General features: G+C 41.4%; 1 protein-coding gene and 1 long non-coding RNA gene across 7 annotated transcripts; both read right to left on the bottom strand.

Moving 5' to 3' along the window:
* Positions 1–26160: 26160 nt before the first annotated feature.
* Positions 26161–58586, bottom strand: usp25 (ubiquitin specific peptidase 25). Of its 6 annotated transcripts, none has more exons than XM_052046228.1 (26): positions 58355–58584; positions 55741–55818; positions 53916–54060; positions 53621–53744; positions 52950–53112; positions 51382–51468; positions 50594–50731; positions 49083–49159; positions 48892–48965; positions 47153–47304; positions 46470–46597; positions 45832–45927; positions 45548–45712; positions 45077–45315; positions 44900–44970; positions 44585–44813; positions 43217–43489; positions 42591–42730; positions 42180–42353; positions 40388–40483; positions 34405–34583; positions 33119–33197; positions 32945–33024; positions 32527–32650; positions 30970–31162; positions 26161–27010 (listed from the first exon to the last, which is right to left on the bottom strand). In XM_052046228.1, exons 1-26 carry the CDS (start codon positions 58394–58396, stop codon positions 26838–26840), a joined length of 3519 nt encoding a protein of 1172 aa, XP_051902188.1. In that variant the 5' UTR covers positions 58397–58584; the 3' UTR covers positions 26161–26837. The 6 variants fall into 6 exon arrangements, with proteins under 6 accessions (XP_051902188.1, XP_051902190.1, XP_051902186.1 ...); XM_052046226.1 differs by lacking the exon at positions 26161–27010 and adding an exon at positions 27535–28105 and having other exon boundaries at positions 53621–53726; positions 58355–58586; XM_052046225.1 differs by lacking the exon at positions 26161–27010 and adding an exon at positions 27535–28105 and having other exon boundaries at positions 58355–58585.
* Positions 28788–30963, bottom strand: LOC127587846 (uncharacterized). The gene is made up of 2 exons (XR_007958882.1): positions 30774–30963; positions 28788–30691 (listed from the first exon to the last, which is right to left on the bottom strand). It is a non-coding gene; the product is annotated as an uncharacterized LOC127587846 (long non-coding RNA).
* Positions 58587–60948: the final 2362 nt, after the last annotated feature.

Genomic DNA, 60948 nt, shown 5'->3' on the forward strand with positions numbered 1-60948 from the left:
GTCATATATTACCATGAAGAAAAAAAAAAAAAGATTTCCGCATAGCAAAATGGAGGTTTTACAAGCCGACGGGAGTAAATCAAGCTTTCTGCAAGAAGAAAGATGAAATAATATCTCCACATACATGCAATATCCATTAAGATATTAATATTAAAGCACATTTGAAAATGCACCAAAAATGTTCCCATCATGACACATTGGAGTGAATTTAAAATGATTTGGTTTATTTCATTGCTAACCTAAAATGTTGTTTTTCTTTATGTCATCAATATTTCTTTTATCTCGCAATTGTTTTTTTTGAGGCAAAAAAAAAAAGCCGACTAAAGAACTTCAGCCACATGGTCACATAAAAGCCGCAGTAAGTGAGTTTTGAATATGGACGTCGGACTCTAATAATGCTGACGGACAAAACCAGCACATCCACCGAAGCAAATCTTGTTTGATGGATCCCTGCTGCTAAGATCCGAACACAGCAGCCCCGTCTGGGAGGCCCTTTTGTGTCAGAGACACTGAAAGAAGGAAACACGCTCCAATTTTATTAGAAACGGGACTCAGCTATACAATAACAATTTCCACATAACATAAAAGCAAATTATCGTCATCCAACCATGCATTGTGCGTTTGCTCAATCTCAATAGAAAAAAAAAACATTTCATATTTTGTACATTTCATCATGATGAGCAAACGGGTACGATTTATTTATTTATTTGTTTCCAATTTCATCTTTTGACATTTTTTTTCTCTAAATGCAAATAAATAATTTCATTATGGGTGTGATTAAGGACTATTTTGGTAAATGAGGTGTAATAGAATTCAATGGAAATATCTTTAACCGCTAACATTATTTAGGCTTTTTTTTTCTGTTGCACTTAAAATAATTGAAGAGATTTTAATGTCATTTATCTGAGTGTGGCGGTGTGCGTCAGTAGGAGACAACAAAAGTTAATTGTAGAAAGGTGTCTGAGAAGAAGAAAAAAAAGATTTAGATGAAATAATTTAAAAGCTGTCTAAGAAAAAAAATAGAGATTTTTTTCAAATGGTGTGATCTCGATTCATTTTGCAAGTGAAAGTGAGCATCTTCATTTTTTTTTTCTGCTCTCAGGTTGGAGACTGAGCAGTGCGTCTTTAGACGGCAGCCCAGGGTTGGTTTAAACACAGGCAGCATTCATGACCGGATCAAGTTGATGTGAGATTCTGTCCCTGTTTTGCCCTCTATTTCCATATGAATAGAGGATATGCTAAAGAAAAAAAAAACAGCGACCGAGATCGTTGTCCGTGGCAGCTGCCACTGGGTTAGAAAATACACATTTGCACGGAACGGTTTGGACAAAAAACAACAACAACAAAAAAAAAGCAACTACTGACACCAAAACAATATAAAAAGTGACTCGGTCACACGATGTCTTTTTGCATCGTCTCTCTGCACGCTCGTGGTCACAGACAGTCAAGGTCAATGCTGCTGTCAGCCTCGGGTCTTATGAAACCACGCAAATTGCATTGCCGTATTTCAGATCTGTTGCTGTTCATTGTGAATATGTGACGATATATTTTTGATGGTACAGTATTGTGATCAACTCTAAAACGGTTTATTTGGTTTATTTTTGTTGCCCACATGATCAACAATAGTGATCAACAATATGATTCTTACTTGGAACTAAAAACTGCCGACTCACTTACACAATTAATTCAAAGCCATAAATGAGGTATCATAAAATATGGCTTTATTTATAAAAGTGGAATAGTTGTCAAAACTCTTCTGTTCTCAAAATAGCTTCACCAGAATAAAACAAAATGAAATTCAAACGTGGCCGCCTGTTATTAGACAAAAGTAACATGACAAATGATGTCAAGCTATCAGCAGCTAGACAACAATTGCTTTTAGTTCATTGTAAAAACCATCGCCTGGAGGCTAGATTGCAACATCTTCTATTTCGAATGGTGTGGATTTCTTTCTTTTGGAAATTACATTTCTGAATTCTATAAAAATAAATAAATTATTGCCGTTAATGAGTTGACTATTTTTGAAATGGCATCCCTTCCCTTCTCTTCCTCCAAGTCCTCAAGTGTACAGCAAAATAATAGGATTTAGAAACAGCTCCCCCCCTTCCCCCAAAAAAGAAAAATCTCAAAGACGATAAAATAAATGACCTCAGAGTCATGAAATCGTATCGGAGGAAGAAGCGTGCAATAAAAAGTGGAGGCATAAAATATCCACAGATTTGCACAGCCTTGCAGCCGTGGCTGCCCTTTGAGTGGGCCAGTCGGCGTTAACATCCTCACGGCCTCCTGCTACACACCGTGACAATGTCCTACGCTTCTATTGTTCCACCCGACTGCTTGGCGGGAGACAAACCTTTGTTCGCCCAGTCTGTATTAATGTGGACCTAAAACCAAGAGCAACGAGGCCAAAAAAAAAGGCGGGGGGCATGGGATAAAAAGACACGGCTAATTTCAGCGACTGAACACCGGGACACCGAAGCTTGCTGCAGTCTCATTAGGAGGGGCAGTGCGCTCGCAACAGCTGGCGGACACACTAAAACCCCCAAATCTTATTCACTGCTTTTTTTTTCTCTTCCCCTCACTGCAGTTATGCATGAAATAAAATAGAAAGTCAACCTGCTTCCTCGCTCAGCAGCAGTGGAAGAAATGCTGATTGCAGAAACTCGAGTTCCACAAAATGCTTCAAAATAATTCAGTGTTCAACAATATTAACCCCTTTCAGGGACAGCGGCTACTATCGTGGAGAGCTTACCATGTTATCAGGTTACAGGTTATTATTATTGGTGCATGAAAGGGTTAACTTACATCTGGAAAAGTAGATCACCGTATGGACTTGTCATAATTACTACTTACGCAATTACAGATCTTGCATACAAATGACAAACAGCTGCATGAAATTTATGGTCAATCACAACCACAATGTATCCCTTTCCCATGCAACTGACAATATTGTGTAGCCTTGCCAAAATGTTGGCCAACTCAGTGGTATACTAAATTTGTGTGTCAGCATATTAAAAACAATAACGCAATTTCTTATTTCCAAGAATGACCCCCCCCAAAAATGGCAAATGCATCGCTAGTTTTTTAAATAAAAATGACAAGAGCTATACGAGCAACAATATACAGTACTAGCAATGCAAATCACAAATAATTGAAGATTAAAGCCAAGTTGATGAATCAGAACATTTGAATCATCCAAATGGATATAAAAAGTTGACGCACAACTGCCCAAGAAAAATATTTTCCAACCAGTCATTTAGCCTACAACCTGTACAACTCTGAAAAACACAAAATCCTTTTTGAGAGAGGAAGTAAAAAAATGTGGACATAGCCTCTGATAGGGATGGGGATGCTGCTGTTCTCAAAATTAACCAAGCACGTATCAACTGCAGTGCCTTTCATGACCCCCTAAATCAGGGGTGCCCAAACTTTTTGGATCGAAGATCTAGTTTTTGATCAACTAACCTCCCGGGATCTACCCTTACCAGCGCGCGCACGCACACACACACACACACAAATTTAAGATTTACCTGCTTTATTTTATTTTTTATAAAAAAATTTTTTTGTGAAAATGAGACTGATTAGTGTGCAGTGTATAATAACACAAAAAATATATTACTAACATGTACAAAGACACACAAATGGTTGTTTTTTTTTTCTTCTCGACACTCCTCAGATCTACTTGGGACCTGTCTTAGATCTACCAGTAGATCAGGATCTACCTAATGGGCACCCCTGCCCTAAATAAAGTTCAGCTGTTTTAGTAGGCCTTCACTGTCATTTTTATCGTCACATCTTGAAACACAAGCCAAGGTCCGCAGTGAGCTTTCACGGCATCAAAGGTCATTGTTGAAAAGGTATCAGTCAATAGATGGGGAAAAATGGATTTGCGATGCATTCAATTTAAGTGATCATCGAGTGGCGCAAATATGAAGCAACAGTGACATCACCAAGAAGAGGACATCCCTCCAAAATTGGTTAAAATAAGAAGACAGGTCAGGGAGGCTGGCAAGAGGCTAAAAGCAACAATTGGGTTGCTGCAGGGATTTTTGGCAAGTCATGACTGTTGAGTACATGTGCCAAATATCTCCCATCATCTTGATACAGTATGCCTGGATTAGCGGGCGGCACGATGGAAGCCATATGCTACAAATCAAAACATTCAAACCTGGCTACAGTTTTGCAGGAAAAACACTTGAAATCTCCAAAAAGTGTGTATGAAAATATGTTCTGGTCTGATGAAACTTGCTTGTCGCAGTGGCAGAAAAAGCTTTGACAATTTTTAACTTTGACTGTTTTTTGTTGTTGTTGTTTTTTTTTTAAACCCTTTCATGCACCCTGTAACCTGATAACATGACAAGCTGTCCACTGTAGGTACTGCTGTTCCTGAAAAGGTTAATATCATAACAACCTGGCATTTGATCCAAAATAAAATGAAACCATAGGCAATACGGTCATAAAACTATGAATGAAGGACAATAACACTCATTGAACTGCAACATTAAAACGACATCCGACTTTTAAGTTTGCACTCAAAACTCCTTCGCAATTGTTGAGTATTTTCCTTATCCACGTATCACGAAAAGGCAGAGCCATTCATTATCGCTAAGACACATTCAGAATGAATGTTTGCTTTGGTTTAGAATTGAACGGAAAGACATTTGTGTCCCTTTTTAAGTTGCAGGTTATACAGTCGCTTTGTCACTCCAAGACCTTGATAGACCCCCTGCAGCATTGGAACCTTGAGGACTTTCCAGCTTGACTACGCGGCCACATGGTGGATTCTTTAGCGCCGCGAATGATGTCTCGTGAAAACAAAACATTTTCAATAAACGGAGTAAGGACTGAAGGATCGTTTTGATTATTTTAACTGCTGTCTGATTACCACTAGCTAAGGGTCATCCACTTGTGCATGAAGTCCTTCGGTATTTACACCATGATTAAACACAGCAAAGGAATTTGATTGGATAATCTCTTAGCGGGATTCTCCCCATTGAAAGAGATGATACACATGCAACTTTGAAAAAAAAAAGAAACCTTTCATATTATTAGAAATACATATTGTATCCCATATCATTGAAAAAAAGTGGCTATCGACTGTACATGTGGGAACTACTATGCCAAAATAGTAAGTGAAGTTAGTGAATAATTCACTGAAAGAGGAAGTCAACCTCCAAATTTTCTCAATGCAGCCTCACGAGTCTAAACACCGCATTCTGATTCATGTTGTGCGTTTGTGTGGAAGATGAGTTAAGCAGTAAAATCCACCCGTTTTTAGCCATCTCGGTAGCCATTTTGCCACTTTCTGTCAACTGAAAATAACCTCACAGCTGCTCAGGGTTGAGGTAACGACCAATCACAGTGCACCTGTTTTCTGAAGCTGAGGCACGATTGGTCATTACCTGAGTCCTGAATAACTATGATGTTTTTTTCAGTCGCAAAATGGCCGCTCACTGAAATGGAAAAAAAATGTGTGGATTTTGCTGCTTCACTCATATTCCACAAATGCAATATTAATCAGAATCCTGTGTTTAGACTAGTGGGGCTGCACAGTACATGTCACTGTAAAGAAAATTTGGGGTTGAATTGCCCTGTAAAAATCATCCATCCATTTTTTCTACGACTTGTTCTAAGCTAAGCTTGCTGTAGCCTATCCCTGCTGACTTTGGGCAGGGGCATGGTCAACCCTGGACTAGAAAATAACTCAGCACATAAAATATGAAACAAACAAAAAAAAGTCACACACATATGGCCAATTTACGTCCTCTTCAAGAAAGGGCGCCAGAGGACCCAGCGTGAACTCATGCTCGCACAATATTACCAAAGTCAAATGTGACTGTTAATTTCCATGTCCATCATGACAGTGTTTGAAAGCAGTCCAAATTATTCCTGTGATATGAACAAAGATAGATGTGGCTATTAATTTGCATCTCCATTATGCAGCTTAAAGTATATTGTCCTCATGCTGACAGTGTTACGAATGAAGTTAATTGTCTTTATTCTGTTTTCTTCCGGTTTCATATTTTGGGTGTTATAAGAATTGATGCTTCTGTTTATTACATATAGCTTGCATATCACCATTCTTCTACATATAGATATATCAGTTACTGACGAATATGTCAGATGTTTTTTTTTTCACCCCCAAAATAAACATTGACATAGATTCCAAAAACCCCATATCGGGAAGGCTCTATTCAAAATACCGTTTTAAGAGTGATAAGTACAAGACACGGTAAGAAAAACAATCTGAATCGACGAGATGCATTTCGAAATGAACTGTGAGGTGGTGAAACCCGTGTATCGCAGCCAACCCATTCGCATGTAGAGTAAAAGAAGCAGAATATAACATCACTTAGTGTGATATCATACAACAGAGGCTCAGAGTTCAGCAGGTTCACATGCTCCGTAGGGGAGAGAGTAATATGATCTGACGAAAAGGGAACGATCCTCACAGCAGATATTCCTTAAAATGTGACCCGGTGAAGCTTATTACAAGATCATTATGTTAGCATTCAGAATTTCTCTTCTTTTTTTTTTCTCCCAGCAGCATTGCTTCCGGGCTCCACACAGTTTAGACCATGAATGGTTTGGATGTTAATATTACCAAATACTGTCGGCATTTGGAGGATGTTCGCACCTGACTGTGCCCCAGAAAATAATGGGACCAAACTCACTCGACACAAAATCGAGACGCAATATCCTTTCGCAGAGTTCCCCTTTGTAGTCTGCTCGTCTCCACCTTCACATTTCACACAACCTACGACATTCCCTCACAGAACCCATTTTGAATTGAATTTTTGTGGACGCAAATAGGAAACACTTGCACTCATTTTATTTCATAGGTGAGTTATTAAATCATAAAATGATCGGTCATGGATTTGGAACATAAAGTGAGCAGTTTGTGGTCTTTAAAAAAAAAAATTTAAACTAAAATGTAATCCTGGTTAAAGAGGAGAGAGAAAACCCAGTGGTCTGACTTGCTCCCCTCAATATTCATTGCTCCCGTTTAATTTATTTTGGGCGCATAATCCTTTCACTTTCAACAGCAAATTTAACAGTCCCTAAGGTCTCAGCACCAGACTGGTCAATACAAAACCAGACACCTAATTACTGAGCACACCGCACTCTCCTACACCCCCCCCAACCCACTCCCCCTGTCGCTCGCTCTTCTTCTCGCAGCTGCGGGGTTCATATAAACGAGAGCAGCCAGTCAGGCAGTATTAAGTTTCCACTTCCCAGGTCTGCCTTAAAAGCCCATCCCATAATGGCCCTTCAGTCACACAAACACGCATTGGGTTTCTCACAAGAAACTGTGGGACGACTGCATGTGAATATGAAGATGTTCACAGGACACATTTTGCAAAAAAATGTCTTTGTCTTCCCTCCATCACCATACACACAGCATACATGACGCAAGGACAATTATGGTTCTGTGCAGTATGTATGCAAATTTTCTTCTCAGTGTAGCAACAATGACATACAAAAAAAAAAAGTATGTTTTGACAAGGTTAATGAATAGGTAATGAATGATGGCTTGTTTTTGAGTAATAAATCAGAACCCCAAGTTGATAGGCTGTTTATCTAACTAAATACATCAGGCCTTCACCACAGCAGGATCTATTACACCATACCTATGGTAAAGGCTGACGTTTGTTAGCCTGTTCAATTAAAATTTGATTATTTTATATGTGCACGTGTATGTTTGAGTGGTTACTGCTGACTTTATAAGACCTTATTTAGGCCGAAATGATTAAAAAATGCTGCTGACACGATGTCGCTTGATTCCAAGAAACATCCCAAAACAGCATATGCTTCTTCCCCGCCAATTAGTCAACTTTAACCCTTTCATGCGCCCTATAACCTGATAACACGATAAGCTGCCCACTGCAGTAGGCACTGTCCCTTAAAGGGTTAATAATCACGACAATATTGATAACCATATTCTAATTATAATGCTAGATCCTTCCATTGTGAAGATGTTGTCATGTACTCCAATAAATGTCTGGAAGTTGAGAATTTGAATTGCCCATGGTGTCCGCATTTCCTATCAACCCCTCCCCACCCCACGGTTTGTACGTGGCGACCCGCTGCTGCCCACACAGAGGAAATACATACACGTCGTCTCAATATGCACCCGAACTTACACATCCAACTGATAAACACAAGAAGGCCCTACACCCCCTTGACTAACGGATGGGCTGCTGTCAGTTTAAACAAATTGCCATTGATCTCTTGACCCAGAATAGGAGCCTGCTTTAAAACATTTAAAAAACAAAAAACAAATATTCATTCATTAATTTTCCGAACCGCTTCATCCTCACAAGGGTCGCGGGCGTGCTGGAGCCTATCCCAGCTGTCTTCGGGCAGCAGGCGGGGGACACCCTGAACCAGTTGCCAGCCAATCGCAGGGCACACAGAAACAAACGACCATTTGCGCTCACACTTACAACCAGGGACAATTTAGAGTGTTCAATCAGCCTGCCATGCATGTTTTTGGAATGTGGGAGGAAACCGGAGGACCCGGATAAAACCCAAACAAGCACGGGGAGAACATGCAAACTCCACACAGGAAGGCCGGACCTGGAATTGAACCTGGTACTTTTGCACTGTGAAGTCAATGTGCAAAAAAAAAAAAAACCCCAAAAAAAACAAACATTTTTTTTGCACACACCAACGCTGGCGATAAGCACGCCGTAAATCTGTGCAAGAGCGGGCTAGCCTTCGTTTCGGTATTTTCGCAGACACAAGCGGCTTGGTGCAGTTGAAAATTAGCGTTTTGTGTTGCTGTTGACATTGAACACAGGCGACTTAATTCGCTGCCAATAAAAGTGGCGCTTCTTATGCTCATTAAAATCGGAGTGCGAGAGGTTGCACGTCTCTGACAAGGAGAAAGGAAAAAAAACAATTTTCTCGAGTCCATGTGAAAAAGTTTGAAGAGTGCAAAAGATGTTTGAGAAGGAACTGCAAGCAGACCTCTGTGAGCGGATGATGTAAAATTGGCCAAGGTGATCACAAATCTGTGAAGTGGACACTTGGAGACCGCCTTCCGCATATGTCCGTGTGTTATAAAGATGGGAGTTTGAATCCGGATTCCAGCTTAATTTTTGGGAGTTTATTTGTGCCCTGCGATTGGTTGTCAACCTGTTTTCTGTGTATCCCGCCTTTCTCTTCAAAGTTAGCTGCAACAGGCTTCGGTTCACCCGCAACTCCAATTAGGGAAGAGAAAATGGGGCGGCCCGGCGGTCCAGTGGTTAGCACGTCAACCTCACAGTCCAGAGGTCCCAGGTTCAATTCCAGCTTAGGCCTCCCTTTGTGGAGTTTGAATGTTTTCCCCGGGCCTGCGTGGGTTTTCTCCGGGTACTCCAGTTTCCTCCCACATTCCAAAAACGTGCATGGCAGGCTGATTGAAGACTCTAAATTGTCCCTAGGTGTGAATGCGGATGGTTGTCCATCTCCGTGTGCCCTGCGATTAGCTGGCGAGCTATTCAGGGTGTTCCCCGCCTACTGCCCGAAGATGGCTGGGATAGGCTCCAGCGCCCTCCATGACACTTGTGAGGATAATCGGATTGGAAAATGGATGGATGGATGGTAGAGAAAATGGATGCATGGAAAATTACAGCTATAAATGTCATGGATCAACATGTGGTTAGTTCCATTCAAAATGTATGAAAGGTAAGTATGAAAGCAAAGGCACAAGACCTTGAACAAAATTTAAGTGATTTATTAAACCTGCAAAGATGACTCAATTTTACTCAACAAACATGATCTGACTTATGAGGTCTCTCCTCGTGTAGTTTCAATTACATCTTTTGGAATTACTGTATTCTTTGGTGGATATGTCACTATTTGTAATGAAATTACAGTTGCGTTAAGTTGTGAAATCATGGTGTACATCAGTGCCTGTACTTATTAACTAAAACCAAAGTACAAATTGGAGCTATTACGCAACATATTATGACAATATTTTAAGTGAAATAAAAGTGGAACATTTGATTATGTTAGGTATTGTAAATGGAATGGCTGGGATTGACCCCTTTCAATTTGTCCATCCACATGTCCTCATTAGTGTCGCAGGTGTGCTGGAGCCTATCCCAGCTGATTTTGCGGCGGTGGCCGAGCACAGCCTGGACTGGTCGGCAGCCAATTGCAGGGCAAATATAGATAAACAACCATCTCCACTTACATAATACATCCAGACAATTTAGAGACTTTGACTAAACTACCATGCAGAGTTTTGCGACTTCATCAATACCTGGGGGGGACAACAAACAAATCATGTGTTGCAAAATGTCACATGGGATTCAAACCCCAACTTCAGAACTGTGAGGCAAATGTGCTAACCACTAACCCCACCATACTTCTGGACTATAATTAGAAATCATCAAACACAAAGCAAGTAATCATTTCATATCGGCTTCTAAAATGTCTTTTGCTGTCATGTGATGTAAATAAAACCTGTGCAGGGTTAAAATTTGGAGAGGAAATTCAGAGGAGTTAGATGATTTTGGGTTGTACTTGCTTGACTATTATGATTTTATTTTTTCCAAATCTAATTTAACCCTTTCGGGGACAGTGGTTACGAAAGTGGACAGCTTATCACAGGGGTGTCAAACTCATTTTTCTCGCGGGCCACATTGTAGTTACAGTTTCCCCCAGGAGGTCCGTTGTGAATTTTGGGAAACCTTATAAATGTTTAATCCCCTCCACATATTACATACACAGCACACAACAAATTGATGATGTGGATTATATGTGACAATTTGACATTTTGGTTCAGACTTTAGCAAAAGCATCATGGGACTTGACATGCTTGATTTGCTTTCGCGGGCCACATAAAATCATGTGACGGGCCAGATCTGGCCTCCAGGCCTTCACTTTGACACCTGTGGCTTATCATGTTATCAGGTTCCAGGGCCCATGAAAGGATTAAATATGCAATTAGTAAAACATTATGAAACAAAACGCGGAAATCATTGAGCTACCCGTAGGTTAATTTAGGGGTTGCCATTTTTTGCGTATCGGTTATTTTAAATGGAAGTCCCACATATTATATATACATAGTTAGATTCATGTGACCTCCAATAATAAGTATGGATATATTCCTTGATAAACACTTCGACCAGAATGGACCCATTTTGTTTGAAGCAACAGTTTATCATATCTGAAAACGATGTGCAATTGATGTGTAGATGTGAATTTTGTGACTTTCATTAAGAATGACCGACCATAAAGAGTAACCGATTTGGGATTTTTTTTTTACCCATTTCAAATTTTATGATAGCGATTGAATATGCAATGATTTTTTTTTCAATGTTCTCCTCCCATGTATTATTTTTCAACCACAAGCAATAAATGATTCTGTATAACAACAAATAATATCAGATTTATGAAACATGAATATTTTGCTCTTATAGGTTACATATATTCAAGGCAAAAAAAAAAAAGACAGCTTGGTTTATTAGATATTAAAGATGATAGTATCTTCTCAGTCAGCGTGCGCCAGTCATACCTAGACAACACGCTCAGGGAAGGTTGGCCATGTTGGAGTCACTGAAGCTCCCAGTAGACTGAAATGATCCTTTCACAACTTTTGTCAGTAAAAAAGAAACTAGGTGGAACTTAAGCGAGCACGCAACTTTTGGTATAAACAGACGTCGCTGTCCTTGCGTTTGAGGAGAAACACAAGGATAGTTGATACTCCGCAGTAGATTGAGTTGCACAATTGAGCTATGCCTTACTGCCAAGAAATAAGGGTCAATTATAGGAAGTTGAGGTCTATTTTGTGCTCCATTCGTTCATTCATTTTCTATCGCACTTCTCCTGCATAGGGCTCCGGATGAAGCTGACTTATGCAAAGATAAAAGTCCACCAAAAGTAATCTTGTTTTAATTCAATAAACTAACGAAAACATATTTGCTCCCGAAACGCAATAGAAAAGAAAAAAAAAAGAATAATGAAGCTAAATCTCACATTCATCAACCTATTATTATCCTTGTAGAAAAAAAATGTAATTTGTTTTCATTTTTGAACAATGAGCTGTGTGTTCATTTTAAATGCAAGATTTTTTTTTCTTTACTTTGACTGCGGAAACCCCCAAATCTAAAATTAAGAAACCATAAATCTTTTGTATTCATTTCAGAATCGCTGTACGCCTGTTCGGAAGAAGCAAAGTCAAACAGTCGTTTGAGAATTCCAGTCTACTTTACTTTTTTTACATAATACTAAGTGATTTTTTTTTTATCTTACACTCGACAAGTACTCCATATATCGAAAAACTAAAACTAATACTAAATCTTATAAAAACTCATCTAAAAAAAGACCTTTCTCAAAAATAAATCATTAAAGACAAACTAATAAAAACTAAAAACAGCAAAACCTTAAAGCCAACTCAATTTAACCCGTTCATGCACCCTGTAACCCACTGGTGTCAAAGTCAAGGTCTGGGGGCCAGATCTGGCCCGCCAAATCATTTTATATGGCCCGCGAAAGCAAATCAAACATGGCAACTCCCATGATGCTTGCTAAAATACGGACCAAAATTTCAAATTCTCATATGTAATAAATAAGAGAGATATTGTAAACATGTTGTTGTTGCCAAACACCCCATTAAAGTAACTTAAACAATAGTTGTTCTTTACTTCTTTTTCTGATATCAGTCATAACGGCCCTCCAAGGGAAATGGTAAATAAAATGTCACTCGCAAGGAAAATGGGTTTGAAACCCCTGCTGTAACCTGATAACATGATAAGCTGTCCACTTTAGTAAAAAAACAAAACAAACAAAAGCCACATTAAAACTAACTATTAGGAAAAATCCCAAAACCTTTCTAACCCTGCACCAAAGACTGCTCGTCATTGTTCTCCGTGCTCTGCAACAGGTCACATTCGCCCAAATATTTGCTGAGGTTACAATTAAAAAGATGTGTCCAAAGGCCAAACTGTTTGTTTATTTTTAGACAGAAAAGGGTGTCAGTAAAGGAAACTATTTCTTGTTTGTTCAAGCTGTGAGAACATACTAGCTGGCTGATTTGCTGCTTTCATCCTGAATGGCACCTCAGTCATTCACGTGGCAGCAGCAGGATCACAACTAATAAATCACAGCTACTAAGTGAGCTTTTCCTTTCACTGCTTGCAAACAACAACTGGGCTAATTTATAACCAGGCGCCGCACGCCGAAGAGAAGCTATAATTGGCTGTGTGGGAGGGTCAAACAGGTTATCTGACAACAAGCCAGCAATACAAACCATACCAACAAGTCTTCACATCACATACGGAGATGATTTTCGTGATAACTTTGAAACAGGTGAGAGACATAGTCAAAGAGCCCTAGATCAAAAGAAACTTAATTGCGGCAGAACAGCGCAACTTTTTGACCGTACGGTTGACGAGACCTCATTAACGCGGCTCAGAGGCGTCATTAAATTGCGACCCACTTGCTCAAAATAGGGAGCTACATTCTGCTGCTGTCTTAATTTGTGTATATTTTTGACTCAGAAGAGGTCGTGGCCCTCAGCAAGTTTTACGGACATGAGCAATATGTTGCTCGGATTACAAAACCAAAACGGCAGAACACAAGGAACAAAGAACATTATTGCCAAAACAAAATGAAGCGTGATGAACTTGTTTTTTTTTTCAAATCATGGTAGTTTACAAGGACTCTATGACAGATTTAGGCGAAGTACAACACGTGGGCCTCATCTGGCGCAGACAGTCTCTGACCGGGCCATTCCGCAGTCTTAAAGTCAAATCAAATAAAGAAAGAAAGAAATAAAATTCCCCCCCAAAAAATGTGGTGCTTTTGTTTTGAAAGTGTTCTATTTTCATATGCACTCAAGGTGGTAAAAGTTTGCAAGATCACCGACTTGTGTCTTTTGTGTAGCTAACCTTGCGGCATCATCTTGATATTTAGTGACTATTGGAGCCCTTTCAAAAAAAATTCATTACCGGTTCTCAATTCTGCATCTTTTTTCTTTTTTTCTTGCGAGTAGGCGGTAAATGGGGGGCCAGGGTTTTTTATCCTGAGGGTTTTAACTAGGAACGGCTAATACTGTACAGCTGGTGACAAAATGTGAGCTGACTTTAACCCTTTCATGCACAAATAATAACCACCTACATTAGGATTTTTCTTCTCTCCAGTTTTTTGGGATGTGAAAAAAAAAATATATATGCCAGTGGATGGTAACACACATAAGCGTCCATTGTAGTGGTTGATGCACAACTGTATATATATATATATATATATATATATATATATTGATTCATATAAGAGAAAACAACAATGTGAATAGGTGTCCACTCAATGAAAGGGTTAAAAATATATGCAGTGCACACCGTTTGTTTTCCTGAATGTTGAATATTTAACAAGTGTCCATATGTGATTTTCATGACTGCTGATTGTGTGAATATTTTTCTTTCCTCATTGTGAGAACATATGCCATATCTCCCCAATTAGCAGCTCTTTCAAACAATACGATATATATATATATATATATATATATATATATATAATATTTTATTTAAATGCATTACGTATATGAGGAACACAATTGAGATTAGCGTGGCCCTCAAAATCCGTTTCAGTTTTCCACATGGCCCATTTGGAAAATAGGTACAGTTGAATGGCTGTATCGGGTTTAATATATCAGAGCGGTCAAGATATCACCTCACATTACTTCAGACTTAGCCTACGTTTATGAAGAACAAAAAAAATCATTTTATTTCCATGAGTAAAATTCTACCATAAAGCAAGAACTATTATAACAAATGCACTAATTTTACTCTCTGGCTTGAATACTCATGACTTGTGGAATCGTACAACATAAAACATCCAACTTTGAGCGATAAAGTTCAGAATCAGTTATTGAACAATGAACAACAGTTTACATGATGCAGCTGATTGATTTCTTCTGTATGAATAGCTTTTCGACTATTGACAAGCCAACCAAAAGATGATTAAATATCAAGTTAAAAGTTTCAGCTTGACTGTGTTGACCCCACTATTCCCTTCCCCCAGTCAGCCCCAAGCGCACCTCTGCTATCGCTCTACCTTGACCCTAAACACAAATCGAAAGCCTTTCCTTACCACTTCAATTCATAACAAAAAGAGACATTGGACTTGAAAGAATGAAAAGGATAAAAATGGAGTAAAAAAATACCTTTCCCGCAAACCATGCTGCTGAATGAAACTTTTTTTAGTGGTACACAAACTTTCAAAAGTCCAAAGAGCCAACTGAGAAAAATAAAATTACTTACCACAGAGATCCCAATATCCTGGAGAGAATGTCCGATTCCCCTTTTGTCCGATGCCCCTTCCATTTTTTTTCTTTCCATACAGCACCCCCACCCTTCGGAGAGGCAGAAAGAAGAGAGTGAGACCGAGAGAGAGCGAGGTAGACCGAGATGGGGGCGGGGGGTGTAGACATTAGTTCTGCCGCGGAGAGCGATGGAAAGGGACCGTTTGCAGCTGTGCACCCCCATCAGTATCTGCTCAAATGCAATCCTCTTGTTCATATGGGATTGTGGCACCGTTGGAAAAAAAATAGGCAACGGAAACAAAGTGATCCTCTTACACGCAGCCCAGGGAAAACTGAGCGAGACAAACAAGGAGAGGACAAGCGAGAAGGGAGCTTGAGAGAGAGAGAGAGAGAGAGAGAGAGAGAGAGAGAGAGAGAGAGAGAGAGAGAGAGATAGAGAGAGGGAGTGAGCGACAAAGGAAAACACGTGAGCCCGTTCGAAGGCCGAGGTCGAACAGCAGGTTCAAGTTTTTCGCCGTTTCCCTCGACTTTGTCGTGAAGCTGCGGCGACAGAGTGGGAGGGAACGACCCGCGGCTTCTTCGAAGGCAAGGAAACGGGGGATAATACCTTCCAGCTTCTTTCAACCCCCACCACTCTCTCTTGCTTTCTCTTACCCAAAATCCCTCCTTTTTTTCTATCTCTCTCGCTCTGGTAATAAGCCTGGCTTGCAACAACACCCCCCCCCCCCTCTCCCCTCCTCCTCCTCCTGGAGCTGGAATGCAAGTTTCAAGAGGCCCAGTTAGACAACCCTCAAAGTCAATGCACCTTGACCTCCAGGTCAGACAGACAGTGTGTGTGTGTGTGTGTGTCTGTGTGTGTGTGTGTGTGTGTGTGTCTGTGTGTGTGTGTGTGTGTGTGTGTGCGTGTGCGTGTGCGTGCGTGTGTGTGTGTGTGCGCGTGTGTGTGTGTGAGTGAGAGAGAACGTGGGAGTGGAAAGGGAGTTGGAGATGTGTCTTTGTGTACTTCAATTTCTAGAGGCGAACTTAGCCTCACGAGATCACATAACCAGAGCAGCACAACCACTTGACAGAGATACACTATCGCGAACGGACACCGGGAAGGAACCAACCCCTGAGTCACAATCAGAAGAACACTCGGTGTTTTGAGCACAATAGCCGCTTTCATCCCGAGAGACTAATCGTGGTGAGTTGTTTGGGTTAGGGAAATGGATGAAATTAGTTCCACAGCAACAGCATAAATGATCCTGCTGATTTTAGCCCATTAAAAAAAAAGCACTTTAAAGGTGAAAGGATAAAAGTAGAAAATAACATTTTTACAAGTGGATCGAAACTGTTTCGATCCAACCCCCCCCACCCTCCCCCCCCACACACACACCCCTCAAACAGGTAAATTTGATTCAGCGGAATCAAGCTTCAAGACTTTGGTTTTGAAGTATTGAGGCGTTTCAATGTGTAAAAAGACGTTCTTGGAGTTCACTCAAGTGTCCCCGCTATTGTGATAATCTTGCGCCCTTTTACTTTTCCTCTCTGGGACCTCTCAGTTCATCATTCCAGCAAAAAGGGGAACACCGACAGGACAACAATCAATGAGAAACATTTTTTTTCCCTTTGTGTTATTTTTAAGTACCATATGAATGAGAATAGCCAATATGTTTACATGCACGCATTGTTCAGATTAGTACCATATTTTCCGCACCATAGGGCGCACCAAAAAGTCTTCCAATTCCTTAAAAGCTCACTGAGCGCCTTAAAATCCGGTGCATCTTGTGTATGGTCATTAAGGTAATACGTCGACTTCCAAGATGGCTCCTTCCTGGAGACATGCTTCCAATGTTATAACTTGCTGTTGGTTCAGTGAACTGTGTCACTGCTTTATTAAATAAGTTTGTGTTGCAGCACCGAAAAAGGAGAGCAGTGGTGTTAATTTTATAAAAATAGTCTCAACAAATACAGGTACATCTTTGTCTGTCTCCGTGCCTTCTTCTGTTCGACTTGAGAGGCGTTCATCGGCACCTCCGAAAAAAATAAATTAATTATGACTACAATGAAACCACGAATACAATCAAGCGAGGAAATCACAAAATAAATTCTTTAAGGAGATATAAAATTTATTACGTGATTTCCTCGCTTGATTTTCCTGTTTTGATGCATTATTTTCAATTTTCGTAGTTTCATTTCAGTACAGTAATAGTTATTTAACGTTTTTCAGAGGCGGTTATGAACGCTTCTCAAGTTGAACGGAAGCCTCTCGAGTTGAATGGAAGGAACGTAGCACCATCTGGAGGCATTGTAGATTGCGCCTTATAATGCGAAGCGTCCAATGTATGAAAATTCTTTACAAAATAGCCATTCATTGAAAGTTCGCCTCATAATCCAGTGCATCTTTTAGTACGGAAAATACAGTATATATTTCAAGGATGGGCAACTTAAATGATGGAGGGGGCCCAATTTTTTTATCAGTGTCATTATGGGGGGGCACATGAAACCATGTACCTCTGAATCATACATATAACAATACTAATAATAATAAGCAAAACACATGCTATACTGCTCCACTATTCAACAACTAAGGATTTGAAGCACAAATAATTAAATAAATCGCATTCTGTGATTGTTTTTTCCATAAAATAGCATAACGATTACAATTCACAAAACTACTGTACAGTGTAAGAGCTCATTGTATGCATTTTTTCACAAAAATCAACTCTCTGGTAATGTTAAATAGGTTTGTCAGCAGCACGCTGGGCGACTGATTAGAACATCCGCCTCTAAGTGCAGAGGTGCAAGGTTCGATCCCGGCCTGGCCTTCCTGTGTGGCGTTTGCATGTTCTCCCCATGCTTGTGTGGGTTTTCCCCGGGTACTCGAGTTACACCGCTCGTTCCAAAAACATCCACGGTAGGATAATTGAACACTCTCAATTGTCCTTGGGTGTGATTGTGAGTGAGAATGGGTGTTTATCAATGTGTGCCCTGCGATTGGCTCGTAACCAGTTCCGAGTGTATCCCGCCCGAAGACAGCCGGCAGGGGCTCCAGCACAGCCGCAACCCAAAATATAAACTTAAATACCCATACCCGTTGTAGTTGTTTATTTATTTATGTTAATTGTGCATCTAACCTTTGGTCAGCGATCGAGATACGGATTGATTCTTACCTTCAGTTTCTTGTTACAACCGTAACCGGTAACACAAAATCTCTCGTGATTCTTGATGCTGACAGAAAACAAAAACAAAACAGTGAAAATAGCTAAAAGTCCCAAGAAGGGGAGAAGAATCCTCTAAACTTTGTTCTGCATTTAAATATCAAAATTACATATTCCAAAAAAATATCGTCTTTACCTCTTTATAATGCTGTGAACATGGAACAGCTGTTTGCCCAATGTCGCTGGCAAGTCGTGGGGAGAACCACTCACTTCGGGGAAGAAGAATAATTAGTTAGAAATGACAAAGTCAGTTTATGTCATTTTAAAATTCCTGGAATAAAAGCAATCACATTTTAGCGTTAAGAATACGCCCCCATTATTTTGGTTCTGAAAGAGCTTCCATATAATTATGTATGAGGCATAAATAATGACCATAACCTGTAGCAGAATACATTTGCCTCTGTTGACTTAAGACTGTACATTGTGATCTGCAAAGCTATTCCATTTAATAGCAGACAAAAACCCTCCAAGGCTCCAAGTGGAAGAGCAGTTAATTTTAAGGACTGAATATTGAATTCAGATGCCAGCAGTCGGATGACAAGACATACCCTTTGGCTTCCAAAGCAATGATACCTGAAAATCAGTGGGAAGTACGCTGACAAACATTCTTGGGTGTGGCAGCTATTTTCCTGGGAGATGACATTTTTGAACGGATTATTACTATTTTTTTTAAATGGCACAGCATGTGCTGCAGTTTTGTCTAATGTCCATCCATCGTGCAGATGATCGCACATTTGAATACAACTAAAAGCTGAACCCAATGACTTTTTCAACAACGCTCTTCAACAGTCAGGCTTTCAAGGAAATGTCTGTTTAAATGCTACAATCTGGACGGCAGGTTCCCTTGGCAGCAATCACAACCGACATCAGTCACGCAGACAGCTTCTTCATTGCTGATGCCAACATGAAGTATGCCGCGACATGTATTAGTCAAACTGTTGATATAAAGAAAGGTTATTTGAGGACAAGCACATAGACTACCTCAGACGGCCTCTTGACGAATAGTCAGAGGGTTTCACACAACATTTTATGTGCCAAGTGTGCTGGCAAAGGAAATACTTGAAATGATGTTGAGTGAAATCCTCAGTGATCGGGGCCACTCAGCCAATAAAAACAAACAAACAAAAATTAGGGAAATAAAAGTGTATCCACATCTCAGTCCTGAGTCGGACACTGAATGTTTTCTTTTTTCATACGTTAAATGCAGGGGTGGAATCCCGAACAAGGGTTTATTTATTTATGTATGTATTTATTGTGATTTATGTTAGAATGACAAAACTTGAGTTGAAGTCGAAAAGTCAAGGGTGTTGGTGATATTCGTTTAGCGCAGTGTACCATCTAGCATTTGTTTTCCCTGTGGACTCCCACATTCCAAAAACATGCATTTTCGATTCATCGAAGACTCAAAATTGTCAAAACAATCAAATGCTCTGACCCTAGATGACAGAAGGTACTTAATTAACCGTATTTTCCGCACTATAAGGCGCACCTAAAAGCATTCAAATTCCTCAAAAGCCAACAGTGCGCCTTGTAATCCGATGCGGATCAATATTCAGATTTTTTTGGATGTAGTATTTTAAATGTTCTGTTACACTTAAATATTTTATAATACACTTAGTGGCAGCTGCTGTATATAAATAAAGCTGTATATGTATTGTATTTTGTTTACCGTAGCTCCATCTCGTGGATGCTTAAGGTAACCACAGCGACTGTGCGGCTTCTATTCTATGCGCCTTATAACGCAGTGCGCCCTTTATCTGAAAAAAAGTTTTAAAATAGGCCATTCATTGAAGGTGCAACTTATACTCCAAAGCGCCTTATAGTGCGGAAAATACGGTAACCTGCGTATCCACTTTTCATTAATCGTTTTGCTAAGTGGTGTGCCGTAAAAAAAATTCTAATGTGACATACTCTGTGCCTTGACTCAATCATTGTTGGAGAACACTGCCGTAAACGCGTTTTGTTACAGCTTCAGCTGTTGTGAAAGCGCTCTGTAAATTAAGCTGAGTTGAGGTGAGTCTGTAATTGGATCATTTGATCATAATGGGCAAAATATTGGGATTATAGCTAATCATTAGTTATTCTGTGATTCCGACCTTGAAAATCCCCCCAAAAAGGAAACACTTGTAAACTGAAAAGCATTCCGTGTAAGTAATAACTTTGGATGGTGACACATTATCTCTCACTGAACAGTTTATTTTGAGTGAAGATTTGTCTGCCCTCACAGCTCATGAGCAAGAAGAAGGACGTGTGAGATAGATAACATTTCATGCCGTGAAACACTTGAGATTTGGCAATCCGTTATTTCAATGATTTGATTTATGAGAAGATCATATGTAGCTAACGTGACCATCTCTTTCCACAAGCAGTACAGTTCAGGCAAGAAATTCAAGGAGAATGACAGAAAGTGGGTCAAGCTGTAAGGAGGAACTGATCCCAGGAGAAAAAAAAAATCAACATGATTCGGTTAGCACAAAAAAAATGGTTAAGCGTTGATGTAACCAAGCTCAGCAGTTTGCTGAAAGCCATTGGATTTAAGAATGAGACATCTACCTGTTTGCACAGTAATGGAAGGGGTGGAGCTAAAAGGTGGCCAAAGTCACTCCATGTCACTCTGTGGCCACCCCAATACCTCGGGGATTTTTTTTTAAATCTGTGAGTTTTCAAATGGATGCAGTATTTTTAGACCCTGTAACACTAAACTATATTTTTTTTACATTCACTGCACATTAAAGGAATAAATGTCTAATTGATCTACAATGCTAAAATAATCGGTTTAAAATGAAGAATATTCCATTTTTACATTCAACGTCTACCAAAATCACTACTTACTCACCATAGCAAGCAAACAACTTTCTCAGGTAGTTGTTGTATATCATACCATCCGCAGTCATGGTTACGTGAAATAAAATTCACACATGCCAATCTTGCACCCACACATATAACAATCTAGTCATTTGATAGGGACATCTGCTAAAGATGGCGCGACATCATTAGCGTGTGTCAGAAATGCACCATCTTCATGTTAGAAATTTGAATTATGAATGTCAGCACATATGTCCACTTTATGCTTTATGTTTCAGGTAGGACTAAAGTCAAATATCAACACCGTTATGTTATGCTTCACAACTCTGCAGATGCCCTGGGGCTCGTGTCACCTTTGATTCGTTGCCATGACAACATAAATATAATACTTTGAATGTATTTTATGCATAAGTATTTATTTGCTTATAAACCTTTGTGATTATGGTTTGCTGTTAAATCTTGTGTAAATTGTTTTATTTTGCAAATATTTTGTAAACAAGCTAATATTAGCCGCTAATGTGCAATCAGTCATTGAATGTGATGTTAGGTGAGAATTGGACAGCGATTATGGTTTGCTGTTAAATCTTGTGTAAATTGTTTTATTTTGCAAATATTTTGTAAACAAGCTAATATTAGCCGCTAATGTGCAATCAGTCATTGAATGTGATGTTCGGTGAGAATTGGACAGCAGCACTCGTTTTCTTTATGCAACAGATATAACACTTACCGCCACCACTTTGTTCTTTTTTTTCATCCTCGTTTTAAAAAAAAAATTATTTTCGTGAACCCGAGTTCGATGTTTGTTTCACTTTGTCGCGCTGTAGCACAAAGCCTGCTGGAAGGGGGCTATCAGACGGACAACGTGTCATTGTAATGACTTTTTAGAGTTGTGTCATTGATGTAGAACCATATCAGCCGACTGTCGATAATGGGGCATAATAGCCAGCGAGGGATGGGAGGAGTCTCATCCTTCGCGACCAGGTGCAACATATTAACTCCGGATCATTTTTTGGGGGGGTGTTTTTGTTACTAATGCAATTGGGGGGCAAATACTACAAAAATCGGCCCAATTTGACAACCTTGACATAATTTGGCTTCAAGTGAGAACTAATTGGGGAACCCAGATTTGGAAAAACGAGTGAAAATAGTAACGTTCGATCAATTTAAAATGCCATGTTTTGTTAAAATCATTTGCTCTGTAATGCAACGTTGCAGATGAACCCCCGTGAGCCATGAAGCGAAATCTCCGTGCACATTAATATCCTCATACAGTGTCAGTCGGTTTATCGTTTTTAGTGCTTCGCTCGTGGTTTAAGTGTTTGTGAAGACGACGTAACAGGCGTTGGGTGTCATATTAAAATACGTTTTGCACGGTGGGGTCTCAAAATGACCGTGGACCTTGATGGGATATCTGCTGCCGCCTCCGTGTTTCATTTCATTCATTTCAATTTCATATTCCATTTCAATCCATGACAATGGAATAAATTATTATACTTTTTAGCACAGTAATTTGACAATTGAATATAATTTTTGGTGGTGCTGGGTTGATGTAATGTGCAATGGAAAATAATAACAATATACAGTGGTGTAGTGGGGATTTTTTAAGTTGGTGTAAGCGATTCTGGGATGTTCTATATAGACATACAGAACATCAATCATAAGCTACAACACCAGTTGAACTAACGTTAAATTTAATGTTATACTACTCCAAAATAATCACAGTCCAACGTTATTAAGCATAACTCGCATTAGAACATGATCAACAAACATTTCAATAAAAATGGAATGTGGCGTCGGGAGAGGTGGGTGCACGGCGTACCCCCGCGTACCATGCCCACTTCACCCCTGACAATATATGGTATTGATTTCCTGAAATGTTTTCATATGACAGTAGTAGGATACCGCCAAGTAGCAGCAATAGTTATGCACCATTTTATGTTTGTACTACACATCAGTGTGTACATTTACATTTTGTTATATAGAGTTTATTTCTACAGTTTCAAAAATGGTGGACTTTTTTGGAAGTGCAATGGTAAAATATGGTAACCAACTGCCGTAAAATGTTCCCTCCGAACATGTGCGCAATTTGCGTATTACGGTCAAGCCCTCAGCACACAGTGAATGTATGCAGCTTATTAAAAAAAAATAAAACCGGAGAATATTGGCATTCTAATATTCGCCTAATAACCTATACCGGTCATTCAAAACTTTAATTGGCAACATGTAGTTGGTGCAGTGGGAAGAAAAATGTGTCAAAATGTGGGAGCATTTCATATTGAAATATGCGCAGTGTTCGTGGAATCATTGCCAAACGGAGTCAAAGACACCCACTTGGTTAATTTTACCTGTACCTTACGAATATAAAATTGATATAAATATTGACTCGAAGTCCAAGATGGCGCCCTAGTAGGCAAGTGCTCTCATGAGCCTTGCTTTTTTTGTTGTTGTTGTTTTTGTGTTTGTTTTGTCACTTTGTGTTTGTTGTTGCTTCATGTGGACCGGATGTGGATTGTTTTTCACCATTTTTTGGCCATGACATTCATCAAGGAGGACACTCGGTGCTTGGTGGTTGCGCCTTCTCGACGGCATGGGTATACAGCACTGTTTTTGATTGGGAGGAATGTCGGTGCCATTTGACTGTCATTGCTGGACAGCTCTGGGGCACTTGTGGGTTTTTTTTGCACCTGTAATGGGCAGCATTTTACACAGCACCGCTTTGTTCAGCGAAGAGATCGGTGCTGTTGGACGGTCTGCGGCTGGATGGATGCAAGGCTTGAGGAGCCGATGATGGGAAGAAAGGAGCGTTAGCGCAGAGCGCCGACGCAGATGTGGAATTGGGAGTCGCGGCTTGGAGTTGAGTTACGTGGGACAGGATGTGAGCCAATCTCTTTTCGTCAATCGACGCTACAGCTTCGTGTTTGTTTTCAAAACTTAGCTTGTAGCAGACGTGTGCACATTTTCAGCATGACATCTCTGACCCACTGGTGAAAGGACACTTAGATTCTCTCCTCTTTCATCTCAAACTGCTTCAAACAACAAAGTGTATGCAGGAAAAGTGATTAAGATTGCACGACTGTCTGTGTCTTCTGTGTTGTTATTTTGTTATTTGGACTTCAAGATGGCACCGCGAGAGTGGCTGCCTTTCCAGCAGCTCCTATATTTTGTTCTACTTCTTCCTTTCATAACTTTTGTGCTGTGAATTGGTAATTTTTCCATTGCGAGACTAATAAAGGATTTCTTTTCTTATAACACTGCCCCTGCTGAGGGCTTGGTTTCTGTTAATTATGATTTCCATCAATTCGTGGCTTGTTTACCACCATTTTGACAAGTGTTATACATGCGTATCATCACGCGAAACATGCATTGCTCCTTATATTAAAATAAACAACTAAATAAATCAGGGCTGAAGTTACTCCAAGAGCTTGCAAATTAACAAATATGGTTGGGTAGATGTGTTTGACAACACGCCAATTGGACACACGGCGCTGTCCACCATTTGCACAGTCGACTCACCATCTCACCAATTCTCAAAAAACAGAGTGGGGAAGTGTCCCGATACTGATCGAGAATAAATTATTTCTGAGCGCACGCGAAACATGCATTGCTCCTTATATTAAAATAAACAACTAAATAAATCAGGGCTGAAGTTACTCCAAGAGCTTGCAAATTAACAAATATGGTTGGGTAGATGTGTTTGACAACACGCCAATTGGACACACGGCGCTGTCCACCATTTGCACAGTCGACTCACCATCTCACCAATTCTCAAAAAACAGAGTGGGGAAGTGTCCCGATACTGATCGAGAATAAATTATTTCTGAGCGCACAGTGGTTAATTTCTGAATGGCCCTAAGGTTGGAGTTAACTTGCAGTCCATCTCAGCAATGGATAGCTAAGCCTTCCCTAGTCTCTCAGGGGGGTAAACAAGAGCATGGTCCAACTCCTGAAGGAGCATCTGCCGCAGCTCATACGTGTGCAGGCTTCAAAATAGTATGAAACAAGCATTCCATAATAAAAATGTGAAACAGTGAGGTGATGGGAGCATGCAATCTGGGCATTTCTGTCACACTGAGCAGCATGCGAATGGAAGGGGGAAAAAAGACATTGGATCCTAGTCTTTATCTTAGGGCAAACACATACTTAATTCTTATACTGAATACACGTCTCTACCACGCACCACTATTGTGTATTATACTTCTATTTGAAAAAAAAAAGAGAACCTCTCAAATAAGTGAAGTCGTGAACATCGATTTATTTTCTCAGACGTGCCACATATCAGTGAGGCCCCCTCTTAGCCTCAAGAGAGGAAAAAAAAAATCCTGCCGCCATGCCTGCCAAGATGTATTGTTGATTGTCAATGTGTTGTGCAATTCACAGGAGCTCTCGCAGCTCCGAGTGGCTTCATGTCATCAATGCACGAGCCGTGATTGAGCACACTTTGGCTGGATCGGTCCAGGGCTGTAGCTAGTCATTTGGATGCCCGAAGCAAACATGGACCGTGCTCCAAGGAATGCTCAGGGAGTTTGTGTGAATGTTTAGAGGCATGGAAAATTAGGTGTAACATGGCTGCCATATTGTCTCAGGTATTAATTAGCTTGAGAGTTGTCTTGAAGACTGATTTTTCCGAAAGGATCCCAAAAATATACTGTTGTGTTTCAGTCGATTGATCAGATTGATTTTTCGGGTGCCAACATTTGTCAGCTGTTACCTTTTACTTAGCGCTCACAAAGTGATGCTCGTAGGACTGATTTAACCAAGTCACCCGTTTTCATGGTTAATAAATATCCTAAATTCAGTGCATTTTAAAAACACACTTGTCCTCAATGATTACTGAAATTCAAAAAAAAATTTTAAACCTAATAAACAACCTCTACCTCCCCATACACAAAATCACAACACGTCTACTTATTTGGCCTAAAAGGGCCATAAATAAAATTTTATTCTATGGATTTATTAACAAGCCACACAAAGTCCATGGCTGCCAACCACAGCACTTAAACCAACTCATCCTGGAGCAGCCCACAAAGACATGAGGGCCATTAGAGTTACGGATCCGCTGATAAACCTGGTTTTCTTTAAATCCGAAGGTTTTCTTCCTTAGAAAAATGAAACAAAATGTAGTAATACTGTACCAAACTGGAGGCAGAGCAGCGGGGGCAAACAAACCTTTTCACGCAGCGACAGATGCTTTAGGAGGTTTGTTGCTCAGTTTGGGGAAGCTTAAATTGAAACAGGAGACAACACTTGTAAACTATGAACACCCCCAAACTTATTTTGTCTTTGTCTCGCAAAGCTGATGCTGAATGTGCTCGGCTTTTAGCCGCAGAGAAGCCTTTGTGTCCCGCTACCGTCCTTTTTCCCACGACACTTCCTCTGTTGTTTTTGCGTAAAATGAGTGACATAATATCCTGTCATGATAAAACCTGTAGCAGCAAAAGAGTAACAGAGGAATAAGAGCTAGAAAGCAAGTGAGCCTTGGATTTCTAAAAGAAGGCATGGGTTAAGAGAGGTCCATGGGATTTAAGCCCAGGGTCGAGCCTGGGATAAAAGGGGAGAAGTGGCGGGCTCATCCGCGGAGCTCATCTCCCATGGTTGGCCACCTTGCAGAGGGTGGTCATGATGCGGCCGAATCTTTCGCACAACTCCAAGGTGGAGTAGGCGGGCACCTTCGGGGGGTCGTGGAAGCTTTTGATCTCCGTCGAGCAGTCCAGTAACTTGGGGAGGAAGTCCGTCAGCTTTTCTTGGAGGTTGGCTATCAAAAGAAAATAGCCAGACAGAGAAAGATAACGACACGATTGAGTGGATGGCCTTTGCATCCTCATTTAGACCTCAGAACACAGACATCAAATGAGCAAATATTTGGACTATGATATCATAAGTGGCAGCGCGTTGCACAAACAGACAGTAAAAGTCTCCAGTGTATGGGCCTGCATGATAAAAGTCAGCCTTTCCTGAACATTAGCCAGAACAAGCTTTTGCTGGCTCAAACTGATAACAATTGCCCAGTGCTGTTAAGTGCAATCCAACGGCTGACTTTATTATTACTGCTTAACACAATCGGAAATTCTATTTGCCTGGAGTATCCACGCCCCTACTTTTTAAAGGGAAAGAGTCATAACATGTAGCAAAACTTTGTGATTTTTGTTTAAGTCGTTCAAGTTCTTGACAATAGAAGAAAATGAAAGATGACATACTTGGCTATCGATCACTAAAATCTGAACTGACCCGTCCTATATCTTAATTTCATGTAAACATTTTACAATATTAACGTTACGCAAGAACATAGTGACGATTGTGAAAAGGGAGGCATGGATGGACTTTTTTTTTTTGTGGTCACATCTCTGAATGGTCTATCTCCTGTATACTGAAATGTGTTGGTGGATGCGCCAGTCAGAGTCCTGCGGTCATGTGACCAGTTTTTGTAAACCTGTCCCTGCTTAAGGCTGAAAACCAGAGGTGGCCGCAGGACCGACATTTTGGAATGAGTTTCTTCTGAACAATCACTCTGCTTCAACTATTTGCGATGGAATTTAAACTTGAGCTTAGCAGGACATTTGCATCTTACTGATTGTTTTTAATATGTATTTATTTTTTATTGTCAGTGTTATCTTTGGTATGAGTAGTGCTTTGGACAGTGTTTGCTGTATTTTAAATGTGTTGTATAAATAAAACATGAAAAATAAATTCTGTTGATAGAGCAACGTTCGTTCTTTTTTTAATCTGAATGTGTGTACAGTAGCGACTTGCCTGCACCACACTGCCCCTAAGAGGCCAAGGAGCACACAGCATGAACAGCAGGTGTTTATTTTTATATATTGTCCTTTACTTGCTAATGGGGCCCGGGACCCTGCAGCGATAAGTGAAAATGCACAAAGGAGGGTTAGCTCCCATTCTTCTCTCTCTCTCTCTCTCTCTCTCTCTCTCTCTCTCTCTCTCTCTCTCTCTCTCTCTCTCTCTCTCTCTCTCTTCTCTCTCTCTCTCTCTCTCTCTCTCTCTCTCTCTCTCTCTCTCTCTCTCTCTCTCTCTCTCTCTCTCTCTCTCTCTCTCTCTCTCTCTCTCTCTCTCTCTCTCTCTCTCTCTCTCTCTCTCTCTCTCTCTCTCTCTCTCTCTCTCTCTCTCTCTCTCTCTCTCTCTCTCTCTCTCTCTCTCTCTCTCTCTCTCTCTCTCTCTCTCTCTCTCTCTCTCTCTCTCTCTCTCTCTCTCTCTCTCTCTCTCTCTCTCTCTCTCTCTCTCTCTCTCTCTCTCTCTCTCTCTCTCTCTCTCTCTCACAGCAAACAACACAGTGTCTCTCTCACTCTGCCACGCACAGCAAACAACACAGTGTGAAGAGACACTGATCAGAGAGTCAACAGGTGACGAGACACTGATCAGAGAGTAAACAAGGGAGGTACTGGGCGGTGCTGCCGAATATGCGCAGCCAATCAGCTCACGGGATGAAGCCACTCGTGCTGTCATTGATTGACATCGCGCCGGGAATCAATCATGTACAAAACCTCTGAGTCATTTGGCATTTTTTTCTGAATATAGTACTGTGGAGAAAAAAATGCAATGGAGTGAAGCCGCAATAAATGAAGCGTGATATAGCGAGGATCACTGTATCGCTATTAATATTTCGTTGACTTATTGCCAACTTAATCAGAATTTCTACATCAATAAAAAAACTGTCATGATAATTTTTTTTCCCCCATAATCTCCCATCCCGAGGCGCTTACACACAAGCACTTAAGCGAGGACTCAGGAAGTTGCAAATAAAGAACCGAAATAAGCCCCAAAAAGTGAGACCATAGTTACTTCTGCAAACACTGTGCCACGTGAACTTCGTTATCTGTGCGCATTGCGTGTCATTTTCCGGTCCCATTCCGTTCACAATACAAGTTACATTTGTCAACGTAACGTGGATGAGTAAATAACAAGATTGCATTGAACATCAAATCCCAATTGGGCATCATGCCCTGCATGAAAAGTGAAAGTCGTCTCAATGCAAGCGCTTTTGTTCCTTCCAAGTGATGCGCATATACACAGGCAGCCTTTTCCTTCCGGATCAATGTCCAGAGGCGCGGCGGAGGAATTTTGCCCGTGGGCGTATTTCCCTTTCTCAAGGCAACATCTTCACTCGGTTCCACAGGCCTTTGCCACGTGCTTGCGTGATCACAACATTCAATTTTGGCCTTATTGTTTCAGTGAGAAAACTGAAACTGTACTATTGGGTACTTTTTGATTTTCTCTGGCCAAACATTCAATGGAACCCTAGTTGTCACCCACGGATATAACCTAATACCCCACAGTGAAGTGGACTAATCCTCCAAGTAGCTCAGTGAAAATGAAACAGTAAAAGAAGCTTCATTTGTTTTTGTTTTTTATTATTCTTATATATTGACCCAAATGCTTTGGTGAGGTCCGTCGCACCAAAGGCCGACTTTGTGACTAATGTCATTGTTTGCAAAACAAGGTGTTGACGGAGCCAAATAACATGAAATAAACAAATCATAGTTAAACTTACAAGTCACCTGGTGTAAAAAAAATTAAAAGCACTTTCGAGAATTGGCTTTGGCACTCGGCTTTGCGGTCTGGTGGCAACAACCACAGCCAAAGCCATGACGACATGGTCATGTTTAACCTTCAGTGACGACCTGCAACACCAGATGTTAACACGCTGCAAAAGTGAGTCCCATGCCTCCGCGTCAAGGTGATTTCCTTTTCACAGACCCATAAACGCTTGTGTCTACTTTTTTTCTGTTTTGTTCATCTTAGAAGCCATTATGGCTGTTGCTCATCGGGGCATGCGTGTGTGAGTGCGTGCGTGCGTGTGCGGTAACGGGTCGATCGCGGGAGGTTAGTTGATCGAAAAGCAGATCTTTGGTCAAAAAAGGGTTGGGCACCGCTGATCTACTTCAACACATATGATTCAAATGATCGACTCATCAGCATGCTCTTAAGAAACCTGAAATGGTCATTGATCATTGGAATTACGTGTGTTGGGAGGTGGGAGGGATCTAAAACAGGCAGGACAAGGATCTCGAGGAATCTGAGTTCCCTCCATCTGATATATGTGGCGCATCATAACGGCCACTCGTGTGATATTGCTTAATTGATTACTTCTCCTGCTGTCTTGTATTCCCGTCTGTGATGGTCGGAAGAGCAGCTGTTTGGTGGTTACAATGTCGTGATTTGCATCTGATCAGAAGAATTGACTAATCGCGACTACTGTTGAGTGATTAGTCAAGCTTTCTAGCATGGCCAGCATGATTCACCCTTGAAAGCCTTGATTAGTGATGGTTGCTTGTCACTGTGTCCCGCACATACTTTAGACACCATTGTGGGGAATATAGCAAAAGCGTCCCGATAAAATAGCTAACGTTCCTTTCCATGTTTCACAGTCGGTACAGTGCTCTTTAATTTTTGTATCCGTAAACCTCCTGCGGAGCTGATGTGACTTGACAAAAGCTCCAGTTTTCGGCTTTCAAAATGTTTCTTTATAAATTCCACTCACTTCAGGTGCGAGTCATTTTAGTGACCATTTTTGGATTTTTGTTCTTTAATTAAAAAAAAAAAACGTCCATCCGTGTAGTATGATTGAATAACAACTAAGACAAGAACAGCGTATTTGGCTAATCGCCGTAAACTGTCATGGTTGCATGCCAGCACTTAATCAATGACCAATTTAGTAAATACTGAAAGAAGCTGTTATGTTGTTTTTGGTCGCAAACTCACATTCCATTTCCTGTCCCAGATAGGAGCACCAACGGTTCCTCATGTCTTCCACTGCGAGCAGGTCCCCCTCTGTGTCGTGAACCAGCAGCAAGGGGATGCAGGGCACCACCAACTCGTTCATGATTCCCAAACCAGTGATCACCTCTGATTCTTCTCCCGACTCAAACATGGCAGCTGCTTGCTCATTTAATTTCTATGGAACACATTACATACCATTGCAGTGAAAAACAGACTGTACGAGAAATAAGCTGCTGGATATGTCAAATAAATGAGCCTCGGAATTTGTACAGGTAGTCTTTTTTTTTTTTTTTTTTGCTGATCAGACATCGCAATGTATACGTTTGACTTTTTCCTCAATACAAAACATTCTGATTGGGTGCGGGTTAGCAGAAATTTCAATAAGAATCAATTTTTACTTCAGATTTTTTTTGTGTCTGCTTGTGCAGTTGCACACATCATAACTTTGTACTCAATGAGGCACAGGAGAAGACTTTAGCACATCCGACTCACAGCTCTTTGAGAAATCATCCAATGGCAAAATGGGATTGGCGAATGTATGATACATCATTGCGTGTTAACGAAGGCGCACATATTGAGACATTGCCAGTGTGTTAATTCAACGATCTCACTTTGCCAGTGGGATAATTCTAAATTTGTTTCATAGCTGTCAACAGAACACAACTGGTCTTCTTGCCATGTGAGCAGAACGCCCACCGTTCATCATTAATTTCTTAGTATAGAGCCAGTGGAGCTTACGGAGGAGACAGAATTCTCACACTGTGCTTGGACAAAAACTTGCTCAAACAAACTCTGTGACCTCCTACTCTGAGAAGGTGGGGGTGTTCCCTTTAAAAAAAAAGATTGCTGTCCAGAGATTCAAGGTTGGACACACAAAACAACAAAGTGAATTAAACTATCTCAATGTTGGCAGTGTTTTCAATTAAAACAAGAGCAGGAGATAAACAGCTGAGCCAGGGGTTCTGGACGGAGATCTGAGATGACCGATGTGGCTGCACGCAGCCAAAATTTGAGGTTAGTTGAGGACATGCTAATGTGTTTACACTCACTGGCCCTCTTGCTTCCTATTCCCACTCCAATGATTACATTACGAGCACAACGCTGGCGTAAGGTTACTGAGTGCAGGCTACTAAAGATCAGCTCGAGGCCGATCGCACACTAAAATACCACCGGCTCTAACTGGGCCCACGGCCCGTAAAGCTCAGTGGGAATGACATTTTTAAAAAGGAGTGGCGGGGCGGGGCGTAGGGGGGCTTTTCATTGTCAGCTTTCCGATGAAAACCCTTTTGAGTGGAATATTGAGTGGGCAAATGAAAGTCGTGTCCTATCAGAAGCAACCTGATTATAGTACAACTGTTCAATTCAGAGGAAGTGTGCTGGTCATATTAGTTTTGCCGAGTCACCGAGAGGAGAAGAATCCTGCCATAAATGGGAATTACAAAGACGGGAGTAGGATTGCAAACTGAACACAAAGGTTCCTGTTCCAAAGCAAAATCTTGCAGAGAGCAACCGAGCATTTTATTGCACATTTGAACTCACCAGCAAACAATCGCGACGAAAATGACCAAGGAACTCCTCATCATGTCCTCTGTACAGCCCCTTCGACAAAAGCTCTTTGTTGTACTGGTATGAGTATATCAGATAGATCAACGCCTCCACGTAGCTGAATAGGAAGCAACATTCAGTCAAAGGTTTGCCGAACAATGTCATGGTTGCAACGAGAATACATTTACAAACAAAAAAAAAGCACATAATTTGAAATAACAGTGAATGCCTGTGCACTGTCTTTTAATTTGCTGCCCTCTGCAGGTGACATTCAACTTATTTCATGTGTGGAGTAAGAAAAAAAATTGCATTTTTTGTACTATTTATAAGTAGGTATCAATGCATTATGTATTTTTTTTCAACATAAAAATAACAATAATAATAATGATAATCTGTTTGTGTGTGACCATACTTTGTCTTGTGGAAGAGCTCCAAACCAGTTATCATGAACATGGTTGTTTCCCGGAAGTTCCTATAGTCCTGATGCCATACCTGTGTTGGTAAAATACTGATTACAAAAGAGCAACTCATTGAGATATGATGTCTGAAAGGAATGTAATGCTCGATAAAGGAAACCCCAGCTGACCTCATATTCATCCAGGTTGACCTCCTCAGGCGTAATTAGCTCCAGTTTTGCACGTGCCACATTCATAATGCTTTTGCATCTGTTGGGCGTGGAGGAAGGAAAGCCGTAAGAACAAACTGGCATCAGCTTTGATGGTGAGTCATTGTCAGGAGATGAAACGGTCTAGCCGGCCCCTGGGCCATAACTTGGCCTAATGAATCACTCTTTAGTGCGGAGAGGAAAAGTGAAACACTCCTCTGGAGGCTCCTATCGAGGCCACATGCGGACATAAATCTAATTATCGTGCTCAAAATAGAGAGGTGAGAAATCAATTTTTCACTCAGGAATTTGGAGAGAGGCCAACGAGCACTGGAAGCGAGATTTAAGAAGGCGGCATCGGGAGAAACAACGCACAGAAGTAGGATCAAGAACAGCCTAGAACTGGTATCAGCAAATGTGGAAGGGGAATACAACGTGTCTTTTTAGATTCACGCATCAACTTAAGGTTGAAGGACAAGAGTTAAGCACTGTTCATGTGGAATCTTTCTCTGCTTGTACAACAGACCGGCTGAGTGTGACACTACAAGTGTCTGCTACCCCCTGCTGCCCATTTCTAGGATACTGCATAAGCATCATTCAGTGACAAAATCCAAGCATGCGGGTTCAGTAAAAGTAAACCCAAGTCGTGTTTTTTTTGTTTGTTTGTGCACAACATGTAACTTAATTTAGCCCTTTTTAAGAACTTTTTCTCCATTGAGCAGGGGATAAACGTTGGATTTAATGAACAGAAAGCCACATATCACTGAGCTGTTGTTCAAATCATTGCTGCCAAAGGAAGGGCACATCTTTATTTTTAGGGGCAATCAGCTAACACTTTATTTGACATAATGTACGTAAAACTTTCATTTTTCTACCTATATAGGGAGGAAAATGAAAAAAAAATGAATTCATTTTCAAATAAAATACATTCTCAAATTTCAATTTATTTTATAATAAAAATAAAATGTTACGGATTTTTATTGATTTTAGAAGCTTTCCCTGAAAATGAAGGACAATTAAGAACATTATTTTACAACTTCTTTTTTTATGGATTCTTATGAACTTTACGGACCCGTGGGAACCCTGTTATCATGTTTTCGGGGTGCATGAAAGGTTTCAGGAATATTCTGAACTTCAATCTACAGTGGAAGCTCCCAAATGCAATGCCCTATACTGTATTTTCGAAAACTAAAAATAGTACGGCGAGCACAAAACTTGGTTCAGCATATTTGGAATAAAGTTTTTTGTTGTTATTGTGTGTTGTGTACCTCTCATCAAATGCCAGGTTGCGGTCAGCAAACTGAGTGAGCAGAGTCCTCTCAAGGATCCTCTTGGGTGCTTGGTTCTGGAGGAAGTAGACAATGACGTGCTGAAGTCTGTAGTCCTTCTCCGGGGGAGTGTCTTCTTGGGCAAACCTCACAAGTCGCGCATACTCTAGCTTGAGAGCCTGAGCAGAAAAACAATGACATACATATATATATATATATATATACAGTACATACATATAACAATACATCTTATTCAACAGGTTTCTTAAGGTGGATTTAGACTCCATATTCAAGTGGCACTATTCCTTTTTTTCGTTTCGCTCCCAAGTGGCTCAATCTGGATATCAGAAACCTCCTGTGTCCGCATTTTGGTCAATTTCATCTTCAGGCAATCCCACACGGATCTCGTATTAATTGTTATTATTTTTTTAATGGACTTGATCCAACGTTTTGGAAATGCCTTTCTCTCTTTGATGATGCATTGTTAATGCCTTGGTCATAATAAATGAAATACAGACCTCAAATTAGAATCAAATCTCTCATTAATATGGATTTAAGAAAACTATTTCGATACAGTATACGATTGTGCGTACACAAGCAGATTTTTTTTCTCAATAATTCTTTTTAGTTGATTCCCCCTACCCCCCAAAAATGTGAATAGTACTCTCTGCACTGCAAATAAAAACTTTTCTGATAAGTGTGAAGCCATTTGTGGTCAGACACGTTTCCGTTTTTTTTAACCCTTTGAGGGACAGTGGTTACTATAGTGGACAGCTTATCATGTTATCAGGTGACAGAGTGCATGAAAGGGTTATAATCATCATGGAAAAATGAGCCAGATCAAAGGTTTACAAGAGATTCCCCAGTTCTTGGTATAGTTTCTGCATTGACCCCCTTCGACAGCAATGGCTTTTATTTTGTGGGCGTGAATGAGGCACATTCCTTTCTCAGATGTTCAGAGGTCAATACGATGTTCCTCTTGGCAAAAAACCTCCCGTCGAGATCCTTGGCTACCTTGCATCAACTGCATTCACACTTTTGAGATCTCTCCAGGAAATGACTCAATGATAAAACAAGCAAAAATATCAGTCATGAACGGCTTCACCCTTCAATGCCAAAGTGCACACGAGTTCAAGTTCATCAGCATCAATATGGCAAATAGTTGAATGTTAAATCAACCCAGCCTGAACAGTATAGACAAATAAGCAAGCAAAAGACAATGACTTGTCTGTAATTTTATCACATTTCCATTCAGAAAAAGCGAAAAAAAAACAGCCATTCCTTATTGGCCATGACAATCAGTATGAATCTACAGACCGCATTTCAGATGTCTAATATCAATTCAATTCGATTAACTCTGTTTGACTTTCAATTCAGTGAAGGATTTCACACAGCACCAATTTCACTTTCAAATGAGAAGAAATTCTCTGAAGAAGCAATGCTGCAAATCGTAGTCACACCCTGCCCTAAGTTGGTGCAGTAGTAAAAAATATGTGCGAAGCTTTGAACCCGATGCGACCAAATGCGACCCAATGTTTGCGCTGTGTGGTGACTTGTTAAATAGTTTTGAAGATTAATTTTATTTCCACAACACCTCACTTGTTCTTCACAAATCTTGCATACCATTTTGAACTGGTCCAATTCATTGGGTTTTTTTTTTGTTTTGCTTTTTTTTAAACCCCAAAACTTTCATTTGCCTTCAAGCTTGTTGGCACCAATTTCAGTGCATCTGCCATGTTACTCTTGTGTATCGATGAGATCTTACTTGACGAGAGAAGTCACATGGGATGATGGAGTAAAAAGATGGATTTAAGGTTTTATGAAGCAATATTAATATCGATGAAAAGGAAAATCGATTCAATTAATCAAATCTTTAAATGCAGTCCGAGTAACAACCAGTTATTGAAATACGGTAATTGTGAAGACTACGAAAAGCCTAATACAGTTCGTGTATATGATAGATATACAGGACCAATAAAAAGTGTGGAAACGCGTTCAAAATCAAATGATCTCCAACACACGAAAAAGCCAGGAAATTCAAAGCTATTGACCCTTGCTAAACACAAAAGTCAATCCCGGGTCATTAAGAATCAACCACATCATAAAGCTGAAAATTCCAAGATGTGCAAAACCAGCAAAGCTGGCCAAAAGGTGCCTACTCTGACACACACACACGCTAAATCATGGTTTTGACACTGGGTCATGAAACCTCTTCGCGAATGTGGCTAACAGTATAAAAAAAATCTCCTAGCCAAATTTGAGTGTAGTTAACCACTACATCACGTTTCCATATCCAAATGAGCAAATAAATTCCAATTGTGCTATAGACCCGCAATGTAAATCTGGCCCTCAGACACAAACGTTGAACTCAAAGAGCTGTGATATTATAGTGTGGAGTCAAAGCATGAAGTTAGCTGTAGCGTAGCATCCCGGTACTTGAAAACGTGCCAAACAGGCATGTTGTACAATAGACATTTGAACTTTTAAAAGAAATTATGCTTAGATAGCTGCCGATTAATATATCACGAGACATCCATACATCCATCCATCTTCTACCACTTATCCGGGGCCGGGTCGCGGGGGCAACAGCTTTAGCAGGGAAGCCCAGACTTCCCTCTCCCTAGCTACTTCTTCCAGCTCTCCCCGGGGGATCCCGAGGCGTTCCCAGGCCAGCTGGGTGACATAGTCTCTCCAGCGTGTCCTGGGTCTTCCTCGGGGTCTCCTCCCGGTGGGACATGCCCGGAACACCTCACCAGGGAGGCGTTCAGGAGGCATCCGAATCAGATGCCCAAGCCACCTCATCTGGCTCCTCTCGATGTGGAGGAGATGCGGCTCGACTCGGAGCCCCTCCCGGATGACCGAGCTTCTCACCTTATCTCGAAGGGAGAGCCCGGACACCCTGCGGAGAAAACTCATTTCGGCCGCTTGTATCCGGGATCTCGTTCTTTCGGTCACGACCCATAGCTCGTGACCATAGATGAGGGTTGGAACGTAGATCGACAGGTAAATTGAGAGCTTCGCCCTTTGGCTCAGCTCCTTCTTCACCACGACAGACCGATACAACGTCCGCATCACAGCAGACGCTGCACCGATCCGCCTGTCGATCTCTCGCTCCCTCCTGCCCTCACTCGTGAACAAGACCCCAAGATACTTAAACTCCTCCACTTGGGGCAAGATCTCCCCCCCGACCCGGAGGGGGCACTCCACCCTTTTCCTACTGAGGACCATGGTTTCAGATTTGGAGGTGCTGATTTTCATCCCAACTGCTTCACACTCGGCTGCGAAACGCTCCAGTGAGAGTTGGAGAGCCCTGTTTGAAGGAGCCAACAGCACCACATCATCTGCAAAAAGCAGGGATGCAATACTGAGGCCACCAAAACTGACCCCCTCAACGCTTCGGCTGCGCCTAGAGATTCTGTCCATGAAGGTTATGAACAGAATCGGTGACAAAGGGCAGCCTTGGCGGAGTCCTACCCTCACTGGAAACGATTCCGACTTACTGCCGGCAATGCGAACCAAACTCTGACATCGGTGGTATAGTGACCGAACAGCCCGTATCAGGGGGTTCGGTACTCCATACCCACGAAGCATCCAACAGAACTCCCCGAGGGACACGGTCAAACGCCTTCTCCAAGTCCACAAAACACATGTAGACTGGTTGGGCGAATTCCCACATACCTTCGAGAACCCTGCTAAGGGTGTAGAGCTAGTCCACTGTTCCACGGCCGGGACGAAAACCACACTGTTCCTCTTCAATCTGAGGCTCGACTTCCTGACGGACCCTCCTCTCCAGCACCCCTGAATAGACCTTACCAGGGAGGCTGAGGAGTGTGATCCCTCTGTAGTTGGAACACACCCTACGGTCCCCCTTTTTAAAAAGAGGGACTACCACCCCGGTCTGCCAATCCAGAGGCACTCTCCCCGTTGACCACGCGATGTTGCAGAGGCGTGTCAACCAGGACAGCCCCACAACATCCAGAACCTTGAGGAACTCCGGGCGGATCTCATCCACCCCTGGGGCCTTGCCACCGAGGAGCTTTTTAACCACATCGGTGACTTCAACCACAGAGATAGGAGAGCCCACCTCAGAGTCCCCAGGCTCTGCTTCCTCCAAGGAAGGCATGTTGGTGGAGTTGAAGAGGTCTTCGAAGTACTCTGCCCACCGGTTCACAACGTCCCGAGTCGAAGTCAGCAGCACCCCATCCCCACTGTACACAGTGTTCGTGGTGCACTGCTTCCCCCTCCCTAGACGTCGGATGGTGGACCAGAATTTCCTCGAAGCCGTCCGGAAGTCGGCTTCCATGGCCTCACCGAACTCTTCCCATGCTCGGGTTTTTGCCTCGGCAACCACCAAAGCTGCGTTCCGCTTGGCCAGTCGGTACCCGTCAGCTGCCTCTGGGGTCCCACAGGCCATAAAGGCTCGATAAGACTCCTTCTTCAGCTTGACGGCATCCCTTACTGCTGGTGTCCACCAGCGAGTACGAGGGTTGCCGCCACGACAGGCACCAACCACCTTACGGCCACAACTCAGATTGGCCGCCTCAACAATAGAGGCACGGAACATGGTCCACTCGGACTCAATGTCCCCCGTCTCCCCCGGAACATGGGAAAAGCTCTGTCGGAGGTGGGAGTTGAAACTCCTTCTGACAGGGGATTCCGCCAGACGCTCCCAACAAACCCTCACAATACGTTTGGGTCTGCCAGGACGGACCGGCATCTTCCCCCACCATCAGAGCCTACTCACCACCAGGTGGTGATCAGTTGACAGCTCCGCCCCTCTCTTCACCCGAGTGTCCAGAACATGCGGCCGCAAATCCGATGACACGACCACAAGGTCGATCATCGAACTACGGCCTAGGGTGTCCTGGTGCCAAGTGCACATGTGGACACCCTTATGTTTGAACAAGGTGTTCGTTATGGACAGTCCGTGACGAGCACAGAAGTCCAATAACAAAACACCACTCGAGTTCTGATCGGGGGGGCCGTTCCTCCCAATCACGCCCCTCCAGGTCTCACTGTCATTGCCCACGTGAGCATTGAAGTCCCCCAGTAGAACAAGGGAGTCCCCAGCAGGAGTACTCTCCAGCACACCCTCCAAGGACTCCAAAAAGGGTGGGTATGCTGAGCTGCTGTTTGGTGCATATGCACAAACAACAGTCAGTATCCGTCCCCCCACCCGCAGGCGGAGGGATGCAACCCTCTCGTCCACCGGTGTGAACCAAAATGTACAGGCACTGAGCCGGGGGGCAATAAATATGCCCACACCTGCTCTGCGCCTCTCACCGTGAGCAACTCCAGAGTGAAAGAGAGTCCAACCCCTCTCGAGAGGACTGGTACCAGAACCTAGGCTGTGTGTGGAGGCAAGTCCGACTATATCCAGCCGGAACTTCTCTGCCTCACACACCAGTTCGGGCTCCTTCCCTGCCAGAGAGGTGACATTCCATGTCCCAAGAGCTAGCTTCTGCAGCCGAGGATCGGACCGCCAGGGTCCCCGCCTTTGGCTGCCGCCCAGCTCGCATTGCACCCGACCCCTTTGACCCCTCCCACGGGTGGTGAGACCATGAGAAGGGGGGTCCACGTTGCCTCTTCGGGCTGAGCCCGGCCGGGCCCCATGGGTGTAAGCCCGGCCACCAGGCGCTCGCCAAAGAGCCCCACCTCCAGGCCTGGCTCCAGAGGGGGGCCCCGGTGACCCGCGTCCAGGCAAGGGAAACTGAGGACCATCGATTTTATTTTTCATAAGGGGCTTTGTGAGCCGTGCTTTGTCTGGTCCCTCACCTAGGACCTGTTTGTCACGGGTGACCCTGCCAGGGGCATAAAGCCCCAGACACGAGACAGAACTTGTTAAAAAGAAAACCCTGATAAATGATCAACTCACTTTGAGTTTCAAAGAGTAACCACTGGAATGTACAAACGCACTGATTTACATGGAAAAAAGGTGGAAGTGGGTGGAGAGGGAATGCAAGAGGTGAGCGAAAGACAGTACCTTAAAAAAGGCTGCCTCGGGCCCATTCTTTTCATAAACGCTGCTGGATTTGCCAATAGCCATAATTACACCTTGCATGTTTGGGGTCATCATTGCCTGCCCGGGAAGCAGGAACTGCATTAAACAAAATAATAGGCACTTGTGATAGAACAAGTGCGGGCAATCGCCGAGTTATTCAATCTGAAATGCTAAAACACAGACATGCCAGATGGACGTCACTCAGCAGCTCATGCATTCATTGAAGTGAAACATCCTTGAGGAACAGAGCCGTTTCACAGTTCATATCGTATTCCTCATTGGGATCATGTGCAAAAAAAAAACAAAAAAAAAAACAAGACGGCCACGACGGCTGGGTTTGATGGTCAGGATGACTGTTGACCACAATTGCGCACACAAGATGCAGTGATATGAAAAATGGGGCTGAAAGATTAATTGTATTTGGAATATAATCGTCATGTAATGAATTGTGAATTGCCATTCACAAAGGCTGCAATTTGATTGGCCATTGGGAGTGGAGGGGAGGGGTTTCCTTAGCGTCCATAGACGGCAACAGTGGAATAAAAGCTTGCTGCACTCAGCGTGCATAGTTTTTGGTGAGTTTGTGACGAGATGTTGAGGCGAATATCAACATGTTTGATTGTTTTCGCTTCACAGGGTTCCATCCATCCATTTTCAAATCTGCATATCCTCACAATGGTCGCGGTTGCGCTGGAGGCTATCCCAGGAGGAAACCGGAGTACCCGGAGAAAACCCACGCAGCCACATTGAGGACATGCAAACTCCACACAGGATGGCCAGAGCCGGAATCAAACCCTGCACCTCTGCACTGTGAGGCCAACACGCTAACCAGTCGACCACCGGGCCGCTCATAGGGTTACATACATTTATTTTTCAACTCACCGCATGTTGCCTATTTTGTGTTGTGCTTGCTGCTGTGTGTGTCTGAGATAGTTGCACACAATTTGATCAATCAAAACACACCCAGCCCCAATCCACAGTACAAGCTAAAGCATGTTTTAAGGTTGCATTTAGCCCCTTTCACACTGCATTCCGTAAAATTGGCACACCGGAGTTGCAAGGGTAGATCCAACATTCATGCAAATTTCACACATAACTCATTCTAATCAGATAAGGCATTGTTGTGTTTAAGTCAACACAATTACATTGTTAGCGTACAGCGCAATAGTTTCCTACAGCAACAATTGTTTTTTTTTAACTTAAAGGGGTGGGAGATGAGAGCTTCAATTTCTCATTCTGTTCTCAGCTTCCACTTATTCCCATACACACAGGTCACGATCTGCCTCTGATAGACTTGTGAAATCACATGAAGGGGTGATAATATCCGAATCGGTGTTGGTAACTCACACAGGACAGCAAGCCAAGAAATGACAGCTGTTAAGAATACGTAGGAACACGTTATTAAGCATTAGTTATTTAGTTGTGAGGAATGCAAATTTCACTACCCACGACAACAAATGTAGATGTGGAATTCTTGAATAAAAGCAACGATTGGCAGCCCGAAAGGGGCTTCTGTTTCTTATGTAGCACACAGTTTGCCGCCAAAGCTCAACCCCATCTTGTTTCAAAATGCAACTGGGCTCCGACATTTTTAATCGGCCATGCAGGAAGAGCTTCATATTATTGCACTTTCAATCTCCAACCATTCCTGACACTGGAACCCATCGTGATTAAGCATCAAGCGTGACAAAAAGTAGAAATGTGGATGGCCAATGATGCGCACACTCTTCTATCACTTCTACCACACAAATAGATTTGCTGGGTCTTGGTCTACCTCATCATCATATCCCCCTTCTTCTGACTCAATGACAAAGGTCCCCACATTGGGAATGGCCACCTCTACTGTGTGGTGGCCAGAGGACTCATCCTCCGTGACAAAATCGGGACGCGGCATTGGGGGACTGCTCAACTGGAGTTCAGGATGTGGGGAAGTTGAAGTGTGGAGAGACTGCAGAGACAATTAGAGAAACGAAACTGCACAGAAACTAGTAGGGAAGCAATTTAAATAGTTGAAGAGAACGTAAAATAGTTTCCTGTGTACACGCTAGGTTAAGGTGAACAAGACGGCTGCACTAAGCACGCAAACAGCTCAACATGGGCCATTAAGATACTTTTTGACTACCCTGTGAATGATGTCCAGAAAGCTAAGTGTGGTGTGATATCCATTTTCCTGTGGATTACATACAGCATTCAACAGTGCTTCGGGGCTTCTCTCCTCCTGTTCAGCAGTCGCCCTAGAGATGGCTCTCTCTGTGTCCTCCTGTAGATGTTTGGCGTCACTGGTGGGTGATGGCTGCTCCATGTACTCAGGATCCTGCTGGGGTGCTATAGGAGAGCAATTAGAACCATCACTAATTTGTTTTATTTTTAACACAAACAGAAATATACGTGGCTTTATAGAAAAAAAGTCCCATTGCATAAAATCCAAAAAGGAGAAAACATTTTCCCCTCCACGGGAACGGGCTGTAATGCTGCCGTGGCTGGCTTAGAGCGCCCCGTGGTCGGCCACAATTCTGCTGGTAGCCTGCTGACTTTCAACAGAGCGGACGCAATGAATAAAAATCATAATGTCGCCCACAATGGCAACCACCAATCGGAGGAAAGCTGCTTTCCACAACAAATTGAGAGCAAAGCATTCGTTACACGATCAATTATTTATGACAAATTCAACTGTTTTACATGACAGCCGTTTAACCAACTGCTATAGTTTGGAAAAAAAGCAGGGTGGGCATTTCCATCTCAAATTATCTTTCAAACCTTGGATCTATGACAAGGCTGGGTAGCGGGAATGCCTGCGAGTAGGACACTGACCTGCATTGTCTGGAGGGCTGCAATCAATACTCATGGGCTGGGGTGAAGACGAAGAAATGGAGGTGCTCGATGCGGCGGATGCTGCGGCGGACGCTGCGGCTGCTGCGGCGGCAAGAGCCAACTTTTCCTGTTGGGCTTTTCGAGCCTGCAGAGCGTTCCACTCCTCGATCTCCTTGTCAAAGAGCTCATTGTCCTCCTTTACATACTGCTTCAGGTCCGGCGGAAGTTTGTCCATGCCACTCAGGATCTGTCCGGTTTCTTTATCAAAGTCCTCTGTGGATAGATGGAGACAGTGAGCAGAATAGTCAACTCAAAATAACACATAGTGCTCTGAAAAAAAAAGTATTTCTCACATTATGGGATGGAAGAATTCATTCAAAAATAAATAAAAATACAATTACTTTGATTATTATTATTCTTTTTTAGGTTAAAACTTAATGTAAAACCTGCGTATTGAACAAACAAAATTGATGGGAATGCAAGGTGAGAGATATATACGGTTCCTTAGTGCAGCTTGACTACAGGATCCATTGTGATGGTGAAATACTCGCTGGTGGATATAATTTACATATCATTTGTATTTGCATCTCAACACTCATCCGGACATCGGAAAAAACAAACATCTGAACCAATTTACCCAGCTAAACTCCAAGTGCTACACAAATAGGACCAAAACGTTGCACAGTATTTTCTGGGTTATAAATCGCTCCAGAGTATACACGTATGTCAAACCAGCCATGAAATGCATAATAAAGAATTTAAAAAAAAAAAAAAAAAAAAAAAACTTAAGTCGCACCAGAGTATAGGTCGGGGTTATTTGATAAAATCCAACACCAAGAACAGACATGTCTTCTTGAAAGACAATTTAAAATAAAAATAAAATAGAAAACAACAGGCTGATTAAGAGTACGATGTGCTAATATTACATGACGCTAAAACAATCAACTGAGAACATTCCTGGTATGTTCACAATTACCTCTTAAGAGTTATTCAGATAACTAGAGCATAAAGATCAAACTAACAAGTTTACTAAACCATCAGTGTCACTCCAAATCACTAAATCCAATGAAATCTTCATCCTCCGTGTCACTTGAAAACAACTCCGCCCACTCAGGAGGTAGAAGATGCTATGCTGCTTCCTCTTATATGTCGACTCATTGTTACTTGATCAACACATGCCTACAGCGCCCTCTTGTGGTTTAATGTGAAAATACCATGTGAAATTATATAACAATGTGTTCATTTCACAGATAAATCGCTCCGGCCAAACTGAAAAAAAACTACAACTTCTAGTCCGGAAAATACGGTAGTCACCACACAGAAATACGCAGATAATTCCATTTTAAAGTGAATGAAGTCCATGCATACCTTCTATGAGAAAGGGCTTCTTGTCGTTGATATACATAAGACAGTAGGCACTGGCGTTGCGGTAGCCTCCAAACGAGTCACGCACCAGCTCCTCCCAGGAGGATTTGGTGACAGAAATGTCGTTGTACTTCATCCAGCAACGCTGGTGTGGGTCATAGATGTAGGCCCAGTAGTGACCTGCGTTGGCCTGGCCTTCATGGACCAACACTGCATGAAGCCGGTAAGGAACCTTTATGAACGCAAATTACATTTTCAGTGAATATTAATGCAAGTGATGCATTTCAAGACAATTATACAATTGCTAGTAATTATCACCTGCATCATCGATTTGTCCGAGTACATCAGCTCAACTGTTCGGTGGATTCTTTTGATACTGTCCTGTAAATCTAGTGAGATGAATATCATACAAAGTAAGTGCCCTGGGTACTCTAGACACAGTTTAAGAAGTCAATATTACAAATGAGCAGTCAATTAAGGAAGGGCAAATTTTACCACGGGTGTCATTTTCAACTTCACTCCTCCATCGGTGCAGGCATCCCTCAAGCACCCTCAACTCCTCTTCAGTAATGTGGCGCGGCGCAGGGTGCATGGGGAGATCCGGAGGTAATCTGGACTGGGTGAAAGGCTTGTGAATGGGCGCTCTCTGCTGCTGGGCTGCAGCAAGGTTTGAAGCAACGCCCGAGGAGGAGCCTGAGCTCTCTGAGGAAGCTAAAGAGTCCTGCTCGGCCAAGCTGCTGGGTGAAAGATATGACTTTGTGGGTGAGATGAAGATTTTTGTATTCTCTGACATCAGGGATTATCTGAAAGAGTTCACTGATATATTATTTTGGCTGGTTTTCAGTCAAGATAAAGGAAGCCAGAAATATAAATGTATTTTTTTTGTCAACACTCTAATGTTGGCATTTTTATTTCCCTTACGTTTTGATTGAATTCAACGTTCCTCTTTTTACTCATGAAACTTGCCTTAAAGGGGGCAGCGGTAGTCCAGTGGTGCCACCAGGAGGTGCCGATGAATCGATATCTTCCACAGGCGAAGTACACACAGGCTTACTGGAGGCAAACTCCATGGCATATTGGAGAACATCTGCTAGAGGAAACCTCTTGGGGCCGGAGCCATAGCTCAGATACCTTTTTAGTCAACGGCGAGATAGACAAAACAAAACATAACGAGGGTGTAGGACGTCACTCTCCTGAGTACGTTCTGTTGAATTTGGACTGATTAAAAGAAATGTACAAAACAAATATACCTTTCCAATCTCTGCTGGAGGAGTGTCAAATGCTCCTTTAATCTCCTGATTTCCTCTCTCTTGATTCTGGTTATTTCTCGGTTTCTGTCCATGTATCTAACAAAAGATATCAGAGACAGACGTTTGCGGCAAGCATTTCACAAACATGAACAACGTACAACTCAACGCTGTGGATTTAAGGAGCTAATTTGCACAACAGTGACAATACTAGCAAATGCCAAACAGTGAGACAGAGACAGCATGGGCTGTTGTGGATAAGTAACCCGACGACAAAGACAATACATTCATGTAACTGTGACAATTAGTACAATTATCGATTGTTTGATGAATTGATCAGAATTAATTCAGTTGCAAAGTTGTCTTGAATTTATGGAAGGAAAATGGCATGCGTTGTGTGGTTGCAACAGTTCATGCAAAGAGCGCACAGTTGTTTGCAGATATTATACCTTGTTTTGGCCTGAAGGCTATTTGTTACTTTTTCAGTAATAAATATAGAGCGTATGCACCCTCAAGCATTTTGGTCCATGACCAATGAGTAGAAATTACAGAGCAATTTGCAATTTTCATTTGCAGCGTCAGGAGCATACCACACCATCAAAGCCACAGGAATAACTACAAAATAACTAAATGTGTATCACCTGTCCATGTAGAGCATGGAGGGGAACTCAAGCTTATTGTGGATTTTTTCAGGCCGTCCAAGAGCTTGATTGAACTCAAATCTTGAAAGTTCGAAGGTCAACACAGGAGGGAGTTCTGTGAACCAGTGCTGGAAGAAAATAGATTTTGGGAGATGTTTTAAGTCTTCATCAAGTCTGCTTGTTGCATGTCAATCACCTTCTTGCTCTCCAGGGTTCCACATGAACTTTTTGCACTGGTCGCACTGGTGCGACCAATTGTTGTTGTTGTTTTTTTTTTCTTTCAGTCAGTCGCACCGGCACAAATTTGGTCGCACGTTTGTTGGGGACGGTAGAGCATGACCATATTTGCTAATGTATAGTCCGCTCAATTGGCATACCGTAATTTCATATGATGTAAAGATTGGCAGTGATTGAAGATATATTTGCAAAAATAGTTTAATGTAACAGCTTTGTTTGTAACAAACAGCATCTGACAAAATAGCTCAGTTACTTGCTATAACTTAACGGACACAAAAATGGGAAATACGTTTAAAAAAAAAAGTAACCTTCTATCTGTATCAGAAGGCTTGGGGTGAAAAACTCACCTCAATTATTGAATGACCCTCGTATTTCAGCAATAATTACATAGCAACATGGTAAACTGGAAATGACACATCTCAACATTGTAATCAATGACATCTGACCTCCTGTCCAGACTTGGCAGAGTTCTCTGCAGAGTGCAGCGATTCAATCTCCCCTTCGATCATGGCTGCCTCCAGACACTCGTGGAGATCTTTGAAGCCATTCACCTGCAGCGGGTATTGGCCAAACATCTCTGTGTTCTCAAATTTTTTACCTGGGGGAGTTTCAAGCACACACGCACACACACAGGCTGTGAGAGTGTAATAGATCGCAAGCTCAGTGTCTCCTCAGTTTATATTCTCTTGCAAAGCAAGACACCAATTCATCATGATTACTGTATTTTCCGCACAATAAGGCACTTCGGAGTATAAGGCGCACGTTCAATGAATGGCCTGTTTTCATATATACAACACACACTGATTTAGATAGCGCTTTCACAGCAGCTGCAGCTGTAACAAAGGCCCTAACAGTGAACAAAGTAAAATAATAAACACAACACATAACATAAAACATGGACAGTTATGCAAGCCAAACCACTTTTCCCTCATAATCTTTGTTGTTTGAAGCGGTTTGAGATGAAAGAGGAGAGAATCAAAGTGTCCTTTCACCAGTGGATCAGAAACGTCATACTCAAAATGTGCACACATCAGCTACAAGCTAAGATTCAAAGTCAACAAGAATCTGTAGCATTCATTTGTGTAAAAAAGGGATGGGTTCAGTTCTCCTGTCCCATGTAAATGCATTTCAAGTCAAAGCGACTCTCAGTTCCAAATATGCATCTGCGCTCTGCGCCGACGCTCCTCAGCAGACAGTCAAATGGCGCATAGTTTCCTCCCAATCAAAATCTGTGCCTGTACAGGCGCAACCACCAAGCACAGATTCTTCTCTTTTGACGAGTGTAATGGCCAAAAAAAAAACCCTGAAAGCAGTCCACATGGTCCACACGATGAAACAACAAACACCATGTGACAAAACAAAAGACAAAACCAACAAAAAACGCAAGGGTCTTGAAGAGCACTTCCAGACGGCTGCCTACTTGGTTCTGTTATGCATCCACAAGATGGAGCTAAAGGGAATACAATACATTCATACATTCATTCATTTTCCGATCTGCTTATCCCCACAAGGGTTGCGGAGGGTGTAAACTCCACACAGGGAGGCCGGAGCTGGAATTGAACCCGGTACCTCTGCACTGTGAGGTGGACATGCTCCCCACTGGCCCACCGGGCCGCCCAAATACACTACAATAGAGCTTCATTTATATCGAGCTTTCACAATCGCGGCAGCTGTAACAAAGTGCTTTACAGCACATTTGAAATACTACAACCAAGAAATCAGATGATTGATCCGTATTTAAGACGCATCGGATTATCAGGCACACTGTCAGCTTTTGTGAAAATGTAATGTTTTTAGGTGCGCCTCATAGTGTATAAAATACGGGACTTGCACAGCCGTTTACACGACAACAACAACATTTTTAAAAAGCATGAGTTGCTAGCAGACATACAGATGTGGCATAAAGTACAATTTATGAGCAGCAGAGCCCACTGGCCCATGTTTTGATGGCTCTTGGCTACTATTGCCATGCATAATAATCACAATGTCAATCAGCCGTCAAGGTCTTCCACGATCAATGCATCAGCACTCTTCTACATTGAGAGTATCTCATTAACACAAGGTCACCTTTCATTACCGGGGGCAAAGACGCGTTTTACGGTGGCTACAATCAAACCACCAAGTCTTTCTCTGACAACTTCACACTTTTGCTTTTTATCTAGTTCAATTTGACACCTCATCTCACCTTCCAGGACACCGACGGCAAGGAATCGCCCGTAGAAAAGCTCCACCATAGGGTTCTTTGGCTTGTCCTCTTCCCTGAAAGCAACAAAATGGAGACTGGGCTGACAAACAAGTAGGCCAGAAGTGCATACAGAAAGCACACTTGCCTTCATTCTTTGAAACTTAGATGCTAAATGAAAAATGAGTAGTTACCCGTCTTCTTCAGACTTCATTTGGAAGGCATCCTCCAGCCAGTCTAGGAGCTTGTGTGTGAACTCACTCACATCCTGCTGTAGAGCAAAGAAAGTAACATGAAGGGCACAGAGTAGGGCCGTAATCAATGACATGACTACTTTCACAATGTTGCATTGTCAGCCGAGATGATAAGAGGCAAGTAGGTCAAGAAATTCAAGTCGTCTGCTGATAGGCCCTAAGCTCTACATTTGAGATGACTTATCTTCTCATAGAGGAGTTCACAAATTGCTGAAATTCAAAGAAACGTGGCCATCGTAGACCTCAGGACTGCATGCTGATTTGGGTCAATGCATACATAACCTGACTAATACTAAGCGAAGTGACTGAGTGGAGAGGCCAAGTGCTTGACCCCGGTTAAGCGCTACAAAGACTCTGGCTTTGTGCAACCGCTTACGTAAGGAGAAGAAGCAAAGAGTTTTATACTCTGACATGAGGGCCTCACATTGTAGGATGAGTTTTTCCATAGTTCAGCAAGGGATGATGTGGGTGTGAGGATTAATTGTTACAGATAAGAAAGGTTAAGTGTCCCAGAGTCACTGGTGCTGAGTTGGCAACAAGAACGTTTGCAGTAAAGCCAAAACAAAGTAATGAGAAATATGAAACATTGGTATTATATGGAAACTGCACATTTACTTGTTTAAACGACCGTATTTTCTGCACTATAGGGTGCACCAAAAAGTCTTCCCTTTTCTTAAAAGCTCACCGCGTGCCTTAAAATTCATTGCGCCTTGTGTATGATCATTACAGTAATATGTTGACCCCAAAATGGCTCCTTGCTGGAGACATGCTTACAATGTTATAACTTGCTGTTGGTTCAGTGAACTGTGTCGCTGCTTTATTAAATACGTTTTTGTTACATCTTTGAAAAAAGGAGTGCTGTGGTCTTGTTTTTTAAACAAATCTCTCCAAATACAGTTACGTCTTTGTCCGTCTCCGTGCCTTCTCTTCTTCCGTTCGACTCGAGAGGTGTTCATGACCGCCTTCGAAAAGCCGACAGTGAGCTTTTGAGTTGTCTTCATAACTTTTGTCTTTCATTTATTATTCTGTAATGCTATATGTATTTATATGTTTCATATCCGTGTGTGTGACCATTTCTCATGCGCCTTATAATGCAGTGCGCCCGATATATGAAAATAGTTTGAAAATCGACCATTTATTGAGGGTGCACCTCACAATCCAAAGTCTCTTACAGTGCAGAAAATACGCCTATTCTTACCCTTGATTTACTTTGCTCTTGTCTCTTCTTTATTCAAGTCACATTTACCAGGCCTTAGTGCTTCTATGTCAGCGGCATTTCATGACAGTTTTCTTGGCGTCAATCATGCTGCCGTTGGTAGCCAACGACTATGCTTTTATTGTGAAATCACGCTGGATAATGCTGATACAATGTATGAAAAGTACTAACAAAGATGGATGAAGTCATTTTTTCATGTTAATTGTAAAGCTCAGCTGAGCAAGTTATGGCTTACCTGTTGTGACTCGCTGGATTTAAAGGCGTCTTTGAGGATTTCCACTGCCCGTGACGGATCCACATATTTCCTCTTGGACCCAACCATAAGGGAGAAGAGTGTCCTCAGCTCTTGCATGAAGGGAAGGTTCCTGTGTTCCTAGTAAGAGCAACATGAATTAAAAACCTTAGACGTGGCGTGGCAATTAATCGTCCAAAGGATCACGTGATACAGAACTGCTATAAAGGGCCACGGGAACATGCTAGCCTCAATTGTGATCCATATTTACATATATTCAATGCATTCATATTGAGCACAAGTGTCAAAATTAATGTATAACCAATTGCTTATCAAATTGATAGAAACCTATTGTAAGAATCAAGAAACTGCCCAAAACCTCTGATTTCAGCCCTTCAATGGAAATTATTCCTTTATGTCCCCCGTACAATTTATGCAAAATAAAATTGGAGAGGATTATTAAATGAATCGATGTAATAATCGATACAATATTATAAAATATTCAATGTGACTGCTGTAATATAAAGCAGCAAACTATATTCTTTTCATACAGTATTATACTGTATATGCAGTTATAATTCAGAAATAAAAACATTGATTTTTGTCTACATGATGAGTGTCTACGTACAACTCATTTGCAAACATCGCCTGTTCTTGGTGTTGATAATCACCTCAGCTTTTTTTTACACGAGGTAACAGCATTGCTCAGCTCGGCTTGGTCTACTTGCATCTGACTTTGCGATTCGTGCCTTCATCATCGTTTTCAAGAGTAAAAGTGCTAGAGCCCTTACTTTCTGGTTTCGAGGCAGATCATGGACTCTGGCTGGTGGAGAGTAGTTGAGCACCAGCCGCTGGAACTCGAGAAGGTTAAACAGAGACTGCGGGAGGAAAAATTGAATGAAGATGTGTTAGTCATTTCCCCATGTAGGAAAAAGTATTTAAATCATTCATTCTTAATAACATATTGAATAGAAATGAAAAAGTATGAACATTTCCAATCGTGATTATCATGAGCAAAATTATAACTATCATAATCTGGCATCACTATGATTTAACAAAAGAAATGTCGACAAACAAGAACAAACCTGATACAAACCAAAACACCATGTTTTCATTTCATTTTAAAAATGAACTTGCAGATTACTTTTACCGGTAGGAATTAAAAGCTACGAGGCAGAGTCTGATTTCTCTTTAGATGTGAATGTGAGTGGGAATAGTAAACTGCCATGATTTGTCTAATTGCCTGGTTAGCAGTCCAGAGTGTATTCAACTTTTTTCACTGAATATTGGTCCCATGTTAAGATCTCTGCAAATGCCAAGTGTGTGCAAAGAAATGAAAAAAAACTGTGGCAGACATAGCAGAGGAATGAGTAATGCATTCCAGTCCATTAGGACAATTACCTACAAAAAAAATGAAGAAAGGAATGTTATTGCTTTAACTAATCATCTAGTTGTTCCCAGAGAGTTCAGCTATGCCTTTTCAGAAATTTCAGATCACGTTATGAAAGGAGAATGTTGTTTACTTCACTTCTTGTTCTAAAAGTGACAAGCACCAGTTCATGCGGTGTCTTTTTCTAAAAGGGTGGAGAATCACATTACAGAGGAGCTGGGCAACATGTGATCGAGTGTCTGTTGGTTGAGCTGGCATATTTCACCTCCGGTCAAATGTTATCGTTGACTCACTCACAACACATAGTCCATCGCGGTAATAGCTGAGAAACTTTCCTTCATAACTAATGTGTGTCTTAAAAGTCCGACATGTACATTTGTATTGTTACAAATTCACTGAATGGCTTGCAATGCACAAAATGACCATTAAAATCAAGCAACAATTGAAAAAAAATTCATGAAAGGACAATGCACTGTTGGGAGGTTATAGGAAACCAATTTTGATGATAAAATATATAAATATTTATTAAAGATGTAGAGCAATTATAAACTTTTCAACAAATGTGCATATTAAATGGACGCAGACGTGCAAGGTGGTCTTCAATTGCCCATGTCTCATGTGTGGCCGACTGCATCATCTGCAAGGGAAGAGCTTGCAGTTGACCTGTATAAACGCACTTTGCACATGCCCAATCTCATGCATGGACCGCGACAATTTCTGCTTCCGCAATGCCAAGGGCTGTGTGCGATTCGACCACCTTGATTTAAAGGGAATAAGAGGAGCTGCTTTGCCACCTGTGAAGATTTGAATGCATTTTCGGCTCTTCCTGAAATTTCATCCAAAAGCCAAACATCCCTAATTTTTTAAGAGTGGTGTATAATATCTAAATGTCTTGTTGGTTTTTTGGGAAAAACAAATGTGTGTTTGACAAGAAAGCATGTGCGTGCATGTATGTTTGGGTGCGCCCACCTGAATGACAGCACTGAACCAGCAGGTATTGCCAACATTTTTCAAGCCTACGGGGCAGTTGTCTATCCTCTTCCTGTCGTGTGGGTTGGGTGAGTCACTCCATACTTCTGTATGGGTGCGCTTCAGACTTGCCTTGTTCTCCGCTATGCTGGCCTCCAAAACTCTGGGGACGTAGGAATAGTGTCAACAAAACCGAATAGCATAATCGCCCCTTGAATCTGGTCATATTAATTTGTTCTCTGCAGTCTACTTTTATCATTCGTGGTTCTCCAGAACGACATTTAAGTCATCACTCAAATATTGGTGAATGGGCCTGTCGTTAGCGCGTCGACCTCACAGCACACAGCTACTGGGTTCAATTCTAGCTCCGGCCTCCCTGTGTGGAGTTTGCATGTTCTCCACGGGCCTGCGTGGGTTTTCTCCGGGTACGCCCACATACCAAAAACATGCATGCTGGCTGATTGAACACTCTAAATTGTCCATATGTGAGTGGTCGTGGAGTGAGTGCGGATGGTGGTTCGTCTGTGTGTGCCCTGCGAGTGGCTGGCAACCAGTTCAGGGTGTCCCCCGCCTACTGCCTGAAGACGGCTGGGATAGGCTCCAGCACCCCCGCGACCCTTGTGAGAATAAGCGGATCGGAAAATGGATGGATGGAAAGTTGTGGCTCCCACCTGCTAATGGCCTGCTCCTCATCAGTGATGCCGGTCTCCCTGAATGCCCGGTTGGACTCTGCCAGGCTGAGGGCAATTGCTCTCTGAAGGTCATCTTTATCGTCTCCTGTCAGGTCAATGACATCTAAGCCAAACCAAAGGCAGAATGACCAAAACTATGGCGTAAACAGTTACTATGACTGCTGTACTTAGGAGAGTGATTATTTTCGTGATAATGGATTACTATTTTCCTTTTTGGTGCATTTTCTGTCAGAATACAGTCTGTACTTAATTATTTGAAGGCGAAGATACTTACTTGAATCTGCTTGGCTGCCCACGCTGATATATCGGTCATTGGACACCTGAGAAGTCTGATAGTAGGTACTCTCATCCTGTTGAGGAACCTTGGCATTCTTCTCTGTCAGAAATGCCACAGCCTCAGCCAGATCTCCATTACTCACCTGCAACATGCCATGCAAGTTGAGGCCAGTAACCACTAGAATGGAACGATTAATTGTATTTGCAATAATACCACTGTCCGATTTCATGAATGAAACTGAAGACACTGATGAAATCAGGTTTCTCATTTAAGTGTAAAGGCCTCGCTTTCATCGCTTTGAATTAATGCTAGGCATTATTTGAATTTTCCTAATTATTATTAAATATAATTATTTTCTATGTGGCACTACTTCCTATTTAATGTTCCTACACTGAAAAGTGATAAGCTTCATTTTGATAAGGATGTATGTTTTGTTTTATGTACCGTATTTTCCGTACTATAAGCCACATCTAAAAAGCATACAATTTTCTCAAAAGCCGACTGCGCCTTATAAACCGATGCACCTTCTATCTGGATCAATATTCTGATATCTTGGACATAGCATTTTAAATGTTCTGTAAAGCGCTTTCTTACAGTTGCAGTGGTTGTGCAAGCTCTATATCACTAAAGTTGTATTGTATTGTATTGTATTGTATTCCCTTTAGCGTAGCGTCATCTAGTGGATGCATAACACAACCGCAGCCATTATTGTAGCTTCTATTCTATCCGCCAAGTGCCCAAAATATGAAAACAGTTTTAAAATAGGCCATTCATTAAAGGTGCGCCTTATACTGAATCACCCAATAGTGTGGAAAATACTGTATTTTTCAAAAATGCAAGGAACCGCTCAATGTGAACATTCTTAATGGATTCCCTTGTTCTTTTTAAGTTTAGAAGAGACGACCTAATGCAATTGCTAGTAATCAGGTTAAAATGCATAGTTTGTTTTAAAAAAGACTGGTGGGCTGACAACATTATAACACCGATATACAGCCCACTTGTGGTTCGCCCATTTTATTTTGAAAGATATACAGGTATGTGGAAAACATGAAACACTCCAGCAGTGAACATTAGCTTCCATTACTACAGTTTTGTTCAGCTGTTTCAAGGCAAACTGGAGAACACTGTGTGATATTGATTCTACATTACAGTACTTTATCAATGCAGTCGACATGTTCCTCTCCAGCTGATGTTAAGTGAAATGACTAATTATGTGACTTTAAAAGAGAAATACCATAGCGTACTACAAACCCTACCACTAAAAAAAATTATAATAAAAATAATTTTAAAAAAAAAGGAAATGGCTCATAAAATGACATTGTGCAGTGAAATAATCATAATAATTTCAGATCCCTTTATTACATTGATTAACGAGAGTGAGTTATGACTTGGCCATCAGGATAATGAGTCCTAAAATGTGAAGTACCCAGGCAATATCCATTAATGAAATCTGAAATGAATTATAACAATTTGTAGTAGGGATGTCCCGATCACAAGTCATTTGATTTTGAGCTTGCTGATACCAACTCCATATACAATGCAATAAAGAAAAGGAAGGCCACATCAAAATTGTCCAAAAAAATGTTTTTTAATAAAATGTACCCCAAAACAATTACTTCATATAAGACTATAAATCAGCTGTGGTACAAAGCAAGTAGAGACCTCTTTTTCTGCCGATATCAATCAGCTGAATATCATGTGATTAGCCCCAATTTCCGATCATGTCGATCAGATAAAGACATCTCTAATTGGAAGCCGCAGACAACATGGCTACATTTTGTTAACTGTGCAAGAGTTATGGCACATGCATTCCATGAATTACCTGCAGGGCCTGTTGAAGGAGCTGAACATCTGTGGTGCCGGTGACCTCTCGCAACTGGTTTAGTAGTGTCTGCTGGTGCTGTTGAGGGGAAAAGAGCAACACTTGCGAAAAGGACACAGAAACGTGGGAGCATGTAATTTGCTATGGGTTACCCTAAAAAAAATAATAATAAAATAAAATTTGAACTATAATTAACTTTAATACTTCTGTTTTTCTTTGGATTTTTGTTTTTGTCTTTGTAATGAGTTTATATGTTCAAACCTGATGTTTGAACTGGCATGTGCAGACTTTTTACATATATCGTATGTCTGAGAGCTTAATGATGTTCAACCTAGCAGGACTGCATACCCTTAGCACACACTCCATCAGGAATGCAAGTCTTCAATAAATGCACTTCAAATAATGAGTGCACTTGGTACACAAGGCAGGCAGGCCCACAGGTCCTGACGGAGTATGTCCTGAGGTTTTCACAGGTGCAGGAGGCAGCACTCAAGGGTGTCAGTTAGTTCAGAAAGGTCCTCTTTGCATTCACCAAACTCATGTTCCTTAGTCATCTGTCTTGTATTTATAACTTTTTTAAAACTGAGATGCAGTAATGATACAGAAGATAATAAAAAATGCCGGAGAAAGTGAGCCATAAAAATAACTTCCAAGCACAAATAACACTGCACCTTTTACTGAACACATCCAGCAGAAGGATACAAGGATGTATTAAAAGTCTGTATAAGAAATGTCTCATAGATTTATTTCTAAATACATTGTGCATGTGTGAGGATAACTGCTGAAAACACGAAAAGACTGCAAGCCAAGTAGTTAGGAATTGATCTGGTTTTTTTCACAATTTCTGTGTTCTTTCTTTTGGGGGGGGGGGCATTGCTAAAATCAGCCGCCTAGTGATATTGCTGGGAGACCAGCATGAAACTTCTTCTCATGTAAGTCTGACTCATAATTGGATACTTGCTGTGATAATTCTCATGTGCACGGATGTGAAGGTATAAAAGAGTTGCGAAAAGAAGTAGCAACCATTTTTCAGTGATATTTGATTGCTATGGTTGAAGTGCATTCAGCGGATACGCCCACATTTGAGAGCTGTGACAAAACATTTTTGGAAGCCTCATTTTATATATTCGGCATTTCCATACTATTTCTCTGTGATGTATCAAATTAATAGACATTTGTTTTTGCTTTGTGGGAATTTTAACACTTAGCAGTAGGCAGATGGGTTATTTTCAATTTTGAGAGGGTTTAGTGAAAATACATTATATTGAGTTACAGTGTTGGATGCATTGATCTTGTTTCGTAGTCACGAGGGAAAGAGAGGGCGTGTATCTCTAGCCTTCAAATGGATATACAGTACTTGACTTGTACGAACATAGCATGAATGATGCAATATGGCCATTGAAATACTCAGTGATCACAGAATATTTCCACACACAAAAAATAATGTAGTTTACTGCATACACCAATACAATCACTTCATCAATCACATTATAAATCCCTTGGTTACATCACTCATCCAGCAAAACAATGTTGAACATGAAAAGTAACCCCCACCCCTGACCTGTGATCCAAGACATCGCATCCGCATAAGTGGGAATTTCATGTTAAGCAAACTCTCGGATATGGTGTATAGCCAACTACGAAAGATGATCTGCAGCTACGCACTTCATACTTTTGAAAGATTTGTCATGTACGGTACTTAAAAAGCTTCCAAACTGTCTTGGGTGGCGGCAGAATACAATGTACAGTATAAGCTTCAGTCATGAGGTAAAGTACGAGGCAAGGACAAGCGGAAGAAAGGATATATGACAGAAACTCTCAAAGATGCAAACTTGGAAATATGGACTCTGGGACTGTGTATGTTACGCTGTTTCTCGCTCAGAGTAATTTCAAAGTATAGACATTTTTTCGGTTCCTTTCCCGTATCAGCAAACGTCTGTGCATGCCTGCTCATTAAATCAAGTGACAAATACAGGCTGCTGAATCTCAGCGATGTATGAAGACTCCGCTGTCCCTACTAGCCATGCTATGTAAACAAAGCTATCACATACTTTGGACATGAGTAACCTCGACAACATTAGCACGCCCAAACCGGAGGATGTTATTTTCAAACAACACCCTGCGACTTGTTATACCCTATTACTAGAGCAAAATACACTTAACACAAAATAAATTATTCGCTCAGCAATTTTAATTCATAAGTTAATGACAGTGAACTGATATGACAGTGACACTTGGCGTTGCTGATTTGTACTGACGCCCCGGTTGGCTAACATTACTAAACCGGTTAACTGAGTAAAAACTCGTTCGCAAGGGTCAGCAAGCTTGGAATAGTTACGCAATGTTCACAAACTGCAAAACATGGGCTCGGCTGCTAACACTGCCTAATAATTAGCAAAACATTGGCTAGTCTGTTTAGGTTACGAAACGCAAGGCCTCCTCTAAACAAATGGCATTCGATTAAATTGCAAATCGTAATGCGCATTGATAATACCGCTGCAGAGTGACGCGATACGCCCACAAACGCATATTTTACGAACAAAGTTGAACCGCAAAACGACAGTGCATTGCACTTACGATAAAGCTAGCTAGCCACGGTTAGCTTTAAGCTTACCTTTTGAGAATGCTGCTGGAGGACATTCTGCTCTACAGTCATGGCCGATTCGGAAATAAATGTTGAGCAAATAAAACCAAGATCAGCAAAACGCACGAGTTTAATTATGTTCAAAATACTTCAATGCGTTGGGAATCCTTAGTCTGCGACATGGCAGAGTGAGTTGGCCAGATTGTCAGCAGGCATGAAAACATTGCCGCCTCCCAATGTTCTGGTATCGATTACACATGTCTGTGTGCGCGAATCTACGTCACGAACCATATTAACGTAAGGCACATTCTTATTAATAAGGTTGAATTTCAGCAACAATTGTTTTTTGTATGTCAATTATGTTTATGTTTTCAATTTTGATATAGTTCTACTAGATACATAAACCTGCTATTTTCCCCCACACACTCAGCTGCTTGCTGAGCAAAATTCAACCCCAAATTGAACCTTTGAGATTAGTGTGCATTGCGAGCGGGCATATGCCAGCAAGTGTGATAGAAAAAACTGACAAATTCGTCAAGAAGTGACCTTTACTCCTTGTGAAAGATGTAGATTATTCTTTGCACGTCAAGCCCTCAGAGAACTTGAACCCACGACCTGTGAACTGTGAGGCAGACGTGGTAATCACTGACGACTGCATCATTCCCGTAGGTCACACATTATATATCATTTTAAAAACCACAACATCTCGTACAGGATCTATTAGGCCTGCATGATGGAGATCACAAGTTTCATACGCTGTACACTGTTTGACTATGATTTATCATTTAGTTTCACTGTTAATATTACTCCATTATACTTTGCTGTTTGGACATACTGGTACATACATACTGTATCATAATTACTCTGTATTACTTACCACACCCCAACATGAAACATTTCCAGTTTTTTAAAAAACTTTTTTTAAGTCCTCTTCAATGCCTCTCTTGTATGGTATTTATTAATTTATTTTGACTTACTGTGCTGTATGTGACAGTGTTGTTATGCCGCTACGCCAACTAGTTTATTATGCGCTGTTTGTAACCTGGAACCTCAAATGTCAGTAAAGTCTTATCTTAGGACCCCACGATACTTCTTCAAATTCTGGGCCAATGTATTTTTTTTCTTGTTTTTTACTCAGGATGCAATCTTGCTCTATGTCGGACTGTCAATTCAAGTTTTTTAATTCCTTTTTAGGGTATTCCATCCATCCGGTTTCAAATCCTCATCCTCATTTAATACTGTGATGGAGTGCAGGTCATCAAGTTGGAGAGAAAAACATTTTACAATACAATACACAATACAATACATGCTGATTTATATAGGGCTTTCACAACAGCGGCAGCTGTAACAAAGCGCTTTACAAAACAGTTAACATAAAGTATTTTAAACATTAATCCAATTTCAGTTATATTTATTCAATTAAGTAGGAAGCAAATGGCCACACAACTGGGTCAGCATCAGAAATAGAATTGTAGTTGTTAGAAATGAAGCAGTCAGGATGTTGCGTTAACATGAATTGTGTCATTCAACTAGCACAAATGCATATTGATGGGATTACTCTGAATATGTAAATGATGAGAACGTATTCACACACAGAAGCATATAACTAGGCTATGTTGATGAAAGTGTTTGAGCGTCACATGTCTTGATTAATTAAAGAAGCAGGTTGAACCAGACCCACAATCTTAACTGTGGCTGACTTTCTTCAATTTATGTCTTTTTTTTAAACTTCATGTACCCCATCTGTGAGTGGTTGAAAAAGTATCAACCCTATTTTGACAAAGCAGTAGAAAGTAACTTATGTGTGACCTGCGATTGGCTGGCAACCAGTTCAGGGTGTCCCCTGACTACTGCCCTAAGACAGCTGGGGTAGGCTCCAGTGGTTGGATGAATGGATTAATTTGATAAATAATGGATTAGTTTGTTCTACAAAATTTGAATGGTCGATAATTCATATAGCGCTTTTTTTTAGCTTAAAGATAGACTGTGTATTTGTTTTTTATGTATTATCCGCACATCATAATGGCAGTAATAATGAACAGTGCAATGTATATAATGTTTCCTTTTTAGGAGATCCTTGTGGATGTTTTACTTTTAATATTTTCTATGTGAAATGTCCAGCATACCGGTAGTTTTGGATCAATTAAAATACCAAGACATTTAATTTAATTTACTCTTTTGACTTCACTGGAGTCGACAATGACTTTGACTTGTTGTTTAATTTGTGTGGTGCGGAAGATTCTAAACTTCGCTTTTTTAAAATTAAAAAACGATTTATTTGTGGCAAACCAGTTCCTGAATTCTGTACAATTCATTATTTTTCCACAGTATTTAGAAGCTCGAGATTTTCTCTGGAAAAATATAGATTCACATCATCAGCCAACAGAACTTTTAAAATAAAATATCACATGCACATCAGATATCATTAACAAATAGTAATAATAATTTAGGACCAAGTACAGACCCCTGGGGAACCACATGAGTTTTCTTCAGTTGGTTTGATTAGTTTGATGACATATTGTTTAAAATGCACATACTGATTGCTATCATCCGAGTAGCTTTTTATCCATGTATATGCCAAACGGCTGGCTGTCTGGCTGACTGCATCGATGGATGGATGGATG

Source organism: Hippocampus zosterae, chromosome 16, assembly GCF_025434085.1.
Source record: "Hippocampus zosterae strain Florida chromosome 16, ASM2543408v3, whole genome shotgun sequence".
Taxonomy (NCBI): Eukaryota; Metazoa; Chordata; class Actinopteri; order Syngnathiformes; family Syngnathidae; genus Hippocampus; species Hippocampus zosterae.

Excerpts from the sequence above, each read along its gene's own strand:
- usp25 (XM_052046225.1), bottom strand. The coding sequence starts at position 58,396 with ATGACTGTAGAGCAGAATGTCCTCCAGCAGCATTCTCAAAAG. Across the intron at positions 51,469-52,949 it reads GGTTCAGTGCTGTCATTCAG|TCTCTGTTTAACCTTCTCGA; the intron begins GTGGGCGCACCC and ends TTCCTCCCGCAG. Across the intron at positions 48,966-49,082 it reads ATGAAGTCTGAAGAAGACGG|GGAAGAGGACAAGCCAAAGA; the intron begins GTAACTACTCAT and ends TGTTGCTTTCAG.